The sequence below is a fragment of the Hakea prostrata genome, chromosome 4, assembly GCF_041222555.1.
Source record: "Hakea prostrata isolate BN-2017 chromosome 4, UWA_Hpros_2, whole genome shotgun sequence".
Lineage (NCBI taxonomy): Eukaryota > Viridiplantae > Streptophyta > Magnoliopsida > Proteales > Proteaceae > Hakea > Hakea prostrata.
The window spans coordinates 30,483,961-30,556,049 of record NC_142603.1 but is presented as its reverse complement, the minus strand read 5'-3'; the positions used below and the strand labels follow the sequence as shown (position 1 = coordinate 30,556,049).

Genomic DNA, 72,089 nt, shown 5'->3' with positions numbered 1-72,089 from the left:
CTGATGTAAGGTTGCTAAAGAACAACCTCACTAAATCTAGATAGACTGGAAGATCCTCAGTAAAAAGATGCGTCCACTCCATCGTATCGAATCTCTAACGGATCCGGAAAGTGCTAAGTTGTCGTAGTCTGAGTACTCGGCCATACTCAATGCGGCACCGCTCGAAGAAGACCTCATATAAGTACTCTGCTCAGGGTGTACTAAATATGTCTCCTTGAATGACTACATCTTGTGGCTCCAAGAGTGGAACCTGACCTCTGCCTCTCCTCCCACCCATATGTCGTCCGCGAGGAGGCATGATGTCTGTATAGCTGTAAAGAAGACAAAAAGAGACTTAACATTAGTAGAATTACAAAATTCAGCATGAAGGGTATTTTCGTAATTTTTTGAGAATTTTCGATTTTGGCGAAATTTCAAATTGAAAATACTAGCATGTGCACAGTACTTAGAATAGTGTGTTAGCATGTTTTATTTGAGAAAAACATTTCACTTTGGTGGTTTAAAGGTCAAAATTCAGCAAGCATAGAAAGGGGGAAAATTCTCAATTTAGGTCAAAATGCGATTTTTGAAGTTTGGTTTTGGCTCAATCAATTTACAGACACATGTTCATCATATCATTGCAAGTATGTAGGAATTTATTTGAAGTCGAAACTTTTTGTGGTTTGAAAATGAGAGAAGATTTTCAAAAGAGGGTTTTCAGTTGAGAAATCATTAACAAGAGACCATGAAATTGATAGCAAGCGTTGTAAAGACATGGCATTGTGTTAAGATCAACTAGAACACGTTCCTATATGTTCCTAGACATGTTTCCTAGCAATTATAACAAGTAAATCATGATTTTTGGAAGAATGCATATCAGTTTTTGAAGTTGTGAAGCAAGAAAGAAGGAAATTTACCTTAGATGATGTTGCAAGAATGTTGGAGACTTGTTGTTGATGCTAAATGGCCTAGAATGACTCTAGAAGACCTTAGAGAACCTTGCCCTAGAGCTCTCCCATGAAGTCTTGTGTTTTGGAATGAGTATGAAATGAAAAATGTGATTTTTAAGGTGTTTTTCGAGCACTGTATGCATGGGTCGACTGCTTGGGTCGATTGGATCACTCGACCCAGCCAATCGACCCAAAGAGTAAATTTTTGGAACTTTGGGTAAGTTTGGGGATTTTGATATATGGTTCATGAATGACTATTTGATGATTAAAGTGATGATTTTAAGCCTTATTTGGATATGCTAAGACTAAGGTTAAGTAATTATTGATGGTATACTGGAATTTCGGTGTTTTGACTTGCTTCGATTTTTGCAGAATGGTTGTGCTAAGGAATCGCAATATTGGTTCTAATAGTACTGGAAATGAGGAAGAAGTGTTTCATGAAGATACTCCTAATGGTAGTACTGGTCAGCACACTCATGTGAATGGTGATAATACGACCGGTATACCTAATGCTCCGGAAGTGAATAGTTTTCGTGATATTGCCAATATCATGGGCAACAGCAGTCGAATCAGTTCAACCAAATGATGATGGGTTTCATGACACTACATAATGAGACTCGTACTGGTGTGAATGGAACTCCTCATACCGCAGCTCCTAATGCGGAAAGGCTAGCTAGAACTCCTCATACTCGTCTGAGGGAAAGTTTTCTGAAGATGCAAGTGCTTCTTTCACTGGTGTTACTAAGGACACCTTGTTCCCAAACAAGTGGCTGGGGGAATTAGAGAAAGCATTCCGTCACCTGCAGTGCTCTAAGGCACAGAAGATCTTGTTTGCCGAACAGAAGCTTCAGCAAGAAGCCGACGCTTGGTGGACCTCCACTCATCCTATCTTGGAAACCTTGCATATTGGTGATAATACGACCGGTATACCTAATGCTCCACTCGTCAGTCTGCATTCATTAGGAAGACTGACTTGTTACCTAAGAATTTGTCTAGTTGTTTAATGATTAGTACTCCTACTAGATCAACTGTGAAACTAGATAAAGTGATAGAAGATTGTCCCATTTTGATTTGCAAGAAGAAATTGAAAGCCGATTTAGTGATTCTTGACATGAAAGACTTTGATGTTATTCTTGGAATTGATTGGTTGACAGCCCATAAAGCTGTAATTGTTTGTTCTTCAAGGAAAATTCAATTTCAGATTAGTAGTAATACAGCCTTTGAGTTTCAAGGTGATAAAGGAAGAGTTAGCAAGAAGACTTTGACTGCTTTGATGCAAGTTTGTGCACTAGTGGAAAGTGCTATAGCTGAAAGCGAAGTCAAGGAAGTGAAGAAGAAGCTTGAAGAAGTTGAAGTTGTTTGTGATTTTAAGGATGTCTTTCCGGATGATTTATCAGAATTACCTCCTGATAGAGAATTGAAATTTTCGATTGAATTAATTCCAGGAGCCGCACCGGTATCTAAAGCTCCATATAGAATGGCACCTACCGAGTTGAAAGAACTACAAGACCAGCTGAATGAACTCTCAGATAAAGGTTATATACAGCCTAGTGTATCGCCTTGGGGAGCCCCAGTTTTGTTTGTTAAGAAGAAGGATGGTAGTATGCGTATGTGCATTGATTACCGTGAGTTGAACAAATTGACCATCAAGAATAGGTATCCGCTGCCTCGGATTGATGATCTTTTCGATCAGTTGAGAGGTGTAGCAGTGTTCTCGAAGATTGATTTGAGATCCGGATATCATCAGTTGAAGGTGAAAGCTAGTGACATTTGTAAGACAGCTTTTAGGACAAGGTATGGTCATTTTGAGTTTAGAGTCATGCCCTTCGGTTTGACTAATGCTCCTACTGTGTTTATGGACTTGATGAATCGAGTATTTCATGATGTGCTAGATAAGTTCGTTATTGTCTTTATCGATGACATTTTGATTTACTCAAAGAGCCAAGAAGAGCATAGAAAGCATCTTGGTATTACTTTGCAAAGACTAAGAGAGAAGAAGTTGTATGCCAAGTTTAGTAAGTGTGACTTTTGGCTTCCAAGAGTGGTATTTCTTGGTCATGTCGTTTCAGCCGAAGGTATTCGTGTCGATCCCGACAAGGTCAAGACAGTTGCCAAGTGGGAAAGACCGAAGACTGTGTCAAAAATAAAAAGTTTCTTAGGTTTGGCTAGTTATTACAGGAGATTTATTGAGAACTTTTCTAAGTTGGCTGCTCCTATGACTAAGCTAACTAGGAAAGAGGAAAAGTTTGTTTGGTCTGACGCATGTGAGAAGAATTTTCAAGAATTGAAGGATAGATTGACAAGTGCCCCAGTTTTGACAATACCCGATAATTCCGGTGGTCTGACAATCTATACCGATGCGTCTAAGATTGGTTTAGGTTGTGTTTTAATGCAACATGGGAAGGTGATAGCTTATGCTTCAAGGCAATTGAAAGAATATGAGCGGAATTATCCCACTCAAGATTTAGAACTTGCAGCCGTTGTTTTTGCCCTAAAGATTTGGAGACATTACTTGTATGGTGAGAAGATTGCTATCTTCACAGATCATAAGAGCTTAAAGTACTTCTTTACCCAAAAGGAGTTAAATATGAGACAAAGAAGATGGTTGGAGTTAGTCTCTGATTATGACTGTGATATCCAGTATCACCCTGGTAAAGCAAATGTTGTTGCTGATGCTCTTAGTAGAAAAAGTAACAAGAAGGAACTAGATTTGAATGCTTTGAGCAAGTCGTTGTTGAAGTCAATTTCAGATTTTGAATTGGAAGTTGTCTCACAAAGTTCAGATGCTGTGCTTTCAACCATGACAACAAGATCCACCCTTAGGGATCGAATTGTTGCCTTGCAAGATTCAGATCCGAGATTGAAAGAGAAAATAGAGAAGATTTCTTTAAATTCTGATTTGGACCCTGATTTTAGTATATCTATGGATGGTGCCTTATTGTTTAAAGGAAGACTTTGTGTGCCTGCAATCGAAGAAGTTAAAAGGGAAATTTTGAAGGAAGCACACCAGTCGATCTTTACCGTACATCCGGGAGGTACTAAAATGTACAAGGACTTGAAAGAACATTATTGGTGGATTGGATTGAAGGCTGATGTAGAAGATTTTGTAGCTAAGTGCGAGACTTGTCAACATGTTAAAGCTGTTCGACAACCTCTGTCTGGATTATTGCAGCCCCTACCCTTACCTGGATGGAAATGGGAAAACATTACTATGGACTTCATGACTAGCTTGCCTCGAACAAGTAGAGGTAATGACACTGTATGGGTAATTGTTGATAGGTTGACCAAATCAGCCCACTTTATTCCTATGAAGATCACTCATACTATGGATAAGTTAGCTAGACTTTATGTGGACAATGTTGTTCGTCTGCACGGAGTGCCTGTGAGTATTGTGTCTGATCGTGACCCTAGGTTTACTTCAAGATTTTGGAATAGTTTGCAGAAAGCTTTGGGAGCCCAATTGAATTTGAGTACTGCTCATCACCCACAGTCTGATGGACAATCTGAGCGGACAATTCAGATTTTGGAAGATATGCTTAGATCTTGTGTTGTTCATATGAGTGGTAATTGGGATGAACATTTAGCTTTGATTGAGTTTGCCTATAATAACAGTTATCAATCGACGATAGGCATGGCTCCATTTAAAGCTTTATATGGAAACACTTGTAGGACACCCCTGTATTGGACTGAAAATGGAGAAAGGAAAGTGTTAGGTCCATAAATGATTGAAGCTACAAGTGCGATGGTAGACATGATAAGAGAAAGGATTAAGACTGCTCAGTCAAGACAAAAATCTTATGCTGATAGAAGAAGGTCAGATTTGGAATTTGAAGTTGGCGAGAACGTTTTTCTAAAGGTATCGCCTATGAAGGGTGTAATGAGGTTTAATGTTAAAGGAAAGCTTAGTTCTTGTTACATTGGACCTTATGAGATTCTTGAAAGGATTGGATCTGTTGCTTACCATTTGGCCTTATCTCCGTCACTTGCTGAGACTCATAATGTTTTTCATGTTTCGATGCTTCGAAAGTATGTTGAGAACCCGGATCATATACTACAGCAAGAACCTGAAGGACTTTGTGCTGATCTATCTTATAAGGAAGAACCAACCAAAATCCTGGATAGAAAAGACAAGTAGTTAAGGAATCAAACTATCTCTTTGGTGAAGATTCAGTGGAAGAACCATACCCCTGAAGAAGCATCTTGGGAGAAGGAAGAAGACATGAAGGAGAAGTTTCCTCATCTTTTTGGAAGTTCAGGTATGCTTTCAATTTCGAGGATGAGATTTCTTTTAAGGAAGGGGGAATGTGAAACCAGGCCCTAACCTTAACCCGGATACTCTTTTGTCTGTAGGACCGAAGACCCGAAGTAGAAGTCAATATCAACTATGGGCCATATCAGTAGAAGATATAGTGTTCGACTCCAAACCTATGGAGATTGAAGATGATGCCCCATACTTGAAGACAGTGTTGGATATAGAAAAGAGACTATGCCTTGATGAAGAGAAGATTGGTTGATGATCTTACAGCTTGGTGGGATATGATTTAAAGCCATTTTTCTATGCTAGGTAAGTTATAGAATATGTGTTTAAAGTTTCGTTTGATTCCGAGTAGTGGAAGGCCCTCAAATCCCTGACTTTGGATTTGCTGTCTGCCTAGGTCGACTGCTTGGGTCAACTGGGCCAGGCTACCCAGCCAATCGACCCAGAGATGCTGAACTCGAGCATAATCTTCTGTTTAGGTTATATTGCTATATATACCCCATGACTTCGTGATTTTAGTAACCCTAGCCTCCAAAACACTTAGAGAACGAAGGGAACTCATCTCCAAGCCTCCAAAAGTGTTGAAGAAGACCTAACCTTGCAAACTTGCAAGTTCTCTCTCTTGTTCTTCAATCAAAGGTTGGTATTCAATCTTTTGTGTTATTGATTCATTCTTTCCATGATCACTCTCATCTCTGAACTGAGATTACGATGAAGATGCTGCAACCTTGTAGTCATATCTTTATAATCTCTTTTCATTCTCTTATGCCATGATCATCTTATTCATTCTTAATATGATTTTTATAATTTCTTCTTAAACTATGATCATATTCTTATTTTGATTTATTCTAGCATTGTAGATGCCTCTCCATGATTATTCATACCTCTGATTTACTGTGTTCTTGTACTAGAATGAGATCTTATCATCTCTAGTTCATCTCTTTCATTCATAGCATGTTTCCAATGAAAATCATGTTTTTCACCAAAATAGAAACTATGATTTCAAATTAGTAAGTAATGGTTTTAATCGTTGTTTGATGTCTAAAATATGCTTTTTAGTCTTAGACTACTGTGTTAGACATTCTCTCCAAGTTTCATAGCATTCCGGATTGTATATCATAGGTTTCGGATCAAGATTCTATTTTTGAATTCGGATTTGCTCTTGGGCAGACTGCCTGGGTTGACTGAACCAGTCAACTCAGCCAATCAACCCGCAATGACAGAATTGGATTTCTTCGTCCGTTTCTATTCGATTGATGCCCATTCTTTTAGGACTACTTCCTAATGATTGTATGATGTTAATCTAGGGTTTATTTGCTAACTTTGGATTCATCCTCTTGTCCGTCCGGAATATATTTGAATCTATTTACGGTAAGGAAAGTTGTTACCATATTAACATAGATTGCATAGATTTAGTTTCTAATTTGGGAACTACTTAGATTTGCTACTGTTATGTTAGTTTCTATTATGATATGAATGTTGTAAGTACAGTAGGATCTTATTTCCTCATTTACTTTATGTACTTGGATCCTGTATGAATACTTATTCATGTATGTTGCTTATTCATTTAATCTTGTCCTATTATACTCTTTCATATGATGAGATATCTGTCGTGGATGATATGACTGAATTATGATTGTGATTGTTTAGGTATGATTTGGGATTGGGGAATGTCCTTTTGACATTTCTGTCCTTGGACTGCATTGGGGATAGTATGGGATATTTCCAATGTTGCCCTTTGACACTTTCCTGGATTATTGGTTGTCATACCTAGGACTTGTCTAGCAGTGTTTGGCTAGGATATTCCCTATTATATCAGACCTGATTTGGAAGGGTATTGAGACCGAACGACCCTTGGTAGCAATGGGGATTTATGGGCACTCAAGACCGGTAACCAACCCGTGAGGGGACATGAATCACATTGTGGGGGCCATTTATGGGTAGAGTTGCATATGGATGGACTTGGGCTCATGGGCGTTCAAGACCGGTAATCAACCCGTGAGAGGACATGAGAGCTTCTCGTTGACTATATGTGGATGACCTATAGGGTTGATGAGTCCGTATTTGAGAGAGTCGGATACGCTGACTCTAGTGTGAAGGATACCGAAAAGGATCCCGAGAGGGGAGGAATGGACGTATCTGAATCTTAGTTGATGTAACTAAATAGATGACTTACATTTGGCTAGGCTTTACCATGACATGCGCCAGTACTTAGACCAAATGGTGATGTGAGAGAGTGGTGACTTAACCCCCAGCCATAGATTGTCCAAGAGGGATGAAGGACCCTTTGCCAACCGAGGATGAGTGAATTGAGACCTACCCAATGAAGTATGGTGCTATGACTTAAAGCATGTCTGCCTATAGAGACCAGCATACATAGAGTTAGATTCATACATGCATTGTCTGTCTTATGTCATATCACATTATGCTTTGCTTATGCTATCATGTTATTTATGCTATTATGGAATAACTTGCCTTACTGGGTTTCTTTTGAAACTCACTCCTTTTGTACAACATCTTTTGTTAGACTATTCTACAGGCATTGATGACTATGAAGGCCAATATGAAGAAGCGCAAGATGAAGAACCATACAATACGCAAGGTGTTGGCAACTATGAAGATTACGTTGAGGATTCCTTGAGTGGTCTTACTTGTTACCAAGATTAGCCCTACTATGGAGTGGGAGCGTCTGAGCGTGATTGATGAAGTCTATGTTTATGAAGACGTTCTTTATAAAGTAGAATAGACTCTAAATTAGTTAGATTATATCTTTCTTTCTTGTCTTTAGAACCAGTTGTAATTTCCTTTGACTTTCGATCTACATTCCGTTGTACTTGTGGAGTGAGATTCCGCCTCACTCTACATTTTTGATTATATATATCTATTGGTATCATTTCCGCACTCTGATGATTATCTCGTTACTTTAGTTTGATTCATTTGAATAATATTGTTAACCTTGATTTAGTCATGTTCTTGATTATATTATTGTGAATGTGGGAGGTTGATTTACTCGATACTGGATCTTGTGGACTGTGGATCACACACTCCGGTATGCCAGATAGGGTACCGGCTAGGTATATGTGACAGTCATAGTATCCTATGGCTCCAACCAACTCAGACTACAAACTCTTAACCCTATTGGTCATCCACATATAATAAATAGGAAGCTCTCATGTCCTCTCACGGGACGGGTTATCTATCGGTCTTGAGCGCCCATGAACCCAGGCCTACCAATGAATGGCCCCCACAATGTGATTATATCCTCTCACGGATTGGATACCGGTCTTGAGTGCCCATAATCCCCATTGCTACCATGGAATCACTCAACCTCAATACCCACGCCGATAGGGTTGAGATATGATGGGGTTTCTAGCCCAACGCTTCTAGACAAGTCCTAGGTATGTCATCCGGTAATCATGGAAAGCACCAAGGGGTACCATAGGAAAGTGTCGCATACCACCTTCACTGATGTCCCAAGACAGAAACACCAAAGGTCACTCCCTATTCCACAACCACAACTGAGGCAATAACATTGCAATACGATTCCAATTATAACATCATGTCATAATCCAATCACATTCCAAACATTCACATTCATATAATGAATAACATACTGAAATTATAGAGGCATATCTATCATGAATAAGTCCTAAAACAGTAAATAAGATCATGCATTCAAAAATAGAAAGTAATCTTATGTTAATTGTAAGTGAATGTCCTTACCTTATTATCGTCTCGAAACCTTTGAATAAGAGACCAAAAGGTAGCCTTTGGTCGCTTGGGGCGACCAAGGCTGTTGTGGGACAAGTAAAACCTAAGGTCCGTCGAAACTCATTGTTGGGTTCTAAAACACTCCAAAATTATTTAGAAAACTCAAAAATAATAGTAGGACATTATCTAGTGGGATTTAGGCATCAATCATGGTCAAAATAGGGAGTGAAAACTAATGAATCCAAAAATAGGTTTCATTTGGAATCAATCCTCAGATTCACAGATAGACTCTAGGACTAAAAGAAGAGTAGAATAAGATCTAAAAACAACTTAGAATATGATCTAGCATGAATTGGAAATCAAACAAATCAAAGATAATACAATCATATAGATTCATGTTATGCTTTTACCAAAATCACACCATGAAGTTCACGGAAGAACTAGAGTGAATGGGGATTCACTCTAAAACTAAGAGAATGAAAGAGTAGGGCATTATAGTAGCATTAGGCCTTCTCCACACTCTCAACAAAAGGTAGAATCAATAAGAGAACGTAGATGTAGAAGAAAGAGAGTGATCGCTAACCTTGAAGAAGAAGATTTGTCGAGCAGAAAACCTCACGGATACATAGAAAACTTCCTTGGCCTTGGAGAGAGAGCTATAGGGTTTCTCTGGATGTTCTCGACATCCTTATGACACAATGACATGAATTAAGATGAAATTGATGATATAGGGCTTCGGAAAACCTAATTCCCCAAAAGTGACAAAACTACTGTAAAACCCAGCCCTAACCTTGACCCGGAAACCTTGTTATTTGTAGGTCCAGTGACCCGAAGTAAAGTAAGAAGTCAGCTTTGGGCCATCCCAGTGGAGGACTTGGTGTCTGGCTTTGAATCCATGAGAGTTGATGATGAGGTTCTATTTATGGAAACTGAATCTTGATGAATATCGGATTAGTTGATGGACTTGGAGTGCTCTCTATCATGGTTTGAAGGCATTTCTACCTACTAGGTAAGTCACTTGATATGTGTGCAAAACCCCTTTAGGATTGGATTTGATCTGGGTCTTCAATTCCCTGTTTAGGAGTTGCTGAACTGATTGGTCGACTGATTGGTCGACTGGACCAGTCGACCAATCCACTCAACCAATGGGTGCTGTCTTTGGCAATTAGGTCTTGCTTGCTCTATTTAAGTCCAATCTCGAGTCTACTTCGTATTTTCTGCCTCCAAACTCTTTGGAACAAACCAAAGACCTCTGCAAGTCATCTCCCTTGCATCCTTGGTGTTTTTCTTGACGGATCTTCGTCAAAACTCTTCCTTTTGCATCAAAGGTATGTCTACACTCTCTTCTTCTCCTCCATCTCTATTTTTCTTTCCTTTTTGAGTTGAGACAGTAGAGGAGATGCTGCATTCTCTGTTGCAAACATCTCTGGACTTGTCTCTCATGATCTTCCTAAGGATTAATGGCTAATGCAATGATCTTAACCATGATCATTGCAAGCTTTTGAAGGAATCATGATCAAATCATGATCTTGTCTTTGTTTATCTTTTGATTTGAATTCTGATCTCCTTAGATCTACTATATTGATCATGTTAGTAGTCAATTGCTGTGTTTTCTTTTCATGATCCATGATCTATCAATCTCTAGTTGTTTCTCTTCTACCATACCATGTTTTCTTCATGAATCATGATAGTTACATATATGGTAGGTTTTGTTTCCTTGTTTAGATTTATGCTCTTAGGTCTATTTTCTTGAAGATCTAAGTATGCCTTTCATGATACCTTTATTTGAATCAATGATTCATTCTCCTATTGTTCTTGTCTTTGATTTCTATCTTGAATTCTTCAAGAACCATGATTGATCTAATTATGGTAACTTTTTGTTTCCTAATTTGTATCTTGATGACTTGATTTGATTAGTGTTTTGAGATCCCCTATATGTTAGGATACTACTAATGTAGTTTACCCCTTGATTAGTACCCTTTTGAACCACCAAATTCGGATTTTATATCTTAAAACTCTGATTTTGTAGGCTACTGTCTGCATTGGTCGACTGGGGCAGTAGACCAATCCAATCGACCAATGAGTACAGCAACTCCAGAATTGGTCTGTTTTGGATGTTTTGGTATCTTTTCTATTAGGGATCTTTCCTAATATGTTGTATACACTTGTTTAGGACCTTCTTCTCAAGTTTGTCAAGATCTTACTTGATTTCTTAGGATTCCTTTGCAAGTTATAAAAGGTAAGGATGGTTACTTCTTTAACAACATAAATTGCATATCTTAGTTTCTATATATGAATCTTGTTAATTTATTTCTTTAAATAGATTCTTATAATGTTATACTACTGTGGTACTGTCTTGATATCAGTAGCATTACTTATTTATATTGAATTGACTCATGTATGATTTACTTACCAGTTATATACAAGTTAATTGTAATTATTGATTTCTTTCCATATATGAAGTTACCATATATGTGATGTTATGAATTGATGCTTGTGTATGCTTAAGTATGGTTTGGAAAGGAGAGGTGTCCTTTTGACACTTCTGTCCTTGGACAACTACGGGAATATTATGGGATGTTTCCGGAGATGCCCTTTGGACACCTTCCTAAACTGTTGGATGACATATCTAGGACTGTCTAGTAGTGTTGGGCTAGGATGTCCCGTTATGTCAGACCCTAATCGGAGGGGTATTGAGACCGAACGACCCGTGGTAGCAATGGGGATTCATGGGCGCTCAAGACCGGTAACCAACCCGTGAGAGGACAGGAATCACATTGTGGGGGCCATTTATTGGTAGGGTTGCATATGGATAGACTTGGGCTCACGGGCGCTCAAGACCGGTAACCAACCCGTGAGGGGACGTGAGAGCTTCCCGTTTACCATATGTGGATGACCAATAGGGTTGATGAGTCCGTAGTCAGGGACTATGAGGACTCTAGTGTGAAGGATACCGGAAAGAATCGTCAGGGACGAGGAATGGACGTATCTGGATCTGATTTGATGTAACTAAGTAGAAGACTTGCATTTGGCTAGGCTTTACCCTGACATGCGCCGGTACTTAGACCAATGGTGATGTGAGAGAGTGGTGACCTATACCCCCCAGCCATGGAATGTCCCGAGGGATGCCGGACCCATTACCAACTGATGATGAGTGATTGAGACCTTCCTAAAGAAGTACGGTGCTATGACTTAAAGCATGTCTGCCAATAGAGACCAGCATATGTAGAGTTAGATTCATACATTCATTGTTTGTTTCATACCATATTGCATTTATGTTTGTTCTGAATTCCTGCCATTTATGGTATTATGGATTTAACTGCCTTACTGAGTTTCTTTGAAACTCATTCCTTTATTGTACAATGTTTGTTAGACTATTCTACAGGTTCTGAATATCATGACGGCCCGTATGAAGAAGCGCAAGGAGAAGAGGCATATCTCCAGGAAGGTGATTGCGGTTACGACAATTACACTGAAGATCCCGCGAGTGGTTATGCTCCGTACGATGCTTAGTCCGACCATAGAGTGGAAGCGCCCTTGTGCCGTTTATGAGATTTATACTTATAGGGATATTGTCTATAAGATTGAGAACAATTTAGTTACCTATTGTACCTGCTATTGGGATTAGATTCTATCTTGCTTATTCTCTTTTAGAACTACTTTTCCGCTGGTTGTAGAGTGGGATTTCGCCTCACTTTACTTATCTGATTTAGACACTCTGATTATATCTAGTAATCTGATTTATATATGATTCATCCTTTTCTTATTTGGATCTATGGTTTATCTTCCGCACTTTTATTATGATTGTTCATGATTATGTTATTGTTTATGTGGGAGGTTGATTACTCGATACCTATTCTTCGGGCTGTGGATCACACTCTCGGGTATGCCAGATAGGGTACCGGCTGGGAGGATGTGACAACTACCCTTGTACCCCTTCTTTTGGTCATCCGAAAGTCCTAACTTCACTTGGGTCATTTTCCAGGTTATAGAAGGATCTTACCTGATTTTTCGTGACCTTCCACTTGTGTTATTACTAAGATCTTGGTCCATCTATCAAGTCTATCATCATTCAAGCTTGATCTTCTTCAGAACTTAGACAAGGATTTTAACTTCGCTTCATCACCATCTACTTCCATTGGTTCCAAGTTAGATCCAATGGGTTCAATTTGGATGGCCCACAGCCCAGAGGAGTATGGTGTTCTATCTTAATGTGTGTCTGCCATTAGAGACTAGCATATGTTAGAGTTAGATGCATACTTGCCCATTGTCTCATATCATATTGCATCTGCTTTGTTTTTGAATGTGATTGTAATTGTTATTTGTATTTGAACTACTTGCTGAGTTCTTTTAAGCTCATCCTTCAGTGACAATGTTTGCTTTAGACTTTGCTACACGTGTTGATGACGTCAAGATCTAGGAGTATGAGACCATGATGAGTGATCCGTACGAGATACAAGGTTTCGACAATCACAAACATCACAGTAAAGAATGTCCATGTGGCGACTGCACATACTAGGATCAGTCCTGTTTTGGAGCTGGAGTACCCCATATTGGATACGGAGATCTTTGAATATAGACATTACCTTTTTGATAAAGACTTACTATGAGTAGTACTTAGAGCGATTTCGAGTCTTCTTTAATTCTTTCTGATGGAATACTTTAGTTGACTATTCTTCCGCGTTTGACTATTTGAGTTTATTTCCGCATACTCTTTTACTTTGATTACATTGCTATCATTTTTATGCACTCTAATATTGTTTTGAGATCCTTCTGAGATCCATTCTTTGATTCTTTCTTTTAATTACATTAATACAATGGTTATTTCTTGCTCATGATTATACTATTGTGCTATGTGGGAGGATGATTGTTGAGACTTAATCTTCGGAGCTGTGGATCACACTTCCAGGTATTGCAGTTAGGGTACCACTTGGGGAGATGTGACAACGGCAACTGTTGATGACTTTGGCTTCAGAAGCGTTAATGATTTTGATTCGTCTTTGGGGATTACTTCTTAGTTTTGCTCTTTGGTAATATGATTGATTTTTTTTTTTGGGAATCCAAAATTGAAATGGCAAGAATATAAGGATACAATTGGTATTCAATTTGATGTTTACAAATCAAGGTAGTATTGCCTTTTGACTTCTTAATTGTATAGAAGGACAAAATAGATATTATATAGTCAATCTTAACAGCCATTTTACACCGTTAGAAGTGAGGGGGCAATAGTAATTTCATAAAGAACAGGGTTTAATTAGTCATTAAGCTATAGTATAGGGGGGCAATAGTAATTATCCCTAATTTCTACTATTCAAAGAAATATTTGCTTACAGCCTATGCATTATCGACATGCATGATTCCAATGGATATATGAAATCACAAAATAATCAAAATATCTATTATTTTATAGAAATATAATAAATAGAGCAAATTATATATAAACCCTTGCGATTGCAAACTATTACATGTACATCCCTTAAAATTCTTTCTATTATGTCTACACCTCTTACGTTTCTAATTATATGTTAAGCGTACTCTTATTCTTAGAATATTGCGGTTAAGTAATGCTAACATCTATTGTACACATATGAAACAAACAACTAGTATGTAAAATCCAATCTGACGTTACCAAATTTAATGATGTAATTAAAAGGAGATCCCCTCCGTCATCACTCTAAGATCCATCTAAATAGTAGTAGATGATTTTTCCTCCTCCTTTTTCCTAGCCTCCTTACACCTTTGACAATCTCTTTTTATATGACCTTCCCCGTCGCAAAAATACTAAACTATTTTGTGACTAACAAACTTTTAACGACCCCTTGACTTGCTTACTCCTCCATTCTACCATTTGTTCTTTAATGAGTAGATTTTATATCTACTAATTAATTGGTTTTATTGGCAATGCTTTAGTACCACAATCTGCAGGATTATGCTCAGTACTTACTTTTTCAATCAAAAGCACACCATCAATTATTTTCTCTCTATGGAAGAAGTACTTAATATCAATGTGTTTGGTCCTATCATGTAAACTAGGTTTTTATACAAGAAAATAGCATTTTGATTATCAACAAATACAATAAGCTTATTATTTAAAACACCCAATTCACATAACAAACCATTTAACCATATGCACTTCTTCACATATCCAGATGCAGCAACAAGCTCAACCTCAGTAGTAGACAAAGCAACTATAGGTTGTTGTTGCACCTTCCAACTGATGGAATTACCAGATAACATGAAAAAATAAGAAGAAATAAGAAGATAATGATTTCTTGTTATCTTTATTACTAGTAAAATCAGAGTCAGTATATCCTTCAAGAATTAGGTCACCAGATGAGCACTTGAACACAAGACCTTTATGAACAATATCTCTCAAATATCTCAAGAGCCACTTGAGAGCAAGCCAGTGCTCCTTACCAGGATTGGACATAAATCTACTCAATATACTAACAGCATGAGGAATATCAGGTCTAGTACATATCATAAGATACATAAGAGAACCTAAAAGACTAGAATAAGGGACTTTAGACATTTCATTCTTTTCAAAACTATTTCTAGGACAATGATCATTTGAAAGTTTAAAATGTGCAACTAAAGGAACATTAACTGGTTTACAATTCAACATATTAAATTTCTCAAGAACCTTTAGCAAATATAAACTTTAACAGACAAACATTGTATTCTCCCCCTTACTCCTATAAATTTCAATCCCTAGCACCTTTTTGGCTGTCCCAAGCTCCTTCATTTCAAATTCATACTTTAACTTGCTTTTCACATCTTGAATAAGATTGGAATCAACACAAGCAATCAATATATCATCAACATAAAGTATTAGATACAAAACAACAGAATCTGAAATGAGAAAATAGAGGCAACTGTCATAAACACTTTTCTTAAAACAAACACTTAAAACAAATGAATCAAACCGTTTGTTCTATTGCCTAGGGGCTTGTTTGAGTCCATAGAGGGATTTCTTCAACAAGCAAGCTTGAGTCTCATCTCCTACTGTCGAGATGCCTAAACAAAGTTGCATATAAATCCTTTCTTCTAAGTTGCCATGAAGAAAGGCAGTTTTGACGTCCATTTGCTATATTGTCATTTTTGCCTAAGCAACTAGGGACAACAACAACAACATTATAGTCTTATACTTGGCAATAGGGGAAAAATTTTCATCGTAATCCACCCCTTCTCTCTGGACAAAACCTTTCGCAACTAATCTAGCCTTATACCTCTTAGAGTTATTCACCCCATCATCTTTAATTTTAAATATTCACTTACAAGGTAATAGCCTATGGTCTTTGGGCTTATCAACTAGCTCCCAAACCTGATTTTTATTCAATGATTCCAACTCCTCATTTATGGCTTGAATCCACAAATCCTTATCCTTTGAATCTAAAGCTTCCTTATAGGAACTAGGTTCATCAGACACAAACTCAGAAACTGAATCATCAGTCTCAAGGGAAAATTTGGCTAAATACATCTTAGGTGGCCTAACCTCTCTCCTCACTCTATCTCTTGCCAGCTAGTAACAACTCAAATCAGGAGCCCCACCCACCTCTTCAATGGAAGTCATAAGAGAGGGCATTGGTCTAATATCAATGTCAGGAACCACAACCACAGGCTGATTATTACTAGAGCTGGGTTGGGGGGAAGTCAAGGGTTCTTTAGGTTCATTAAAATCACTAGTTTGAACAGGATTAAAAGAAATATCAACCTACTCTAAGTCAGTCAATCTTTGATCAAGTGGATTAAGATTAATATTATCAATAGATAAGCAAGGGAATACACTCTCTCTAAAGAGAACATCCCTACTCACAAAAGTCTTTACACTAGGTATAGATTTGTCCCACAACTTATAGCCTTTAACACCCTCAGGATAACCCAAAAATATACACTTCTTACTCCTAGGTTCCAACTTGCCAATGCTTTGATGAGCAAAGGCCTCATAGCCAAACACCCTAAGGTAGTCTAGCTTGGGGGGCTTCCCCCACCACATCTCCTCAGGAGTTTTAGAACTTAAGGTTACAGAAGGACATCTATTAATCAGGTGAACAGTTGTAGTCACAACCTCACCCCAAAACCCCTTGGGAACTTCAGAACTAATAAGCATCCATCTAGTTTTATTTAGGATAGTCCTATTTATTCTTTCAGTAATGCCATTTTGTTGAAGGGTAGCTTTAACAGTTCTATGCCTTTGAATACCTTTGTCTTTACAAAATCCATTGAACACTTCATTTACAAATTCTAACCCATTATCAATTCTTAAAATCTTGACTTTCTTTCCACTCAGATTCTCAACCAAAGGAACCCATTCCTTAAACCTGACAAATGTTTCATCCTTAGACTTCAACAAGAAACTTCAAGTCCTCCTAGAGTAGTCATCAACAAGGGATAAAAAATAGATGTTTCCTCCATAAGACAAGATAGATGTTGGTCCCCACAAATCAGTATGAATATATTCTAATGTAGCACTGGATAAGTGGGAGCCAACTCCAAAGCTCAACCTATGTTGCTTACCTAGGATGTAGGACTCATAAAACTCTAAATTTCAATTTTATCCTTGCCAAATAGGCCTTGTTTCTTTAGAGCTTGTAGACCTCTATTACTAATGTGTCCCAACCTAGAATGCCACACACTTGTACTGGTTGACTTGCTGGATAAACAACAAGTACTAGAGACACCATCAAAGTATGTACTACCATCAAACACATACAAACCAGACTTGAGAATTACCTTTCAAACATGCATGTGAATCTTTAGAAATAGTAAGAATACCACCAAAAATACTTGTATCAAATCCAACACTATCAAGGCTACTTATTGAAATCAAGTTTCTCTTTAAATCAGGTATATATATCTAACATCATGCAAAGTGAAAACAGATTTATTGTGAGTGAGCAATTTAACTGTGTCAATGCCAATCACATCACATACAACATTGTTTCCCATCATTACTTTGGCATTTTCTATCTCAGTCAAGTGTTTCCCATCATTATTTTGGCATTTTCTATTTCAGTCAAGTGTGTAAACCAATGCAAATGAGGACACATATGGTAAGTACACTCAGAATCAATACTCCATCCATCATGCCTATCACTATTAGAAATAGTCAACACTTCACAAATATCTTCGTACACATTAGCTTGACCATTACTAGAGTTAGGCATATCAGAATTAGATGTCTCATTTTCTTTCAATTTTCTTTTGTATGCAAAACAATTTTTCTTAAAATGATCCACTTTCTTACAATAAAAGCATCTCTTGGTGCTAGAGTCAAATTTATTATTTCCATTGTTATTCTTGTTGTTATTAGCATGATTTTCATTTACCTTACCCTTCCCCTTGGGTTTCCCTTATGTGTAAGAGCCCTTGCCCTTAACAAACAAATTTTCCCCACTACCCTTAGCCTTTAGTAGAAGCCAACAACTCTGACTCCCTATTCTTTAAAGCATCAATACATTGGTCAAGGGTAATATTTTGACAAGCATATTTAATAGAATTCTTAAAAACAAAATAATCATTGTGAAGTGAATTTAACAAGATGATAGACAGGTCTTGGTCATCTAATTTACTCTTCTCCCTAGTACTGGCTAAATCTTGAACTAATTTATTAAACACATCTATATTTTGGTCTAGACTGATAGCATGATCCATTTTAAAACCATACAATCTTTCTTTTAAATAAATCCTATTACCCAAGTTCTTTTTCTGATCAATTTGTTCAAGTTTTATCCACACTTTGATAGGGGTATTATCCTCTTCATCTAATCACCTAATAACACCATTAGTGATGTTCCAGAGCATGCAACCAAGTGCATACTCCATCACTTCAGTCCTCAACACAGGGTCTATGCTTTCAAAGAAAGCATTAGGATCATCTATTGCTCTAAGGAGTCTTTGTTGTGCCATGAGAGCCCTAATCTTCCTCTTCCATATTTCAAAATCCCCAGTCCCATCAAACTTTTTTATGTCTACCTTGGAACTCCTTATTGGAGCTTCCAAACTTAGGTACCTAGGGTTTTCACCCAGACCTACAACTCTACTAGAGCTTGTGGTAACCACACTGGGAGAGAATCCTCCTTAGGTAGACTCAGCCCCTTACTTAACTCCACTTTTAAACCGGTAAAACTCACAAATCAGTATATATAAGAAATAATTCAAAAATACTGATATAAACAATTTTGAAATTAATTACAATAACTAATTTAACCACAAATTGTTGCTAAGCATGTGCAATTTACAGCAGCATCAAACTATGCATAATTGTTAACACACTTGGCCAATATAAACCAAATAAAGTGCCTGGCTAACAATAATAAACAGATAATGCAAACAAGAAATCAGATTATTGGCATATGTTATTCCCACAAATTAAATCAGAATTCAATCCCATACATAGGTTATCACAATTACTGAATCAAATAAGTCAAAAATTAGAGAATCGAATACCAATTGGTATAGACTACAAAAGCAGCAGAAGTATATATACAAGGAATTTGAACAGTAATCAAACCTATATGCCATATGAGATTATACAAACCGAATTAGAAATAAAAACTCGCAAGAATCCCTAATTCGGTTCCTTCGAATCACAGAATCACCAAACCACCGAGGCTCTGATAGCAATTTGTAATCGCGCAGGGTGATTGATTAGAACGAGATATTACTAAAGCAAGCAAGATAGGAGACAAAGATTTGATTACGGAGTTTAGTCCGAGGACCTACGTCTTCGAGACTCAGGTACGAGTTCAATCTACTATGGGATTGTTTAAATACACTTACAGATCAAAGGAAAAACATAGGAAGATAATGGTAATCAAAGCGGAACTATATAGCTCTTCCTCAAGCCTTCGAATGCACACCAAGTCGTTGGTAGCAGCTTCGATTTGCAGCGGCAAGAACTCCTCCTCCGATCAAGATCGCAAGCCACAGTGACCGAAGAATAGAGAAGAAGAAAGAAATGGTCACATCCTCCCAGCCGATACCCTAACTGGCATACCCGAGAGTGTAATCCACAGCCCCGAAGATCAGGTATCGAGTAATCAACCTCCCACATAAACAATAACATAATCATGAACAATAATAATCGATGTGCAACAGATAAACCAAATATCCAAATAAGGAAAGAATACACCATGTATATGATCAGAGTACGAAAGATAATCAGAATGTCTTAATCAATAAGTAAAGTGAGGTGGAATCCCACTCTACAACCAGCGGAAAAGTAGTTCTAAAAGAAAAGGAAAAAGATAAAATCTAATCCCAATAGCAGGTACAATAGGTAACTAAATTGTTCTCAATCTTATAGACAAGTCTCTATAAGTATAAATCTCAAAAATGGCACAAGGGCGCTTCCACTCTATGGTCGGACTAAGCATCGTACGAAGCATAACCACCCGCGGAATCTTTAGTGTAATTGTCGTAACCGCAATCACCTTCTTGGAGATATGCCTCTTCTCCTTGCGCTTCTTCATACGAGCAGTCATGATACTCAGAACCTGTAGAGTAATCTAACAAAACATTGTACAAAAGGAATGAGTTTCAAAGAAACTCAGTAAGGCAGTTAAACCGTAATAACATAAATGGCAGGATTTCAAAACAAACATAAATGCAATATGGTATGAGACAAACAATGAATGTATGAATCTAACTCTATGTATGCTGGTCTCTATTGGCAGACATGCTTTAAGTCATAGCACCATACTTCTTTGGGAAGGTCTCATCACACAACGCCTTTTGGTAGTGGGTTCGGCATCCCTCGGGACATTCCATGGCTGGGGGTTAAGTCACCGCTCTCTCACATCACCATTGGTTTAAGTACTGGCGCATGTCAGGGTCAAGCCTAGCCAAATGCAAGTCTCCTACTTAGTTTCATCAAGTCAGATCCAGATACGTCCATTCCTCGCCCCTGGCGATCCTTTCCGGTATCCTTCACACTAGAGTCCTCATAGTCCCTAACTACGGATTCATCAACCCTATAGGTCACCCACATATGGTAAACAGGAAGCTCTCACGTCCTCTCACGGGTTGGTTACCGGTCTTAAGCGCCCGTGAGCCCAAGTCTATCCATGTGCAACCCTACCTATAAATGGCCCCCACAATGTGATTCCTGTCCTCTCACGGGTTGGTTACCGGTCTTGAGCGCCCATGAATCCCCATTGCTACCACGGGTCGTTCGGTCTCAATACCCCTCCGATTAGGGTCTGACATAACGGGACATCCTAACCAAACACCACTAGACAGTCCTAAATATGTCATCCAACAGTTTAGGAAGGTGTCCAAAGGGCATCTCCGGAAACATCCCATAATATTCCCGTAGTAGTCCTAGGACAGAAGTGTCAAGAGGACACCTCCCCTTTCCAAACCATACTTAAGCATACACAAGCATCAATCCATAACCTCACATATATGGTAACTTCATATATGGAAAGAAATCAACAACAACATTCAACTTGTATAAAACTGGTAAGTAAATCATACATCAGTCTATTTAATATAAACAAGTAATGCTACTGATATCAAGACAGTACAACAGTAATATAACATTATAAGAATCTAATTAAGGAAATAAACTAACAAGATTCAAATATAGAAACTAAGATATACAATTTATGTTGTTAAGGAAGTAACCATCCTTACCTTTTATAACTTGCAAAGGAATCTTAAGAATTCAAGTAAGACCTTGACAAACTTGAGAAAAAGGTCCTAGACAAGTGTATACAACATATTAGGAAAGATCCCTAAAACAAAAGATATCAAAACATCCAAAACAGACCAAATCTGGAGTTGCTGTACTCATTGGTCGATTGGATTGGTCTCTTGTCCGATCGACCAACGAGAGATAGTGGCCTACAAAATCAGAGTTTTAAGAATAAAGAACCGAATTTGGTGGTTCAAAAGGGTACTAAACAAGGGGTAAACTACATTGGTAGTATCCTAACATAAAGAGGACTTCAAAACATCAATCGAATCAAGTTTTAGAGTTACAAATTAGGAAATAAAAGTTACCATAATTAGATTAATCATGGTTCTTGAAGAATTAAAAATACAAATCATAGACAAGAACAATAGGAGAATGAATCATTGATTTTGATAAAGATATCATAGAAGGCATACATAGATCTTCAAGAAATAGATCTAAGAACCTGAATCTAAATAAGGAAACAAAACTTACCATAGATGTATCAGTCATGATACTTGAAGAAAGCATGGTATGATAGAGGAGAAACAACTAGAGATTGATAGACCATGGATCATGTAAGGAAAACACAGCGATTGACTACTAATATAATCAGTAAAATAGATCTAAGAAGATCATAATTTAAATCAAAGACAAACGAAGACAAGATCATGATTTAGATCATGATTCCTTCAAAAGCTTGCAATGATCATGATTACGGACATTACTTTAGCCATTAATCCTTAGGAAGATCATGAGAGATAAGTTCAGAGATGTTTGCAACAGAGCATGCAGCATCTCCTCTACTATCTCAACTCAAAAAGGAAAGAAAACAAGGATGAAGAAGAAGAAGAGAGTGTAAACATACCTTTTTGTATAAGAACACGAGTTTTGACGAAGATCCGTCAAGATAAACACCAATAGCGCAAGGGAGATGACTTGTAGAGGTCTTTGGTTCGTTTCAAAGAGTTTGGAGGCAGAAAATACGAAGTAGACTCGAGATTGGACTTAAATAGAGCAAGCAAGACCTAATTACCAAAGACAGAACCCATTGGTTGATTGGATTGGTTGACTGGTCCAGTCGACCAATGAGTCGACCAATTAGTTCAGCAAGTTCAAAACAGGGAATTGAAGGCTCAAATCAAAACCAAACATAAAGGGGTTTTGCACACACACCAAGTGACTTACCTAATAGGTAGAAATGCCTTCAAACCATGATAGAGAACACTTCAAGTCCATCAACTAATCCGATCTTCATCAAGATTCAGTTTCCATAAATAGAACATTGTCATCAACACTCATGGATTCAAAGCCAGACACCAAGTCCTCCACTGGGATGGCCCAAAGCTGACTTATTGCTTTACTTCAAGTTATCGGTCCTACAAACAACAGGGTTTTTCCTGGTCAAGGTTAGGGCTGGGTTTCACAGAAACCCTCGTGCGAGACCCAAAACCCCCAAATTGATTTGCGTACAATAATGAGAACCAAACCAGCATATTGGGATATATACAACATATGAACCAAGCCGGTCCAAGAGGAACTGGCTCAACCCGAAATGAACCAATTACCAGATTACCCTTACACTAAGCATACTCTTATAGTTGATTGCTTTTATTATAATATAAGTAGATTAGAATTGATTGATGGTGCTCTTGCTCTAAGATAAACAAATATTGTAGATGATACTTTTGCCCTATTTAAATAAAGATTGTAAAGGGTGTTCTTGCTCTTGATCAACAAAGATTTGCAAGATTTTGATTATCTACCCATTGTATTGAAAGAAATCACTAGTAGGAATATTTTCTTGAGGCAAAGAGAGGAGTGCATGTAGACTTGAAAAGTTGAATTATTGTAAAATATGTGTTGTGATTGATTGTAATTTGCTTAATTTATTTTATTGCCAATTTGATTATAAATTTATAATAAATTAAGAAACTAGGCTAATTCACTAGTTGTAATCTATTCACCCGACTCTAGGTTAGATTAACAACTGTGATTCTAGGTCTATCCTATTAACGTACTACCTTAGTATATCATAAAAGGTAGATATGCTTTTCCCAAAAAAAAAAAAAATCTAAATGAACCATGATAGATATTATGTAATGTATTTTGTGGTTCATTCGGAGTTTGATTTGAGGAGTTTGAACCTTCGGTATAATGTGTTGCTATCTCTTTTTTTGAGCTTCTCATCTTTTTGCTCTTTTTATCTTTCTGATTTCATTGTATTTTTGCTATTGGATGTGTGAATTTATTGAATGTATAGTACTTCTACTAATGTTGGTGGTTGTGTTTATGAAAAAAAAAGTGATTATAGCATAAGAATGTCACAGCCGGGAAGAAAAATGTCGCCAATGGGAAGGATAGCAGTGAGGCTTCACCTTCTATAGGTCATAACTGTAGCAGATTATGACTTAACTTCTTCTTACAAAAGAAGAAGAAGAAAAAAAAAAAAAAAGAAAAAAAAAAAAAAAAAAAAAAAAAAAAAAAAAAAAAAAAAAGAAAAAATAGAGGAAGAAATAAGAGAACATAAAAAAAAAAAAAAAAAAAAAAAAAAGACTTCACATCCGTTAAAGGCGAGAAATGGAAAGAACTGAAGAGAAGATGAAAAATACCCCAAGCACATCGTTGGCCCAGGTGACCTGAAGGCTGTGGCCCTGAATTCATCATGCAGAACCGGGTTTAGCTAACATGAAGCAGAGTCAGCAGACTCCAGACCGGCCCCTCCAGTTTTAACAATCCAGATGAACCCTAGCTTTCCTCTTACTGTGAGGCCTGTCTAGTCTTGACTCTCCCCGTTTTTAGTTCCCACGTCATTTCTACGTTCTCTTTCTGTTCTATTTTTTCCGCCTGTGGTTTGATTAGAGCATGGAGAGTCTGAGGGACGACGCCAGGGTAAGCCTTACTTCTTGAATTTTCATTTTTGAAATGTTCATCTTACCATACATAATTAGTTTTGCCAATTTTGTTTTCCCTTTTCCTGGATGTGGGTGGAACTGCTGGGCTCAGAAAACTCAAGTGGGTCATTAATGATAGGAAATAGAGAGAATGACTTTGAAGATTATGTAAGAAACATGAACTAATTAATGTACGTATTGTTCCACTTGGGTGTATCTGCAGTTAAAGAATGGTAACCTATCGAAGGAGGAAAAAATGGTGACCCGGGAATTATGAATTTTTTTTTATTCCGATGGGGGAGGAAATAGGAGGAGAACTTGCGGTTTTTGGTTGGTCATGATCTGTAGAAGAAAACCAGGGAAAGTCATTGAAACATTGCAGTACGGGAGAACTTGTGGTTTTCTTGGTGTATGCTCCATTATTGGGTATGCATTGTGGGCTTCTTATTGTGAATTTTTAGTAGTTGGAAAGATATATCAGTACAGAACTGATTCAAACTGGATATGGCATTTATTGAGCATGGAAGTCCTTGGATGCTATTATCTTCTAAATACCAACTTGTTCTCAAACGTTTTTCATATTTGTTCTTACAGTTATCTGTTTTTTTCCCCCTTTAATGTAAATTAATATGTTATTTTCTTATTGTCTTCCTTTCTTTGTTTGGGAGGGCTGGTTGGTATATTCTTGAGGCTGAACAAGTCTACTGAGGAAGAACTTACATTTAATTTGCAGCTCACTTGAATTGCTGCCGCCACTCCTGTTCCCTTTCCCCTTTTTTCAGTTCTATCATCTAAAGTAATTGGTTAGGAAAAAGTAACATCAACAGCTGTGGTATGTTTAATCTTTGTACCCTGTGTTTTGTTTCACATTAGCAATCTTAACAAAATTTTTATGTATGTGGTAATCGAAGATGAATAATTTAAAAATTTATTATTTGGAAGCTCATTGAATATTATGTTTCCCTTACCCTCTCATTATTTTACTATTTTATTTTCTTACCCTTTTTGTTTATGTTTCTTGTTCTCTTACCTATTATCTTAAGAATGTTATTGGTGAAAATAAAGAAAATAAGTAAGGTCATCTAGATCCTGTATTGATTGCAGTGAAAAATTAAACTTTATTTTTGGACTATTTATTTATTATTATTCAAAATGTTATTTGAAAGTAAAGAAAAATAAAAAATGTCAAGTAGAACCTTAACTAACAAGTATGAACAATCAAGCTTGCTTTTAGACAGCCTCTCCTGCAAAGAAGAGGTACAAAACATATACCATTGACCCTTACAGATCCTGCATTAGCAGTGCATTAGCAGAAGCCTTGCGACTTGATGCTCTTTTTTTATTCTTGGTTGTCGTTATTATCCTGAAATTAGAAAACTGTAAACGGAAGGGATTTCCTTTTTAAATTTGGAACTCAATAATGTTTTTAAAATTATCTTGATTATCATGCAGGTGCATTTACCTATTGAGGAGATAAAGAGTGATGGTTATTCATTAGTTTTTAAACTCTCTGAGAGTGATCCTTTGATTGAGAAAAAGAAGGTAAGATTTCTTATGGTGAGTATTTGGTTTTATGCATCCAAATTTTCTTTTTTATACTTGTTGAGAATTGCAGCAGCCTTGGTGCACAAAGTTTGAAGCAGAGTTTCTATTTTGCTTATTTTCTATTTTAGTTTCTTTCTGTTTTGGTTACTTTCTAATTTTCTTAATTCTTGGTTGATAAATAATCTCTCTAGGATGGTTTCCTTTTTAGTATGTTTGGGAGATTCAATGCAATATGTTGTTAAGCCCCCAATTCAGTAGCTCAACAATGGTGGATCAACACCGAAAAGATAGTAGAAAATACTAGTTATTTATTATAATGCTGAATCAAAGAACAAAGCACACTACTAGTAGTAGGTGTCCCTACAGCTACTCGAGAGCATTAGCCCTCACTCTTATTTCCCTTGATAACTAAAAACATGAAACTAACCTACTCCTCCTTCCCAATATTAATAGTAAATACTTGCCTACAATAACTTGTCTTAGAATCATCCCAAATCTATTCCTATACGGCAATTTGAACTTCTGAATCTCCTCTGAATCTCTCAACCGTTTCCTTCCCTTCTGGACTGTTGATCAGCAGATCTTGTGGATCTCCTGCCTTGCTTACAAGTATAGACTCGTGAAATAAGGGGCTTATCAATACTCCCCCCCCAACAGTTTCACCTTGTCCTCAAGGTGAAAGTCTGGAAATTGGGACTGCATCTCATAAAAAAGATCCCAAGTATTTCACACGGAGGCAGCCCTTTCCATTGAATCAAAACCTCCAGCATCCCTTGAGGAGAGAAATGAAAGTTGACCAAGGCTTCTGGGGTGAGCAGCAACTCGCCGTTCCCCTGCAAACCAGACGGAAGTGGTTGTTGGGTGATAGCTGGCCAATTGCTTTCTTCAGCTGTGAAACATGAAACACCAGATGGATTCTTGAATCAACAGGTAAACGTAGACGATAGGCAGCTTGTCCCACTTGCTCAATGATCTGGTATGGCCCGTAAAAGCGATGGCTGGATTTTTCATTGGGTCGTTTTGCAAGTTTGTGGAAGCGATAAGGCTGAAGTTTAAGGAAAACTGCATCCCCCACTTGATAATGCACCTCCCTGCGATGGTTATTTGTTGAAGCACGCATCTGATCTTGGGCCACCTGTAGGTTTGATTTGAGGTCATCCAACACTCGATTCCAATCCCCAAGGAACACATCGACCTCATCAACTTTTGAGCGACCATCCTCCCAACGCAAAAGAGATGGTGGGGCACGTCCATATACAACTTGGAACGGAGTCATTTTAGTGGCTGAATGAAATGTCGTGTTGTACCAATACTCCGCCCACGATAGCCAATGAATCCAATCCTTCAGTTAGCGAGCGCAGAAGCATCGGAGGTAAACCTCAAGGCTGCGATTACCACCTCCGTTTGGCCATCCATTTGAGGATGGTAGGCACTACTGAACTTCAGGTTGGTGCCTGCCAATTTGAAGAGCTCCAGCCAAAAGTTACTGAGGAAAACGCGATCGCGGTCAGAAACAATGATCGAGGGAAACCATGCAACCGGATGACTTCCTTACTAAACAAGATAGCCACATCCTTGGCAGAGTAAGGGTGGGAAAGAGCAAGGAAGTGAGCGTAGTTGGAGAGACGGTCAACTATGACAAGCACCGTATCCCACCCTTAGTCTTGGGTAGCCCACCAATAAAATTCATACTGATATCCTCCCAAATGCGTTCCAGAAGTGGCAGAGGTTGAAGGAGACCAGCGGGCTTCATGGCTTGATATTTACTGCATTGACGAGCATCACAACTAGCCACAAAATCCCGGACAACTGTTTTCATTCCTACCCAATATACCACCGCTGCCAATTGCTTGTAAGTTCGCAAGAACCCTGAATGCCCCCCATTGGTGTGGAATGATACTTCGCCAGCAGCTTGAGAATCAGTGGTGATCCCTCAGGTATGACTAACCTGTTCTTATAAAGAAGTGTCCCCAATTGGGGTGGTCCTGAGATCCCTTCAACAAAGCTTGAACAATCTTCCGGTAACGGTCCAAGGCGTGTACTGCCTCATCTAACCCTTTGCTCTCTGGCCATATGGCTGTGGATATAGAGGAGAGCTGCATGTCACCATCCGACTGGCGTGAGAGGGCGTCGGCAGCTCTATTCTCACTTCCCGGACAACAAAGAATTTCAAAATCAAATCCCAACAGCTTCATAACCCACTTTTGTTGATCCGTTGCAATGACATGCTGATCTAGCAAAAATTTTAGACTTTTTTGGTCAATCCTCACCTTGAAGTGTCTCCCCATCAAGTAATGACGCCATTTCTGGATGGCTAGTACCATTGCCATTAATTCTTTTTCATACACGGACTTGGTTTGTGCTCGAGAGGATAACACCTGACTCCAGTAAGCAATCGGGTGGCCTTCTTGCATTAGTACCGCACCTAACCGAAACCCGGAAGTATGCGTCTCTACCAAAAACTCCTTTGTGGAATTTGGCATAACTAACGAGGGAACGGTAGTCATGGCTGTCTTCAACGCGTTAAACGCCTTGTGGTCGCTTCACTCCACTGAAATGCATCTTTTTTCATCAAGTCAGTGAATGGTGCAGCGATCTTCCGTAATCTTTGACAAATCTGATGTAGTACCCGGTTAACCCTAGAAATCCCCGAAGGACCTTAAGGTTCTTTGGTTGGGGCCACTCCACCATACTCTTGATTTTCCAGGGATTGGCTGCCACTCCTTCTTTAGAGATGATGTGCCCTAAATACTCCAGTGTGTCAACTCCAAACATGCATTTTTTTTGGTTGACTACAAGGTTGTGTTGTGTGAGCAACTCAAAAGCGTTGTTTAAAGTATCCCACGATACCATACGATACTAGCCGATACGTATCCATATTTGACCCAATCGATACGATACATCTCGATACGTCTCTCCATTGAATTACACTAAAATACACTAGTCAGAGCGATACAATACTCGATACAGGACGATACATCTCTTAAAATCACCTTACCAATACAATACTTGATACTGATACTTTAAACCTTGCTCAAAAGTAATGCGTAAGTGACCCACATGCTCCTTCATGTTCCTGCTGGCTTCTATACACCAGAATATCATCAAAAAACACCAAAATGAATTTTCGTAAATGCTCACAAAATACCTCATTCATAAGTGATTGGAATGTGGCTGGGGCATTCGAAAGCCCAAATGGCATCACGAGAAATTCATAATGTCCATTATGGGTCCGAAAAGCCCTTTTTTCCTCATCCTCTTCCGCCATCTTGATCTGATGATAATCGGATTTTAAGTCAAGCTTGGTGAACACTGTGGCGCCTCCTAATTCATCCAACAATTCATCGATTGCTGGAATAGGAAATTTGTCAGGAACGGTAAGCTTATTTAAAGCCTGATAATCCACACAAAACCTCCAGCCTCCATCCGTCTTTCTTACCAGCAAGATCAAACTAGAGTAAGGACTTACACTAGGCCATATCAGATCTGCAGTCAACATTTCCTGCACTAACCTCTCAATCTTGTTCTTCAGTGAGTGCGGGTAGCGATAAGGCGGGATATTAGGCGGTGTACTTCCTTCGGCTAGTCGTATCCGGTGATCTTGTGGTCGCCGAGGTGGAAACCCTGTGGGGTCTTCGAACAAATGTACAAACTCGCCTAACAGACTTGATATAGCCTCATTCACCTGGATTTCCCTAGCTTCCCCTTCCGTGAGTTGAGGTTGCAGCCAGTAGCCATCACCACTTGCCCGTACAGATTGCAACACATTTTTCAATATTGTTTCCAGCCTTAATAAGGTTGGGTCTCCCTCAGCTTTACTAGTCGACCTCGCCATTCAAAACTCATAGTTTTCAGACGCCAATTACTTCGCACCTCTCCTAATGTTTGCAACCATTCGACACCCAGGATGGCGTCAATACTGCCCAATTTGAATGGGTAAAAACTTTGTACGAAAATCTCACCACCTATGTTAATCGAGACATTTCGACAAACCCCAATCCCTCTGTTAATCATGCCGTCTCCCAAAGCTACCTGAATGTCCTTCTGTACTTCCAGACAAGGTTATTAAAGTGGTAAAGTGACCAGAGCGATTGGGGCTCCGTCTTGGCAATTAGGCGACTAAGCGGCGCTTAGGCGGCTTTAAAGCGACCAAAGCGGTTTAGTCAATATTTTTAATATAACTACTTTTAAACTACTTTTTAATATAAATACTTTTTATAATAAACTAAAGTACTAAACAAACATTCAACAATCACATTCATAAAAATAAAAATAAAAAAAATTCAAGAATCACAATTATGAAAATTATCCAAAAAAAGATTAAAAACATAGCTTCATCTCATCAAGCATCATAAGATTCATAACAATAATTATATAGTATGTACTATATCAGTAATCAATGTGAAAAATGAAAATGAAAGTAGTAATTTTACATTCTTACTTACCTCTATGATAGTGCGATGCCAAATAAGTGTCTTATACTCTTGTACATAGATCAGTAATCAGAATTGATGTATAGATTTTTCCCTTTTTTTAACCAAACAGTGCTGACATGATAAATTATTAGATCTCATTATTCCGATTTCCAAGTTATTGTTTATTTAATGATTTATTGATTATCAATGTTGAATATAGCTCATGCTTCACATTCTGTTTGCCGACGAGTTCATTTGCAAATTGGGCCTCGATTCCAAAATGGCTCACATATTTAAATTTATATACGGCATTGTAGAATAAATTATGATTAAAAAAAGAAAAATAATATGCACAAATTACAAAATGTAAAAAAAACGTTTACTTTAGCATCTAGGCGGCAATATGGTGCAAAAGGCGGCAAAGCGGTAGTGCCTAAGCAAGAAATCAGCCTGTTAGTTAAGCGGTTCAAAAACGGCTTTGCTGCCTAGGCAGCCGCTTAGGCGCACCTAGGCGGCCACTTTAATAACCATGCTTCCAGCCCTAACGGTTCCACTAGCTCTTGCGCGACAAAATTACGTGTTGCACCACAATCAACCAAAACGACGACATCGCAGCCGTGGATCTGCCCTTTCAGTTTCAGTGTATGAGGAGAATCGATTCCTACCAAAGAAGTGTGAGAGAGCTCTATCTCCAGCAGTGGTTCGGTTTCGACTTCTCCACCGTCACCCTCGGTCTCTTCCGCGAGATTTGGCTCGTCTTCATCGTGTAACAGCAACAGCTTCAACTGTTTCAGAGTACATCGATGGCCCTTGGTATATGGAGCGTCGCACCTAAAGCATACGCCCTTTTCCATTTTCTCTTTGATTTACTCCTGGGACAACCACCGCGAACGACTGGTGTTTCCCACTGCTGAAGTCGCTGCAGATCGAGAATGAGCAGAGGAAGATGACGGTTCAGTTCTCTGGTTTGGGCGAATTGGTATGTTGCTCCCTTGGTTCGATCCGACTCCTTGGTTGGACTCGTGATGTGTTTCGGTTCCTTTATTATTGTTATTGGTCGGGCCCAATTGAATGTGGCGTTGGGTCGGGCTTTGGGCTGATTGAATGGGCTGGGCCCAAGAAGCTTTCTTATTGAACTTACCCACCCAGTTTTTGGCTTCCACTGCTTGGGTCAGGTCCATTATTTGGCCCAAAGTAGTGGGTCCAAATAACCGTACTTCAGCTCTTATATCTTCATTTAACCCTGCGAGAAAAACACCTTTTAACCGCTCATTGTCTACAGATCTGGCAGCCGCCGTAAGGAGCTTGAATCCATCTCTATATGCTGCAAACGTTCCAGTTTGTTTATGGGTGATCAATGTCTCTTGGGGGGGTCTTCATTTGTGTCGAACTAAACCTCTGAATCATTGCTTCTTTCAGTCCTTTCCATGATAGCAACAGTTGCTGAAGTTTGCGGGAGCGTATCCATCCCAACGCTACTCCTTCAAAACACAGTGTTGCAGTTCGAAGTTTCTCTCCTTCGCTCAATCTATACAGATCGAACTTGCGATCCATCCCATAGGGTCTTCTCCTAGAAAAGTCGGCATTTCAAGTTGCCTGGGGAGAAAATCTCTTGATTTTTCTGCTGTACCCATTCTCGCGTTGTGATCTGGTGTGCCTTCAATTTCAATTTCCTCTGCTGTTAGATTATCGACTAACTTCCCTTTTGAAAACATAAATCTCAGTTCTTCTCTAAATTCGTCATTGGCCTTTTCTCCCTTTTCTATTTGTTGTGCTAAGATTCCTACCTGTCCTTGTGTCTCCTTCACGATCGTTTCCAGTTCTTCTACCCGTTGCTCCATTCAGCTCTTTGCCATTCCCTTGGAATCGATTAGCTTTGATACCAATTTGTTAAGCCCCAAATTCAATAGCTCAACAATGGAGGATCAACACCGAAAAGATAGTAGAAAATACTAGTTATTTATTATAATGCTGAATCAAAGAACAAAGCACACTACTAGCAGTAGGTGTCCCTATAGCTACCCGAGAGCATTAGCCCTCACCCTTATCTCCCTTGATAACTAAAAACATGAAACTAATCTACTCCTCCTTCCCAATATTAATAGCAAATACTTGCCTACAATAACCCGCCGTAGATTCATCCCAAATCTATTCCTATAAGGCAATCTGAACTTCTGAATCTCCTCTGAATCTCTCAACCGTTTCCTTCCCTTCTGGACTATTGATCAGCAGATCTTGTGGATCTCCTGCCTTGCTTACGAGTATAGACTCGTGAAATAAGGGGCTTATCATAAGTAATTTCCCTTTTTGGTGTAACTCAGTTTAGGAAACTTTTGTAAACTAAGACTTGATTTTACATTATAAATAAAGTATCCAGGGAGAGCCCAATATACATGCAAGCTCTTCTCTTTTCTCGTTATCTTCTCTCTTCTCTTTTTCTCTTCTCCAGTCTTCTTCTTTTTTCTAAATTTCATTTCAGTCCATAGGCTGATTGTAGGTGCTGAAATTTTAATATGGTATCAGAGCATGTTAAATCAGCCTAGGGACTGCTTCTTCTCTCTCAATATTCTCTTTTTATTGTCTTTCTGTCTGGTGTGTAGCCACCTCTTGCTGCATTAATGATATTGATGGGGACATCACACCACAACCGCTCACCCCTCGTTACCACCAAAGGCGGAGGCGGCCCTTTCCATGTGTTTTGGCTACTAGAGAGGGTCATTTGGACCTTTAGGACCGTGGTACGCATACCATGTTTTTTTCATATATTAGTATTTGGGCTAGTGGGTTATTTTGTAAGGGTAGTTTAGGAATTTTCTTTCCACAATTTAGAATTGTTAGATTTTATTTTATTTCCTTGTGTCATTGGGGTATTTTTGGTCGTTTCTTTTATTGCTTTTCTTTTAAATATGTAACCAGCCAAAAGAAGGACAATTAATGAAAGAAGAAAAGAAGAAAAGCACGATTGCAGCCCTTTCTTTGTCTGGGCGAAAATTTGGTTCTCACTCACATTGGAACCTTCTTCCTCCTCCTCTCTAGGTAAGCTTCTTCCTTGCTTTCACCCTTATTTCACATCACAAAAATTCTTCTTTCTTTCCTCTACAAAGATCTACTCTTATTTTCCCCAAAGAAGCCATATTTTGTGTCCTGAATTTTTTTTCTTTTCTTTTAGTCCATTCCCCACATCTGACCTATTCATGCAGAAAAATCTTTTTTCTTCCCTCTTTTCCTTATTTTCTCTTATTTCGCTACCCTACGGCAGCCTCTGTTTTTTTGCCGGAAGTCTCTCTTCCCTCCTCTCTTACCTCTTTGTTTCATTTCTTTTCTTTTATCTTCTTGTTCATACGACAGTACCCTCTCTGCCGAGAGTTTGCTTCCTGCTTTCTTTTCTCTCCTTGCAACAAGTCCTATTTTATTGTCTTTGACTGCTGGTTCTATCCTTTGGTACTGGTTCCTCTTTGCTGGTTGTTTATTTGTTAGTTGGATTAGGTTTAATATATTTATTGTATTACTTATTCCATTATTGAATGAAAAGAGATCACATTGTCACTTGTTTGAGTTATCTTTATTCCCTTGGATGAAATGCCCTAACCCCCTCATGCCTACTTTTGTGGATGGATAATTAATCTGATTTCTTCCTTAAGCCCCTTTAGTTTGATTTCTGCATGTTAATTATATTCATGTTTGCTGATTTTTAATTTGGTGTAGTTATCTAAGTATGGAAATCAATTGTGCTGTGCAAACCCCCTTCCTTCATGATTTAGGATCCTTTGACTTGTAGAATACCCTAGCCTAGGGCTATCCTACATCAGATATAGTAGATCCTTCTTCACAATTCATGGAGTGATCTGCCTATTTGCTATAACCAGTACTGCAGAATCCATAAATTAGTGAAGTTTTTGGATACAGGAGGACCTATTAACCTGCTACAGCTCTTCGCCAGCCTGAAAATCTATATTGCTTCCAATCAACTCTATTTTGCCACTTTGGACTGCATCTATTGCCTGGGTAAAATTTGTTTCATGTGATTTCTTCAATTGCTACTGCTCTTCAATTGGTTTTATGTTCTGGAAAATATTACTGATGTCGTATTTGATTCTGCTGCAAGATATACTACTGGTTCCCCCGTTTTATTGATTTTTTCTACTCTGAAAACTTCTGTTGATGCTGTATTGCCTGGCTATTGCTTCTATTATTGGTTTCAAGTAGTTGCAGTTGATTTTTTTCATCAGATGAAGCTATTTTGTTTAAGGAAGAGTTCTTCATATCGGATGCAAGCTTCTATGCAAGTTTGGTCTCTTGTTGATGGCTAGATCCTCTGATATTGAATTCCCCTATAGATTGGAAATACTTTGTGTTTTAACTGGTCTTCTATTAGTACTGTTGGGAATTTACTGTACTGCTTGGCATGGTTGATTACACTATTAGTTTTCATGTTTCTCTATCTACAAAATACTCTATTTTCCCCTTGTCTTCTTATTGTGATTACTATTGCCCTTGCTAGGTAATATTCTATCTACCATAACTGATTTCAGCCTCTTATCTTCTGGTAAATAGGGGTTTTGATTGGGTATTGTTTGGCTGCTATTTTGTTATCTGTTTACCACAATCAACCTTAGATTCTTATCTTCTAGTAAATAGAAAACATATTACTTCTACTATTTTTTACTGTTATTGCTACTGCCCTTATGATGTGATCTGTATTTACTATTATAATTACTAAAGACAGAGATTTTGTTACGACTTCAAATCCAGATCTTATGGAATTTTAATGAAGATTCATATGTGAGACAACATAATGGCTTAATGAAGATTCATATGCTCTGTTTTGGATCTCTGGGATTGCATAATTAACCTCCACCAAATTCTGAGTTTATTTGGATTATGTTTTACACTTTCGTTGCTCCTTTTTGGCAATGTCAGGGTCATATTTTACTGGCGTTACCACTGTTGTTAGGACAACTATTCTGCTTACTTGTTTTTCGCTGCTCTAGTTAGTGTTTGGACTAAAAAAGGACCTGGTCTACTGGGTTTGATTTATTGCTGCCCTGTTCGGCTTATTTGGTGAATAATAACTTATTCTGCTGATGTGATTTACTATGCTTCTGACTTACATTATTGGGTTCTAAAGTACACCTTAATCGCTATCGATGCTATTGCAGTCCTATTTATCAGAATCAACTATAGTTGTTGCCTAGTGATTGCTGATTTACATTATTGGTTGTCATTATTTGTCCATGTGTCTACACGTGAAGGGGAGATTGAAGCCTTTTGTCCACCTACTTGGTTTGCAATAACACATATTGTCTTTTATTTACATACTTGGTCTGTAGTAATTTATACTACCTTTATCTACCTACTTGGTCCATAGTATCCTATACTACTTTAATCTGCCTACTTGGTGTGTAGTAACTTATACTACCTTAATCTACCTACTTGGTTTGGAGTAACCCATAATACATTACCTACTCGGTCCGCAGTAACCTTTGCTGCCTTTTACCTACTACTTGCCTTCTTGTAAAGAGCTTATATGGACATTGGAGCTGTACCTTACCTACTTGGGTAGACATTGGAGCTGCACCTTGCCTACCTGTGTAGACATTGGAGCTGCACCTTGCCTCCTTGTGATATGCGACTTTTGGTCCAAATTTTATCTTTATGTGTGGAAATTCCTCCCTAATACTGGCATTAATTGGATAGTGCTCTTGATGTAATTGTTGTTGTTATACTTATGGACAATTTATCTTCAGCACTGTTTATTATTCTCATTGTTGGATGGTTCCTTCGACATGAAAATTGTTTACTTAGGTTGCTGTTGATTATCTCCTAAGCGAAGTACTATCGGTGTTTGCTATTACTGCACGGTTCAAGATTGGTGCTGCCTTTCAAGTTTATTATTGTTGTTCAATCTGGAGTTTTCTTTATGTAACTCCAACTTGAGGGGGAGTGTTAAGAATTACGATAGCTTTGGTGCACAAATTACACAAGTTTCTATTTTGGAGCAGCAGTTTTGGTGCACAAGTTTTGAAAAATCAGGGTTTCTATTTTGGCTATTTTCTATTTTAGTTACTTTCTTATTTTTTTTATTGCTTGGTTGACAAGTAATTTCCCTAGGATAATTTCCTTTTTAGTAGATTTGGGAGTTCAATGCAATATGTAATTTTCCTTTCTACTGTAACTCAGTGTAGGGAACTTTCCTAAACTATGACTTGATTGCATTATAAATGAAGTACCAGGGGAGAGCCAAATATACATGCAAGTTCTCTCTTTTTTCTTCTCCTTCATCTTCTTCAGTCTTCTTCTATTCTTTTTCTTCTTTCTAAATTTCCTACCCTAGGCTGATTGCAGGTGCTGAAATTCTAACAATAGTGTTATCGTAAATAGTCTAATAAGCATATACGTTAAAAGGCAAGGTGTTTGCAGGAAAATTTCAACTGTCAACTCTATTACAGCTGCTTATCCTAAAATTTGAGATGTTAATTCGGGGTGACTACAATATATCAACACCCATCCACCCTCTCCCCTCTGTGTGAGGGAGCCTGTACCCAGATGGCTTTCATGTGGCACACACTTTTGGCAGGTGAAAATGTCAGGGAACCCTATTGCACTTCCCATGGATTGATCAATTGACCCCCCTTCTTTGGTACAAAGCTTATCCCAAAAGTTTGAATTGTTATGTAAGGTCAAAAACATTGTGTGTCAACATCTTTATTTTGCAATATAATATTGCAATGTATCAAAAGAATGGTGGATCAAGATTTTTTTTTTGAACAGAGATCAAGCTATTATGGTTGTACAACATTTGTTTAAAGGATATGGAGGATGGCTTGCCTTTCTTTAATTGTCTTGCATCATGAAAATTTAATTGGCTATAACTGCTTATACCATAGATAACCATGTCACAAGGATACTCCTAGCAGGCTTAACCACTTAATCAACAAATTTGGCTCATCTCGTTTATCCCTTTTTCTTAATATAAAATATATAATGTTTGAAGAAGTAATATTTATATCTCCTTTTCTTTTAACAAACTTTTTTTTTATTTTTTATTTTTATTTATTTTTATAGCTTTTTCTAATCCAATTAATTGGATTTTGCTTGTACTTTAACCCACAGTTAAACTTTGGATTTTCTATCTGTTGACAGAGCTTATTATCAGTTAATGGTTATGGATCTGAGATAAGGGTTTTCCTCACAAGGTCCGAGTCACCAGAGTGGGCAAAAGATACATTGCGAGAAGCTCTTCGGTTTGCAAGAATTGTACACCTGGATGAGGTAGACTGCAGTCGTCTGCTACCACATGTCCACAAGTGGTTTATACTCTACAGATATGTTCTGAAATGGTCTACAAGACTGAGTCCATCATATAAATTAGTATGCCATTTTTCTAAGTTTCTCTGTTGATGCAGACTGCACTATACTTTGGCGGAGTTGATCTACCACTGGAGTATTACGACCCTAAGAATGAGCTGAAGTCACTCAACTTAGTACTCTCACATATTGATAGCTTGCTCTCAGGTTCTGCACATGAGAGTATTGGTAATCTTCATGAGTTACGTGATGTTACATTAGATATGATAACAGATTTTGGGGAGAAGAATAGCGAAAAAGTATGGATTGAAAAGTGTAGCCGTGGTCCTGAAGAAGCTTTGTTAGAGTGGGGTAAAAAACGTGGTGTGAGAACAAGGTTGCAGATTGCTTGTAAGTTTTCACCTGGATCTTTCTCCATGTAATTTTATATTAATACTGTTTGTGTGGGTACATGTCCTTTTGAGGTGGCAGCGTATCACTTTCACAGCTTAAGTGGTCTCAAAATATGACTATATGCTGGAAAATTATCTGGAATATAAAATGTAATTATTGATCTGTTGCATTTTCTTGTTTCATTTGTAATGTAGACATTGAAGGAGCTGGAAGAGGATTAGTGGCATTGGAAGATCTAAAAATTGGTGACTCTTCTTTAGAGATCCCTGAATCTATGATCATTTGTGAGGAGCTTGTTTATGAATCTGACATGGTATGTTCCAAAAATCAGAAGCCAATATAATAACCTTCAGCTATTTTGATTTTCCAATAAAAGGAAAAGTTCATGTGACTGTGTTAGTTGGGGTTTTGTATCTATGCTATAGATTAAAAAATGACATTATTTTTAGATGCATGCTTTATGTTTATTTAGTTTCTGCTGGTGGTGTATTTTGTCAGCAATCTATTTGTTGTACCCACTGTGCAAGTTTTTCTACTCTAGGAAGGAGTTTAGTTATCCTTCTGCCTGGTGATTCTCACCCTCATTAGTGTATGGTCAAAAAATCAGAAGGTCTGACCAATATTTCCTTCCTCTCAGTTTCATGTATTAAAAACGATTGACACCATCACATCAGAGACTATGTTACTGTTGTGGAGCATGAAGGAGAGGTACAACTCTGATTCCAAATTCAAGATTTATTTTGAGACATTGCCTGAAGCATTCAATACAGGTAGGGTATTGTTTCTTTTGTCTGTAGTCCTCCCTGGCCCAAAAAAAGAAAAAAAAAAAAAAAAAAAAAAAAAAAAAAACAAAAAACACTGCTGCTAGATTTGGCTTCAGGAGATTTTGTTGTGGTCATGAATCAGAAATACAGTTTGATCTCCCTACTTGAGAATCCAGAGGAACAGTTTTTACACTAATGAAAAGAACTTGGTGTAAATTGTTAATCAAATGGTATCTTATGCTTCATATATTTCTTGATTTCACTTGAAATTATAATATAGTCAGGGGAGTTTTCCTTTTTGAGCTCCCCGTATCTAATCAATGCTAATCTGGAAGCTGTGAAATCCAGTAGGGGGTTAGCATGCAAGCGTATCACAAGACAAAAGCAAAAGCGGGGAAAAAAAAGGAAAAGAAAAGAAAAGAAAAGAGTGACAAAAACCTGATTTGAAATAAAAAATTCATTCAACCAGTAAATAAACTAAATAAGTATCAATAAAATAATAGTGTATCTGAGTTAGCCAACAATCAAGTCAAAGGTCTAATTTTTTGTGTAGAAGAGCTGCTAGTTGTGGTCAAAATCTGACTGTCAGATTGGCACTGATGGAGTAATCAATTGATCTTGGAGAAGGATAGCTCAACACCTGCAAAATCATGAACAGAATTGGGGCTGTAATTAGAGATCAATTAAGAATCCAATATTTGATTGTATAGTAACAAAATATAAAGCAGAAGCAAAAATCTGAAACTGTATTAATGTATTAGCAATAAAATATCAATTTCAGAAACTATAACTGAAAATAGGAGTCACAGCAAGTCATATATCAGTAGGATTTAATAACAGCATAAAAATTAAATGTGAATGCATTCTCTGTCCAGGAGGTGGCTCCTGTGTCAGCGCGAGGTTTACTGGGTGATGTAACCAGGGTTGGCCCCTTAAAATTGGGCCCAAAAACCAGACCCAAAAAAGTCACTTAAAGCTGGCCGATACCCCAGGGGTGTTCTGGTAATTTCCCCCTTCACTTTTAGGGCTGATTATGGGTCTAGTTTTACTCCCCTCAATCCTAGGCTCAGGAATCTAATTTTACATTTTTATTTTGGTTAGTCAGTTTTAAGTTATTTTAGAGTTCCAGTTGAGTTGGAGTTAGTTGGCTAGTTGTGATAAGGTTTGTTAGTAGGTTGTGATAGGGTTCCTTATCCAAAGGGATCCTATCATTAGAGTTGTTTTCTTTTGGGAGGCAGTTATTTCACTCCCTGTTTAGTAAGTCTTGTTTACTTAGACTCCAAGAAGCAAGGTTGTTGGATCCCCGTTAGTTAGGGAATCCTAAGTTTGGTCAATTATGTTTTTGAAGGGAGTCAATCAAGTGCAATTTTCAACTTGAGTTGATGAATAAAATTATGATTTGAGAATTGGCTTTGAGAGAAAATTGTGGGATCCCTTGGGGTGACCTGCGGCTGGGTATTTGCTATTATTGATGCAATTCTAGTTCTTCATCTTCAAGCATCCAACCTCAGCAATCAAGTCAAGAAGCAGTCTTCAAGCTTTCGGCCTGCAGCCTTCACCCCTTCTCAGCAGCCCCAAGTAGGTACAGACCTTTCACCACCCCTTCCCTCTCCTGCACAACCTTCCCCAACCCCTTGTCCCTGCTGCCACATCAATCCAGCAGCACCCTACACACCGCAAGCCCTAGAAAACCTTCCCCCTTGCTGTTTCAGGCCACCCCACTCGGTTCTCTGTCCTGATAGAGAACAAGAAACCAGCACAATTTTCAGACCTTCCTGCACTTAGGAGAAGACTTCTAGTTCCTGAAAACCCTAATTTCTGCTATCAACAGACCCAATTATTGCTGTTTCCTGTCTAGAAGATCCTGGTAGATCTAACCCAGACCTTGGGTTACATTAGTGGGAGCACCCGTGATGCCATTGCCAGATCTATTGCTGAATTGTCTTATTCTCTGTTGAACAACATAGGGTTGAACAGCCATAATTGGGCTTATTCTATGGGTTCAAAGTTAAGGACTTGTTTGATAACCCGTTAAGTGTTTCTGCTTTGAGAAGCACCAAAAACAGTTTTGAGTGTTTCTGGAAGCAGAAACACCTTTTTAGGCACATTATAAAACTTGCTTTTGGAAGTGGAAACAATACCATAAGGCATTTGATAAAATCCTAATACAACAATGGAACAGCCACAGTTAAGGTAAAAAGAGAAAGTAAAGAAAATAGAATCAATGGCTTCATTCATATTTTGAACAACTTCAAATCCATTTTAGAAAACCTATACACCTAGAATTTTATCGTGTCCATTTCTAGTATCATCCGTTTTCATCTAGTTCTTTACAGATGTATGACGCATCCACCTAAAGATCAAATGGTTGAAACCAATACAATTTCAATTTTGTTTTTTAACCCCTGTATATTCTCTTTCCTTTTTCCCTCTACCTCACTTGAGCTCTGAGATTATCGAGTTCAAGCTGCAGAAAAGATGACGACATACCCTGGATGTGATTTGAGTCTGCAGATCATAATATCAAATTCTTAAGAACTCTTGCTGAGTTTTTTCATTCGTCTCTCCTCTCTCAGACGATCCGAGATGCTGGAGCCGCCAATAGATATGATCAATGGATGAATCATTGGAAGTATTCTAAGAGTTACATCTACAAATCTTTTTCTCGGGTGAAATTTGAAGTATGAGAACTGTAAGGTACTGATTTTGATTAGTGAGCCCCTTATTTCGTTGAAGCCGAATTATGGGATCGGAACGACGTCTTCCTCATACTCTTCTTCTCTCTGTATGTGGGAGGAAAATGAGATTTTTCGCTATTGTTTCTTACATTTCTTTTTCTCTGTTTTCTTCTAAAAGGTGAACATTAAACACATTTTTAAATGGAAACCATCCTTTGTCCTAATTTGGCACCGTTGAAATGTTGATTTTCTTCTGTGATACTATAAAATCATCCGATAATTTGTTGGATTTAGTTTTCATGAGAACACTATGGCGTAGATTGACTACAAAGCAGAAGTTAATGGAAATTCTGAAATTTAGACATGAAAATGGGGAGGCACATGTGACGGCTCTGCTGCTGATATTTGTTTGGCCTTTTTGTCACAGCCATTGTCGCTAGCTCCTTTACTGAGTATTGAGAGGATTTCAGCAGGGTTTCATGTTTGGAGTGCCAAATTCCTTAAGTACCCCTTTTAAAACGGTTTCACTTAAACCCAACCTGCACCCAATTTTTGCTTCGAGAAACAGTTGTTGCGTCAAAAGTTTTTCTTGAAGCAAAACTTTTCATAAATTTCAATTTATGTTGCAAAGATCATCAAAAAGGAAATGGTTTTATCAAATGGTTTTTGGCCGATTTTTCTGCTTCTCGAAGCAAGAAATGCCAGAAACTGTTTTTCGGTGGGTATCAAATGGGTCCGAAGTGTCTAGGCCAAGTACGAAAAATAGGTGAGTTAATTAGTTTAAATGTTTAATCGGCCTAATTACATGAATTCTGCCCAACTTGAGTTATGAGGGTATAATAGTCTTTTCTTATTCTTTTCTTATGTTTTTATTATACTTTTTAGTGTCATAGTCTAAGTCAGTAAGTTTCCATTTTGGCTTCAGCTTGGGGTCCAAATCAGATTAGGACTCCACATAGTTGTCAAGGAGTCCCCAGGCATCCATGCCTGTGGTGGCTTAGGCACCTAATTCAGATTATCAATAAAGATTCTCAGTTTGAGTCCCTTTTCTTAGGTGTTGCTATGCAACAATATTATGTTCAATCTGGTAGGTCCATGATTGAAGAAACACTTAAATTCTTGGTGAAATAACCAAATCCTTGATATGGCTGAATAGACAGCCTTCAAAAAGCCATTCCTTTTGACCCAAGCATTCTGCAAAGCCGCCATTTAGGAATTTGGTGACCTACTCCATCCCCTTCTCCTTACCCCATATTTTCTATTTTTCTTGAATTGTCTTGAATTTTCTATCTTTCCAAGACACAAAATTCAAGGTCAGATCTACACCAATCTACTCGTCAGATCTGTCCCGCACTTTAGGTATGTCATCTACCCAGCCCTAGTGACCTTATATCCCAGGTTGACCCTCTTCTAACCATCCAACTCCAAGATATATACATAGAACAAAATTCTATCAAAACTTGCGAATTTCCACCGAAATTTCTCATTTTAGAAACCTCGAAACGAAAAACTAGGGGACCGAAAAAAATCCCAAGCTTTGATCGAAACAGTTGAAATTTCATCGAAACTTGTCGAAACCTCGAAACCTAGTTCAACCTTGCTGGACCAGCTGGTTCATGAGAAAAAAAATTCCCAAATTTCATGGGAAACATGAGAAATTTCATGGAAACTTGGGAAATTTCGTGGAAACCTAGGACTTTTTCCTACAAGTTTTGTAGCTTTTCCAAATTTTTGATTTTTTTGTTTATTTCATGTTTCTAAATACCACGATAAATATCCCCTCACATTTTTGATTGTAATGTGAGGAATTGCTCCTCTAAAAGTATATTATTCACAAGACCCCAATAGGGTATTTATAGTTACAACTTAGTTAAGTCCTATACTAAGTAGGAAAAGGAAATATAGAAATAAAACTCTAGACTTATGAAGAAACATAATCCTATTCTAATTAGGAAACCTCAGTCCATGTTTTCAACACTCCCCCTCAAGTTTGAGCATATATATTTATCATGCCTAACTTGCTCATAATGTAATTGAATATGTTTGTGCTCAAGCTCTTTGTGAGCACATCAGCCCGTTGCTCGTTTGAAGTAACAAAGCTCATATGGATCAGCCCAGCCTCAAGCTTCTCTTTGATGACATGTCTGTCAATCTCCACATGCTTAGTCCTATCATGCTATACTGGGTTATGAGCTGTGCTGATTGCTGACTTACTATTTGAGTATAACTGTATAGGAACCTCCAAATCTGTCCCAACCTCTTGAAGTAGCCCTTTAAGCCATAGTACCTCACAAATGCCTTGAGCAATCGCCCTAAACTCGGCCTCGGCACTGGACCGCGCAACTACAGCCTGTTTCTTGCTTCTCCAAGTCACAAGGTTACCTCCCACATATACACAATACCCAGAGGTAGACCTTCTATCATCTGGACATCTAGCCCAATGGCCCCAATCTACATCTGTATATGCCTCAATCTTCAAATGTCCATGAGCTGAAATTAAAATTCCTTTTCCTGGAGTAGTCTTCAAGTATCTCAAGATCCAATATACTGCATCCAAATGTGAGGAATAGGGATCATGCATATACTGGTTAACAAGACTAACTGCAAATGTGATGTCAGGTCTAGTGTGAGAAAGATAGATGAACTTTCCCACTAATTTTTGATACCTTATCTTGTCAACTGGTTCTCCTTCCTTTGCCTTCAAATGTAGGTTAGGCTCAATAGGAGTCTCAAGCAGCTTACATCCTAGCATTCCAGTTTCCTCAAGATATATACTTCCTCTGGGATAAAGATACACCACTAGTAGAATATGCCAACTCTAAACCTAAGAAATATCTTAGTTTTTCCATATCTTTGATTTCAAATTCAGTTCCCAAAAAAGTCTTTAATGTTGAAATCTCATCCTCACTCTTGCCTGTGATCACAATATCATCCACATATACTAAAAGTATAATAGTGTGGTAACCATCTCTTTTAATAAACAAAGTGTGGTCTGCATTGCTCTGCTTATAGCCATTAGATATTATTGCCTTTTGGAACCTTCCAAACCACGCTCTTGGAGATTGCTTCAGTCCATATAAAGCCCTCTTTAACTTGCACACTTTCCTATGAGTCTCTGTAGTAGAATACCCGGGTGGTATATCCATATATACCTCTTCTTGGAGTTCTCCATGCAAAAATGCATTCTTCACATCTAATTGTTGTAAACTCCACCCTTTATTAATTGCACATGAAATAATAGTACGAACTGTGTTCATCTTGGCAACAGGGGCAAATGTCTCCTGATAGTCAACGCCATAAGTCTGAGTGAAACTTTTGGCCACCAATCTTGCTTTGTACCTTTCAACAGTCCCATCTACCTTGTACTTGATCACAAACACCCATTTGCACCCAATAGTCTGCTTTCCTATGGGCAAAGTCACCAAGTCCTACATTTTGTTTTTTTCCAAAGCTTGCATTTCCTCATCCATAGCTTATTTCCAGTTTGAGTGAGATAATGCCTCCTGCCAAGTGTTAGGAATAGAAGTAGAGGACAAAGAGGAAATAAAACTTTGAAATTCTAGAGATAGAGATTGATATGAAATATAATTGGAAATAGGATGTTTGGTGCAAGTTCGAGGCTGTTTTCTTAATGCAATTGGTAAGTCTAAAGTAGGATTAGAAGAAGGGTCAAAGACAGACTCACCTGGAGGAACGGATTGTTCAGGGCCAGGAACCAAAGCTTTTGACTAGCTTGGTTCGAAGGGGTCACTTGTTGCTTTTTTTGATAGGTCTTCAGAGGTCTAGTCTCCCCCTGTATATCATCCACCAGCTGCTCCTGTCCGGTCATTCCATCTTTCAAAGGAGGATCATTTGTAGGAATCTCAGGAGAAATATCGAAAGGAGGAATCAACATTGGAACCTCTTCACTAAAACTCCCCCCTGAAGAGGTGTAGGGGAAAAAAAGGGAATTTGTTCCTAAAACACAACATCCATAGAGACGAAAAAACGACGAGAACTAGGATGATGACACTTATACCCCTTCTGTTGAGGAGGATACCCAAGAAAATGCCCTTTAACCCACGAGGATCTAACTTTCCATGAACATGGTGGTTCCGGACAAAGGCAACATATCCAAAAACCTTAGGTGAGACTGTAAAGACTGCTGTACCTAAAAGAACCTCAAGGGGACAGCGTTGGTCTAAGACTCGGGAAGGCATTCGGTTAATTAGATATGCCGTAGTAAGAACGGTTTCACCCCAAAACCGAAGAGGCACATGCATAGAAAACATAAGGGAACGTGCTACCTCAAGTAGATGTCTATTCTTGCATTCGACAACCCCATTTTGAGGTGGAGTGTTGAAGCAACTAGTTTGGTGTATGATGCCATGGTTTGCTAAGTAGGAAGGGAATGTGCCACCCAAGTACTCAATTCCGTTATCCGTACGAAGGATTTTGATTGTCGCCTCAAATTGAGTCCTAATCATATTATGAAAATTTTGAAAGCACGAGAAAACGTCACTTTTTTGGTGAAGTAAGTAAACCCATGTGGTCCTAGTACAACAATCAATAAAGGTAACAAACCATTTATGACCAGATACAGACACGGACCCAAAAGGACCCCACACATTAGAGTGAATGACTGTAAAAGGAATTTTACTACGAATATCTGAAATAGGGTAAACATGCCTGGTTTGTTTGGCCAAAATGCATGCCTCACAATAAAAATCATTTAAATTGCACATTTTAATCAGATCAGGAAATAATTTGGACAAAATAGGTAAAGGAATGTGGCCAAGACGATTATGCCACTGTAATAAGGTAAAAAGTGCAGGGGAGGTGGAACTAGAGACCGTAGAAAGAGCTGATGGGGACCCATCCATTAAGTAGAGCCCCCCTTTCTGTCTACCATTGCCAATTGTAAGCCCTGTTTCTAGGTCCTGAAACACACAATGAGAAGGAAAAAAAGTTTTGCAGTTTATATCACGAGTAAGGCTACTAATAGATAAAAGATTAGCCGAAAACTTAGGAACATGCATGACATTAGATAAGGTAAGAGAAGGCGAACAGATAATAGATCCTTTCCCAGAGATAGGGGAGAGCGACCCATCAGCCGTTCGAACATCCTGAGCAATAGGGACAGATGAATAAGTATGAAACAAAGTAGATGAGCCTGTCATATGGTCGGTTGCCCCAGAGTCGATTACCCAGGAGGGATAAGTCAAATTGACATTGTGACCAAGGTTTAAAATATCCCACGATACCATACGATACTAGCCGATACATATCCGTATTTGACCCAACGATACGATACATCTCGATACATCTCTCCATTGAATTACACTAAAATACATTAGTTAGAGCGATACAATACTCGATACAGGACGATACGTCTCTTAAAATCACTTGACCGATACGATACTCGATACCGATACTTTAAACCTTGATTGTGACAACCAAAAATACCTGTGGGGATTTGTGGATCAACGACAGAGGCTATACTCGTACTGGAAGTCTCTGGAGAAGATGAGTCAAGTCTAGACATCAATTGGCGAAGGTGTTGGAGCTCATCTGAGGAAAGAGGTGTTAAAGTACTCAGGGTGTCAGAACTGGCTTGATTTGCAGATGTTTGATTGCTGCCCTTGATTCCATTTCTACCTCCTCCACGGGAATTTGTTGGATGTCTATGCAACTTCCAACACTTGTCCTTTGTATGACACTCTTTTCCGCAATACTCGCACTTTACTGGAGGGTGAAAATTGCCAGAACTAGATTTATTATTGCCATAACCAGCCACCAATGCAGATTTATCAGATGTTTGAGTGTGTACCATAGCTGTCCTTAGTATCTAACATGGCATAGGCTTAAGCCAGAGAAGGGAAAGTCTCTCTCGAAAGGATCTGTGCGTGAATTTGATCAAATTCTATATTCAATCTTGCCAAAAAATCATAAACTCTCTGTTTATCTTCCCATTGTTGATAGGCGATAGCATCTTCAACATTCTTCGGTGTAAACTTCCTATAGAAATCTAAAGTCTGGTAATATCCCCAAAGAGTGTTATAGTACTGAGAAAGAGGAAGGTCCTTTTATTATAACTGATTGATTTGCCGTCTAATTTCAAAGCATTGTGCATCATTGCCAACTCTGGAGTGTGTATCTTTAGTAACTTTCCAAATAGTTGTTGCATCAGGAAGGAGGAGATAACTCTCTGCTATGCTAGATTCAATGGAGTTGATGAGAAAACCCATGACCAAGCATTCATCTGTATACTACTTGGAAAGTTGCAGACCAGGTGTGGAAGGTTTTGTAGAAGTCCCATCAAGATGGCCAGTAAGACCACGAGCACCAACAATTAGGGAAATTAAACGGGACCATCTAAGATAATTTGTCCCATTAAGTTTCACAGTGGTTATCTAAGCCAGAGAAAACTCACAATCCTTATGAATGGAAGACATGGGAGACTCTTCAGATGTACTAGAGGAGATATGGGATCAGCCATAATTGCAAGGAGAAATTATTCAAAAAGTCCCTGAACTTTTTCAAAATTTATGAAAAAGTCCCCTAAAATTGTTGCAAATTGCAAAAAAATCCCTGAACTTTTTCAGAATTATGAAAAAATCCCTAAAATATTTTCAAAATTACTCCCACTAATTCACGTGAAAAGTATCTCCTCAGGTTACCTCTCCAATTGGTATATTGTTGAATCAATGTACACTAGGAAATTTCCAGGAAAGACTGGAGGGACACAAACGGTCCGCTTAAATACCAGATTCCTTAGACAAAATTTTATTAGACATGCATTTAATCACCCAATATGTAGTTCTAGGATACCCGAAAAGAAAACAAACACGTGAATAGCGACTTAAAAAAAAATTTCTACAGTACCTCTGTAGGATGAAAACAAAAACTTTCTCTGATACCATGTTGTAATGTGAGGAATTGCTCCTCTAAAAGTATATTATTCACAAGACCCCAATAGGGGATTTATAGTTACAACCTAGTTAAGTCCTATATTAAGTAGGAAAAGGAAATATAGAAATAAAACTTTAGACTTATGAGGAAGCATAATCTTATTCTAATTACAAAACCTCAGTCCATGTTTTCAACAATTACCTTGACAACCATATGCATAAAATGTGATGGGATGTCTATGTTTGTTGGTTGAAGGAGAGAATGTTACAGGCATAGTACTACTGCACTCACAGGATGAATCCACTCTTGGCACTCCTCTTGGCACTCCTCTTGGCACTAAGTTGTACTTTCCTTTTATTGTTAGTTATTTTGTATTTGATGTTTTGAAGTTTGAAATTTATGTACTTTAAGTAGTTAAGTTTATAGTGTACTTCTTGGACAACTCTACATTGATGTTATGTACATTGAATGACATATCTACATTGATTTTTTTAGTATACTCTAATTAGCTTAAATGCAAAGTCCCACCCTTAAATACTCCCTAAAACCTGTCGAAATTTACACGAAAAAGTTCCAAGTTTCCTCGAAATTTCCCAGTTTCCCACCTAGGTTTCCCATTTTCACTTGGTCGAAACTTGAGTTTCCCTCGAATTTTTTTCTATGGATATAAGTATGTATTTTTTTGGATTTTCATGCTCATAAAACCCTCTAAAGAAGAACCTTCATATCTTCCAAATTAGTTAGCAATGCCCAACAAAATTTGCGGGATCATATCCTTATATCATTACCTACATTCTCTCCAAATTTCAGCCCATTTTAACTCCTACGAACTCTACTTTGCCATCTTAATGAATTTATCCCATGACTCTTGGGGCCAAGGAATCCTTGATACCCTTTGAAACATCCCGCATGTGATTACTAAGCCATTCTACATTAAGGCTTAAGCACATCCATCCTTATCAGTGAAATCATCACATCACAGTCCGTATCACAAAGATCCCCATAGCCCATTACGAAAATTTCAATAAACCCTTTCTTAGTCCCATTTGAGCTGGTTCTCTTTTAAAGATCTTGGAAGAACTGGCCCTCATTCAATTGAGGCTACATCAACTCATAAAAGCATAACTAGGTGGTGCTGCCACCTTTTATGGGGGGGGGGAGGGTCAATTGGCAATTTCACCCTTTTGTGTTTGCACATACAACATGCATGCTCCCAAACACTTCTTTTTCTCAATCAAAATTTGAGTCAATTCCAAGACACTTTAAGAGCAGCCCCTTCATCTTTTATTATTATTATTATTATTATTATTATTATTATTATTATTATTATTATTATTTTATTTTTTTTATTTTAATTTTTTATAATGCAACTGAATGGTGGGCCTTATATAGAGGGACTGCAGTGAACTTGAGGCAAGGTCTGCTCCTAAACTTTGCATTTGGGTGCAAAAGGTACTGAAGCTCCTTTTCCTTGATTCATTCGAAGAGGCGTAATAGTTTGGGTTCCTAATGCCTTAATGACTTGGTGTATGTGCACTATAATTTGTGGTTGAAGATGCACCATATTTGCATGGGGATAGAGGACTATGGGTAGTGAATATCATCGATCTCGACAATGTTTTCCAGGGTGGAGCTAGATGATGGAGACTCTAACGTGGATTGGGTGAGGGATAGAGGTGAGCCAGTGTTGGATCAGCCTGGAGGGAGGCTTGACCTTGTTATAGGCTTATAGCTCAGGAGGCTGGTTTTAATGTGGATGAATCTATGGCGGATGAGGGTTAGGTTATCCTTAGGAGGCAATAGTTGTACCTTTGGGCCTACAGGTGGAGCTACTACAGATGATGGGGATTGGTCCATGTCCTTAAGTGTTGCTAGTGGTGATGAAGCTCACCTTTGATAGTTGGACAAGATCTAGACAAGACTCAACCTCTAGATAGACTCGGACTTGTGGTGGGTCTGATGTCGGAGACTCCTACTATTGGGGTTGATACTTGCTGTGTTGGAGGTGATTTGATGGTGGTGATGGCGGTGGTGTGGCAGTATGGACTTCGTAATTCTTATGTGATTCCAGTACCAGAATCATTGAGCCCCATTAGATTCACTGGGGAGACACAATAAACACATACCAGGTAAGATGAGGACCATGTTGGCACACCTCTACACAGGAGCAGGCTCTCCTCATCCACTGGGACTTGGGGTTATTCAAGAAGGCCCCGTGGCCAATTCAAGCCTTATAGACAACCGGTATAGACATTGATAACTTACCGGGTTCTATCGGTAGATGAGTATTTGGGGGGAGTTCATCTAGGAGGGCCTTAGAGCACAGTGAGTCATATTTCAACCCATATGATCAGATGGTTAGGATGGAGAAGTATATGCCTCCCCAGCTTATTCTAGTGTTAACTATGGCTCCCACTCACCATTAGATTCAAAAGTATTTCGATATTGAGTCTTCCTTTATTGATGAGATTTTCTTGTACCCTGTCCTTGTCCCTGCACACCGACCACCATACCTATACTCGACGCCTACGGCACTACAGGATCTTTTGATCTGATGATGGTGGATTTAGTGGGCAGTTGTAGTACGGCACAGTATGGTGACCCATGTCCCGGGATGGTTTATGATGTAAACCCAATTTTAGGGTTAGGGTTTGTATTGAAATTTCCCTAAAATTAAGGGCTCTAGACTGCATAGGGAGGGTTTTAGCACCTGAAACATAGCTGTATCACAATCTCGAGACCTGATTTTTAACGAGGGCTGAAACTTAGGGTTAAGGGTTTCGGCTATGATGAGAGGAGGGTCTATACTTGCTGTATTGTAGTTTCAGACATTGTAAGGTTTTTGGAATGTAGGGGTGTCTAATTTGAAATATTGATGAGATTTTCTTGTACCCTGTCCTTGTCCCTGCACACCGACCACCATACCTATACTCGACGCCTACGGCACTACAGGATCTTTTTGATCTGTATGATGGTGGATTTAGTGGGCAGTTGTAGTACGGCACAGTATGGTGACCCATGTCCTGGGATGGTTTATGATGTAAACCCAATTTTAGGGTTAGGGTTTGTATTGAAATTTCCCTAAAATTAAGGGCTCTAGACTGCATAGGGAGGGTTTTAGCACCTGAAACATAGCTGTATCACAATCTCGAGACCTGATTTTTAACGAGGGCTGAAACTTAGGGTTAAGGGTTTCGGCTATGATGAGAGGAGGGTCTATACTTGCTGTATTGTAGTTTCAGACATTGTAAGGTTTTTGGAATGTAGGGGTGTGTCTAATTTGACTTAGGTTTAGGTTTCAGAAGCTTGAAGATGAGTTGCAGACAATTTAGGGGAAGAAGATGAAGTGCAGGAAATTTTTAGACCTATGGAAACAAGGCTTAATTGGGGGAATAATAGTAGGACTGTTACCTAGGGATGGTGCAATCCTAAGGGAAGAAGAAAAAGAGGTTAAGGGGCTGGGAATAGGGAGTTGCAGCGATTGGGGTTCTAGGGCTTCCGTGGGAAGAAGAGGGGTGGGGAGGATGCTTGGGGAAGTGGGGGATGGGCTGAGGAGGGTCGTAGGGATGAGGGGTGGGGGCTAAGGGGTGCTGCAGGGGGATTGGGGGGCTGCTGCTGTGTTGCGGCAGCAAGGGGGAGGGGTTTACCAAGGTGCGCAGGACAGGGGAGGGCAGGGCAGGGGTTGGAGATGAAGTGGCAGGGGTAGGGCATGCTTGCGTGGGTAGGGAAGAGTGGGGAAGGGGCTCGGGTGCTTACTTACTTGGTAAGAGCTGTTGTAGAGATCTAATGGCTGCTGGAAATTGAGATTTGTTGCTGATTGTAATTGATGAAAGCTCCAAAAAACTGCTGTTGTCCTCCAAATGGAACCTTGACCCTAAATATTCTTAATTTTATTCAGCCAGAATTCAGTTACAAAGAAAGAATAGGCTCTTATTTATAGCCTACTAAAAGACTCTAACAGTAAGTAGGATTCCTTAACAGACTAGGATCCCATCACAAAATTTGGACTCTTGAAATAGAATCTAAAATTTAAAGACACATGCTGAAAATAAAAGATCAACCAACTTAAAACTCTATCCAAAAGAAGTTCACTTGAAAAAGAACTCCTTAGGACACTCAACTACTAACTACTAACAAAGTCAAGTTCTAACTAAAAGAAAACTCCTAAAAGATAGGAACCCTCTTTGTAAAAGAGTTTTATCTTAACCATAACTTAATCAACTCAAACACAACTCAACTTAAGAAGTAAAACCCAAATTAAACTCTAGGAATATATCTGGAGATAATTCCAGCAATAAAAGAGGGCTGAAAATGCCCTAAATACCCCTTCTAGGGGGTTTGGTCAGCCTATGGAGGCTTTTCTTGGAGCCTTCTAAGGGGGCCAATGATAACCGATGGTTTAGGGTTAGCTTCCAGGTAGGATCTTCTAAAGCTGAACCAGCACTTAATTAGGATTTCTTTTGGTGTTTCGGCTAGGATTTTAAGGGCCAATAAGCTGCTGGGAATGTTATTTCAGGTCTGAAATTTACTTGGAATTCAAACTCAGATTTGGAAATTCCAGTCCTTGGCCAACTGGGACTCAGTTAGGGTTTGGGTTTTGGGACTGGATTTTGGTTAGGGTTTAGGATGGGGCCTCGGATTGCTGTTCAAACCTGCTGTGATTGAGTTACAGATCTGAAACAAAGTGATGTTTGAGGTTTAGGTTCGAAATTGGAATCCCAGTGCAACTGGGATTGGGTTAGGGTTTTCAGAAGTGTCGGCCAGTGGGTTTTTGGGCTCTGACTTTGCTGGTTGATGTTTCAGATTTAGGAAAGGTTAATGGGGTCTGGAAGGTCTGGTTAGGGTTTTATGAAGCTTCTAAAAATTCTGCAGAAAGTCCAAGGTAGAAGAAGACTTGCAGAAATGTTCAGATTATGGTAAAATGGGTTGGATAGGTTAATTAGCTTAGGGGTTATATTCTAGGGTTGGTTGTGGTTCTAGGAAAGGGGGAAAGGGCCCAAGAGGGGTTGGGGTGGTGGGTTTAATTCAAGGAGAGGTGCTGCTGCTTGCGCAGAAACCCGGGGGGGGGGGGCAGGGATAACCTATGGTTGCAGATAGGGAGAGTTTTTGTGTTCACTTACTTGATTAGGGTGGAGGTATTTCACTTACTTGTAGTTGAATAACTGCAGAAATTTTTGTGTTCGAATGATTGAAATAATGAAGAAAACCTTGAAGTTGAAGACAATGCGCAATACCGGCCACAAGTCACCCTCCTAGGGATCCCACTAGTTTTCTCAAGTCAATTTCTCAAACTCTGGTTTCATTCAATAATCAAGATTTGGACTAGGCTATTTATGGCTTCTACAATTGAATTGGACTTTAGATAAGGATTCCCTTACCTGTTTGGGATCCAATACTACTTAACTAGAACTTGACTAAAATAAAACCACTATTTAAGATAAGGTTTCTAATTTTAGAGAACCCTATCCTAAACTAATCACATTCACAAACAAATACCGACTTCACTCAGCTACTCAGACTCCAAATTAGGAAATAATTAAAATAGAACTACTTTGTGATAGATTCTTAAATTTAGGGAACCTTATCCTAACAATTCAACACTAACTTAAATGGATTGTAACTCTTAAACTACAAACTCAAACAAAAAAATAATAATAGATCCTTGACCTTGAGATCATGGGGTGTAAAATAAGGACCCATATTAGGCCACAAAAGGGGGCTTGGAAAATCACCAAAATACCCCTGGGTATTCGTCCAACTTTAGGTGCACCTTTGAGTCTGATGTTTGGCCCAATTTTGGGGGGCCCCAAAACCTATGATACATCACTCCACCTAGGGTTTTGGCTACGGTCAAACTCGTGGTCACATCAGATTACCTTAAGTATGCTGATGATGCTACATACATGGAGGTCTCTAATCTCATCTTCTATGAGGTGGGATGCTTATGTGGCACAATTAGAGTGCAATGCACATTGGGTCTGATGGACATATAGTGGGATTGACCTAGGCAGATAGCAGCTTTGTTAGCCCCTGTCTCACTGATTTTCCTTGTTTTTGTATTTGTGGAGTTATGCTTACGATTTGAAAAGTGGTGTACCAAAAAAATAAAAAATTAAAAGAGTTGCAAAGTTTGTGTTTTGTAATTTGTAAAATTGTAATTGATATGTTCAACTTATGTCTTTTGAGTTTTTCATGCACGTGAAGTTTCAACATTTTCACATGACTTTACCGTTTGGCGTGTACAACATAGAAAAAAATCCAAGGGAAACTCAAGTTTCGACTAGGTGAAAATGGGAAATGTTGGTGGGAAATTGGAAAATTTCGAGGAAACTTAGGACTTTTTCGTACAAGTTTCGATAGGTTTTAGGGAGTATTTTAGGGTGAGACTTTGCATTTAAGCTAATTAGAGTATAAAGAACACATTGGCACGTGCATTTTGCTAAAAAAGTTAACGTAGATATGTCATTTGATGTACATAACATTAATATAGAGTTGTCTGAGAAGTACACTATAAACTTAACTACTTAAGTACATAACATTCAATTTATAATTTCTAACTTCAAAACATCAAATACAAGTAACTGACAATAAAAGGAAAGTACAATTCAGTGCCAAGAGGAGTGCCTCGGTAGATCCATCCTGTGAGCTGAGTAGTACTATGCTTGTAACATCCTCTCCTCCAACCAATGAACCTAGGCATCCCATGACATTTTATGCCTATGGTTTGTCAAGGTAATTGACAACTGCAACTTTATAAGTCTAGTCATCAATATGCCTAAGATAACCAGTTTGAGGGAATACGCAATTTGGATAGGGAAGTCCTGATGGAGGGGGTATTTGTCGTGGTATTTGGGGAAACATGAAAGAAAAAAAATTGAAAATTTGGGAATGCTATGAAACTCGCAGGAAAAAGTCCCAGGTTTCCACAAAATTTCCAGGTGTCCACAAAATTTCCCATATTTCCCACAAATTTGAGATATTTTTTTTCTCATGAACCAGCTGAGTTAAACTAGGTTTTGACAAGTTTTGGGGTTTCAACGAAATTTTGACGGTTTCGATCGAAACTTGGGATTATTTTTTTGGTCCCCTAGTTTTTTGTTTCGAGGTTCCCAAAATGCGAAATTTGCAAGTTTTGACCAAATTTTGTTCTATGATGTACACACAACAATCATTGTTTCCTAATTAAGTCATAAGATGACATAATCTCTAGTGTCATAGATTCCTTTAGAAGATATCAATTTGAAGCATATGCTTGAAATCACGAAATCAGATGAATTGCCATACTTGAGTCATAGACCAGATCACTTCAGGGGACATCGATCAAAATAAATCAGTAGGTTGTATGGATTAAAGTAGAAATACAGCATGGATTTACCTTAAAAATCAGATATTTATTTAGAGGTAGGAGATGATAATATCATAGATCAATTCATGGCTCAACATTGAATATAAATTGATTTGGGGTTTAATATCATACGAAAATTGTAGATCTAGAAGAAATTCGAAAATAAAAATCAAATAGGGACTTATCTCATTGGATTAGAACTGAACTAGAGGTTCTCTTATCATGGATAGAAGAAATTGAATTATGGAAATATAGATGGAGGAAGAGGAAAATACATGTAACAATTATGATATTTATTTATCTGTTATTGAATGAAATAATGAATTAACCTTTTTTTGTTTAGCGAATGATAAATTAGGCTTTAGGTACATGGTCTTGTCTAAGGGTTTTATATGCTGAGGCTTTCTTTCATTAATCACTTGCATTAATTTCCAGGATTGAACTTTGGACTTGATGCACTTACTGCTCTGGAGGGAACTTTGTTGCTTGAAGAGATAATGCAAGCAAAAGAGGTTTTCTAGCTTCCTTTTATGTCCATTCAATTTTCTGACCTGTGAATTGGTGCTTGTGTCTGAGTTAGCAAACCATTGAGGTTAAAATCCTCCTGTAAATATTTGAAATGACAAAATACTTTGTGTGAAGGGTTCTTCAGTGAGGTAAAATTGGGCCTGCCCTAAAATCTGCTCAGAAAAGGTGGAAGAAATTCCCTTCTGGGATTGATTTCAACAGGATTTATGGTAACTAATGGAAGTTTGACCACTTCTGAACTTGTTTTTGTTGTTACTTTGTTGCAGCACTTACGCATACAATACGAGAGTTTGTTTCCCATCTTAAGCAGTATCCATCCTGAGATATTTCCTTCAGAGCTATATACATGGAAGCAGTTCCTTTGGGCCTGTGAGCTGTGGTACTCTAATGGCATGCAAGTTATTTTCACCGATGGAAAGTTAAGGACGTGCTTGGTTCCTCTCGCAGGCCTTTTAAATCATTCAGTTTGCTACTCTCTCTCTCTCTCTCTCTCTCTCTCTCTCTCTCTTCCCCCCTTTCCCATAGGTACTTATAAAATACAAGAGCACAATTCAAATTTGCTGCAGAATTTGTTGGGAGACACTAGGAAATTGAAAAAGGGTGCTGGAGGCACTGAAGCATGGTTATGCCCACCAGTCTTTTCTGCCTCAGCTTTTAATCATCCTAATATTAGAGTTGTGCACATTCAGTTTGTTATCTGAATCACTCTATGCACACAATATTAGGTATAATTTAGCAATTCTGCCTGATGGATCAGATTCTTAAGAGTCAGTTTGATCAGGAAATGGGAGCTCTCAATTTCTTATATGCTACCCAGGGCCCAATGAGGTAATGTTAAACTGTGGAAATAAAATTGTATGTTATCTTCAATGGATTTAACGGTGAATGTTGAAATTTGCTAATATTCATGGAGTCTGTTTTCTATAACAGTCTATATGTGCACAAATCGATCTATTATTTCCATTTGTACGGCAACACAACTTTTTACCCTACCCAACCATTAACGATGATGCGTGGCTGTTGTATAGGGAATTCCTCATGAGAATTAATGTTCTCTAGTCATATGGTGCAGTTTGGGAATGTTTCCTGGGACGATTCCAGACATCATAATTGTCCCAGCAGTGGAGGCCTCCACCACTGGGAACACTAGTTTCATTCAGAATGCTTCCATGAAGAATTCTCAGATTGCCTGCTGTTTTTTCGATCTCCAAAGCTTTGAGGACCTTGAGATAAACATGCTTCTTCTACTAGTCTTGCTGGAGATGTTTCTGATTCTTTTTCACCCTCTTTTTGCAGCTGTGCCCACATATACTGCATTATGGAAAAGTAGATCCAGCGACAAAATCTTTAAAATTTTCTCTTTCAAGACCTTGTAAAGAAGGAGAACAATGCTATCTGAGCTATGGGAACTTTTCTAGTTCCCATTTTCTTACTTTCTATGGTTTTCTTCCAAATAGAGATAACCCTTATGATGTCATTCAACTAGGTAGTTTTCTTGCTATTGTGTGTTTTATTGTAAATATTTTGAATTTGGCTTACAGTACTAAACTTTGTGGTCGTCTTTGGTCTTTACAATTATGAGATTGATCCTTTCTGGATGTTAAGCTTTTGTTCTCTAACTAGTTGTTGGCATTTACTATAATCTGAATAGGAGCAATTTTATGGTGTCAGCACCAGTTCCTTTCCATAGATGTGGTCTTTTTGTGTCAATCAGCCTCCCCTTAAATTCATACTAGGAAGTAGAACTTGGTTGGGTCCACTGAAAACTTAATGTAATGAGGTTCTTGTTATGTTGCTTAGTATGTTGTGCAACAGGGGCCTACAAGAAAACCTAGCAGTTTTGTTCTTCAATATGTGTTTGGTACAGAAGACACATGTGGTATATTAATTAGGAATATACTTGTTATTGTAGCTTATTTCATTCTTTTCCATCCGTTTAGCGGTTCTTATTGCTTCCTTCTCTTCACCTCTGCTTTCTACAGGCCTTGTTATTGATTGTTCCTGGTCTGAAATGGTTAATTTTCTTTTTTTGACTCTGATTTTAAGATGTTGAGTTTATTTTCTGGTGACAACAGAAATTTTATAGTTTTATCTTGCATCTCTAAGTGCTGAGTTGGATTAATACCCTATCTTGAATGTTTTTTTATACTTGTGAATAGATGATGTCCATGAACTCTATCTTCTGTATCCATGTGATCGTTAGCAACATGTCAAAAAGCCATCAGTTTCTTAATGAATGATCAAGTAGGTCAATTCATATGCCCTTCCCTAACCTCATATTAGTGAGAATCTTGTGTACTTGGTTCACCCTTTTATAATCAAGCAGATCCAACCCCTTTTCCGTTCCTATTCCTGGAATTTAGTGTTTTTATTTTTTGTATTATCTGGTTACAACCATTCCTCAGAAGTTTATAACATTATTTGGTTTTCCTACTTTAACTGCAGATATGGATGACCAAAATGCAGATGATTCCACTTGTCACCTCATGTCTGACTGGACCACTCATATGGTGCGGGGGACATGGTTGTCAACTAACCATGGTCTCTTCTATTATGGGTTGCCACCTCCATTATTAGATCATCTTCGTAAGTCTCTTGTTGAAGATAAGATGCATTCTGATACCTATGTAAGTTTCCTTTTAATCTTCACAGTTTCTGTTTACTGTTAAGTTTCTTGCCCAGTCTTTTAATTGCTGAAATCAGATTGATATTTTTCTGCCTTGTGCTTCATGATTTCATATCCTTAGTTCCCTCTAGAGAACCAAGATTTGCTATTAGTAAGATGATTTGAATAATCTAAGGCATGCCATTGGCATATCTATTAGTCAATCCAACTCTGATGTAACCAGGGTCAGCAGGCCCAAGGAGGGCCGAAATTTGGGCCCAGAACAGGCCCCTGGGCTTGCGGCAACCATGCCAGCCGTATTCCCTAAGGGGTATTTTGGTAGTTTCATGCCCCACTTTGGGGTTTTTTAAGTCCAGTTAGATTCCTTGCCTCATGAGGAGTCTTGAACTATTTTTTTTTTAATTGATTATGTCATGGTCAAAATAATTAAGAGTGTGGGAATCTATTTGCGAGATTCCTTGTAGATATCTCTTGTTTTATTATTTATTTTTTTATTTTTATAAGTAGTTGAGTCCTGTTAGGTTTTCAAGATTGAGTCCAAGTCTAACTTCTTTAATGTAAGGCTATTTATAGCCCCCACCTCCATGTAGAGAATTCAGATTAATAAAAGTCAAGGCTTGGAGTATTGGGAAGCTGGCCCACGATTTGGGCTAAAGTTTGAGTGAATTTCTGAAATCTCCAGCATCGTTCTGGGTGATCACCTTCTTCAACTCAAGGCTGCAGCAACATCCTAAACCGGGAGGCAGTTAGTGCGTCTTAGCCTCTCTCCCTTCTTCCCTAGCCCATGCAAGGAGTCCCCTACCCCTCCCCTCTATGGCAAGACTTCCCCACCCCTTCCCCTTCTATTGCAGTCCATTACAACCTCTACCCTACCTTGCGGCATCCCCAAGAAACCTTCCACACCCCTCCCAAACCCTGTGGCAACCATCCCCTGCCCTCTTCCTCATTCCAAGAACCCATCCCATACCTAGTTCCAAGTTCCATATCCCCCTTTTTCCTAATTGTTAAACCCTTACCGGCTTACCCTATCCCATCCCACAATTTGATTTGTTTTCCCTCCAAAGTTCCCACCCATTAGGGTTTGTTAAAACCCTAATTTATCTCAATCCACCAGCTCATATTAAGTTTTGCTGAAACCTTGAACCTCCCGCAACCTCCCATAAACCAAGATACACAAGTCTCCAGCCCATCCAAGACTTTATTAACCTTAACTTTGCCACAATTCCTCTCCAAAACCATATCCAAACCATCCCATAGATAACCCTAACCTTATTGATAGCCCATTTATTAGCTGGTTCTACGTAAAGTGTTGGTTGAGTTCTACTAGGAGTTAAACTCTATTAAATTTTTTGTTCATGTAAATTTCTATTTCTTGTTACCCAAGTAAGAGTATTTATGTAATAGTATTCTTTCCACTTTATTATAAATAGAGGTTTGAGATCACACTGATCACTTAAGCCATTCTACCATAATTGGCTTTCTCAACATGGCATCAGAGCCTCGAGACGATTAATGAAGAACAATAATAGAAAAGAAAAGAAAAAAAAAAAGAGCCTCAAGACGATTAGAGTAGAAGAACCACCGCCACTGCTGCGTTGTCACAGAAGCCCATTGCCACTGCTCCTGCAACACCACCACCACCACTGCTCTTCCTTTACCGCCATTGATCATCTTCTTCATTCTTCTCAACTCTTAAAACAGTGAGTTATTTTTTGAAACAAGGAAAGTTATTTTGAACCACCGTCTTCCTTTGTTTTTTCTCTCTCTTCGTCTGAAATGAGAAAGCTCCAAAAAAACTATTTAACCCTTGAATTAACAACCAACTTTAATTGAACCATATTAGGTTTTTCCCTCCTTACCTATGGTTCTATTAGCCAAAAAACAGAAATAAAAAAATACTGATGTTTCAATGGTTTTGTTGGTAAATTTGCATTTTTCTAGGGATCTAATTGTAATTTTGCATAGTTTTTGGAACTTATGTGTAACTTTGCATAGTTTTAGGGACTTATGTGTAATTGTGCATAGTTTTAGGGACTTATGTGTAATTGTGCATAGTTTTAGGGACTTATGTGTAAATCTGTTTAGTTTCAGGGACCTGTTTGCAAATTCAGGTTTTCCAGGGGCTTGTTTGTAATTTCCTATAGTTCCTTCAAATAAAAAAATAAAAAACCAACATGGTGTTCCTTATATGCACCTTTTGAATCCTCTGTTTGGGTGGTTTGGCTATTGTATTTTGTGACGTTTTAGTTTTTTGAAAGGGTGAAGATTGAAGAACTTCAGACAATTTTTTCAACATGGCAACCATGGTGGGAGATCTTGCTCTCGAGCGAGATCTCGCCACTCCAAAATAGCGAGATCTCTACCTAGATGGCGAGATCTCGGTCGAGATCTACCAAAATTTTTGCGCAATCTCGATGGGTTTTAGGGCCCCGGTTGGGCTGAAATTTGGAATTTAGCGTATTTAAGGCCTTTTGAACACATTGGTGGCCTTAGATTTGTGAGAAAATAACCCTAAGTATGTCTTCTAAGTCGACCCTATGTGTAAAATCAAAGTGCTATGAAATGCAAGGTTATTAGACAACATGTACTGTAGAGATACCAAGTAATTCATGTTATTAACTATAAAGTATCAAATAAATTACATATCAAACTATCAAAGAACTTAAATGTCTTCAAAATTTTACAACCATAAGAAGTTTTAGACTTCTAGTAAGTCATAAATCATAATCCATAAGTTCACAATCACAAGAGTATGTGAGTAATAAGATTACAAGACTACAAGACAGCAAGAGTATCACTCAGCATTCTGCATCAACTGATTCTGAACGGTGGCCACATATGACTCCTAAGTCAACTCATCACTGTAGCATGTCACATATCGGTTTAAATGTCACATTAAATTGGTTTCCATGAAAGTGTAGATCAAAGCTTGTGGATCAACATATATTTTTTATCGAGAACTCCTTGTTTACGAAGATCAAGCAAGACTAAGCGGCCGTGTACGAAGAAAAAACCTAAGTTTTGATCGAGAACTCCTTGTTTGAGTTCCAATCACTCCAAAATTAACAGGAAATTTTGAAGGCTATCTACCATGATCTGAGCATAAAATAAGGTCATCGGAAAGATGATCGAACAAATCACATAATAGGATCAATCTGCGGATTCTCACGGATAGATTAGAGTGAATGAGAATCCACTCTAGGAGTAAGAAATCAGTAGATCATGATCAGAGAATAACCTAAGAATAGATCTAACATGGTTTAAAAGTCCAATTATTCAAGTAAGAAAAGGTCATGAAGATCATGCTAGGTTTAACACCGAAATCACACCATGTTGCTCACGGAAAGAATAGAGTGAATGAGGATTCACTCTACTATGAGGATGAAGAAGTAGGCCATTACAGTAGCATAAGAGCTTCCTCACAATCCCAATAAAGAGTAAAAACAGAAGAGAGAATAGATTTAGAGAGAATGAGATCAAATCCTAATGTTGTAGAAGAAGATTCAACGGAGGAATCTCTCATGAATGCTTGGGGGATCTTCCTTGCCCTTGAGAAGAGAGTTCTAGGGTTCTTCTCACGTTCTCCAATAGCTTAGAGGCAAAATGGTACGAATTAGATCGAAGTTTGTATACATAGAGCTCCGGAAACCTAATTTCCAAAAATACCAAATCTGTCTCGAGGGAAACTTTGGTCGCTTGGCTTGTTCGCTTGGGGTGACCAAGGCAATCGTCCAAGCAATGCTAGATAATCAAAAACATATTTTTGGTCTCCGAAAGCCTCATGCTACACTTAGGTCATTTTCCAACTTAAGAAAGGGTCTTGCTTGACTTTATAGGACCTTCTGAGGATGTCATCACTATACTCATAGTCCATCTCCCAAGTCCATCTTCATTCAAACTACATCTTCTTTCAAAGTCAGGCAGGGTTTCCATAATAGGATCTTCATCATCAACCTCAATTGGTTCTAGGTCAGATCCAATAGTTACAAATGAGAGGGCCCACTACTGTCTTTTACCTTGATTTCGGGTCTTCGGACCTACAACATAGATTTTTTTGATTAGGGTTTGTGAGGGATTTCACACTAATTGTACTGTTGGTTATGTTGATGGGATCCTGAAGACTGGCCCAGACCCTAGGTTACATCAGTTAGATTGTCCCAGACTTTTGGTATGTCATCCCCTCAACCCTAGTAACCTTAGGTCCTAGTTTGACCCGATTCTAACCACCCAATTTCAAGATTATACTCCCTAAAACCCCTCGAGACAAGATCCTTCATATCATCTAATTTCACCATCCAAACCTAGCCAAACTTGAGGAATCATATTCCTATATTTTACCTATATTCTTTCCAGGTTTCAACCCATTTCTCTCATCTATAGTCCCTAGTTTTCCATCTCAAGGAATTTATCAACCTCCTATGGGATGGGCTAAGTATCCTTGATGTTGTTTGATTTTCATAAATCCAACCAGGAAACTCAAGAGTTCACTAACCAAATCCATCCTTACCAGCAACATCATCCCATCATAGACCATATTACGAAGAATAACCCCCCCTGCCCTATTTCTCTCTCGCCCATCCCATTAACCAAAACCTCAAGAAACCCTTTCTTAGTCTGGTATGAGTTGATTCTTTTAAGAGATCCAGAAAGAAGACACCCTCATTAAATTGGGGCTGCATCGCAGGATGGATTTGGCAAATGATTGCACTGCCCTATTGGCAAATGCCTTCTACAAGTTGGGGTGGTTGGAGCTGGGAGGATTGCTGGCCCCTTATTAGAACCATGCCCAGCCATACCCATTCTTTTCATATTAGGATCTATGGATTAATGCAACCCCCTATAATAACCTGTAGCAGTTAACTATGGCTAATTTTAACCCCCCCCCCCTTCCAAAAAAAGGAAAAAAAGAAGAAGAAAGAGATTACTATCACTAAAGATATTGCTGATAGGTGCTGTTAAATCTTAGCTTCTAATTTCATTGATTTTTTGGTAACTGAAGTCAAAATCCAACCTTATTCAAATTACTTGTTTTCCACAGAAAAACTTGATGAATGAAGTGGAAGTTCTAAATATGCTCATAGCCATATTTGGTCCTATGGTGGACGGACTAGGTGATCTGGAAGAAGATAATCCCAGGTAGGCATTTTTCCTAGAGAGAATTAAATTTCTTTTTTTAATCTGTTTCCTCTTTCCTACTATAAAGAAGGTTCAATTTTCACAGGGAGAATTTGAGCTGGGACTTAAAGCTAGCATTGAAATATAAAATTCTCCAGAGAATGATCTTATGTTCAGTGTTGGATTCATGTTCTGCTGGTCTTGAATTGTTGAACAACCAATCTAGTCTTACCCAATCCGAACGAGCTGACTAGAGAACCCATAAGATAGCAGGTTAGAATTATGTATTCCATTTCAGAATTTTTCCTGACCCTAAGGAGTTTCGTACTCTTGACTCCATGCTATGAGGTGTTGGTCTTTTTGAGGTTAATAGGACTGATAGTTTACTGAAAGGAGATTCATGTCCCATCATCATTTGATTATGCTGATTGTAGGTTTGATTATGATAAATTCTATTAGGGGCGTATCTTAATTTAGGTGTCCAATTTGGCACACTTAATCTTAATTTTCTTATATATAGGTAGACTTACACTTCTACCTGAAGATTGGCGTAATTTTGTTTTCACCTTTTGAACTTTTAGAATTACATGCGCTTCTCCTGTTTTCCAAAATAGTTGGCATTTAGACCCAAACTATTGAAGTTATAACTTTGTTAATCAAAGTGCTCTTAATGCTAAGATAAATTATTTTGTTTTATTCATCCAATAAATTTTGTATTTTTTTCATAAATTTTGTATTGTTGAAAAAAATTAAGGGAAAACTCGGTCTCCCAGGGTGTTATTCTTGGTTTAGTTTTCTCTTTCCCCATTCAAGTTGGGGTGATGGGTAGAAGTCTTCTCTTTAGGTGTGTGGTGAAGAGGTGGTCTCCTTTTAGCTGTTAACAACCAGGAAATGTTAAGTTTGGTGGACTTATTTGTGAGATTTGCATAATGAAGGGATATATCTTTCATGGCAAAGTCGGGAGATGTGCACGTAAAAGGGTCGAAAAATAATGAAAACTTGATATCATTCTTAGTACCATATGATTCTATATGTTCATTAGTGATATTCCACACAATATTCGCATATTCTGTAGTAGTGATATGCTTTTTAGATCAAATTATCTAATGAAAAAGAATATCTATTCGATAGGAGCCATGGAATGGCATTTAAGAAATGGAAAGAGAAAGCATGCGGCGTTCATCTAAAGATTAAAGATGTGGTGGTCTATGTGTGAGATGCCAAAGCTGACCTACTCGCTGCCAAACTTGACTATGGCCACTTGGCTCTTACATTGTCCTCTAAATTCTAGAAGGTCAAGGGAGAAACCAGGGCAATCCTAACCTATCTGGTTCGTGTGAAGTTAATGGGTATATGATTAAAAAAATAAAAATAATAACAATAGAAAGAAAATAAAAACTATGGTTTGTAGAGGTAAAGCCGTAAGGGTCTCAATTGGGTACCGAAATAGTATAAAAAACAGAAACCATCCATGTAAAATCACATTGTCTCAAATCATTTAAAAAATATGTCGTTTTTACAATATTGTGTGAAAAGAGTTTTCGGTGAGGTATCGAAGGTAATGTATATATCATTTTAGTATAGTTTTTGTATTGTTTTATGCTATTTATGTATGATTATGAATCAAAACCATTTTTGCTTATTGAAATCGAGTCTACTGTTATGATACGATAATGGTTTGTAAATGTAGACACAAAAATGATATGGTAGGGTTTCAGTTTTAGGTATTCATTTTTTGTATCATACTGATCCACATGGTATTACTAATACCGTGCTGTTTGACATCCTTATATATAAGATCCCATGATTTACCATTCTACTCATAGTGAAAAAGAAAAAAAAATGCATATACATCCCTTGAGTGTACAAGTTATTGTGTTTACACCCCTATGTTTGAATTATATATTAAACACATTTTTATTATTAAAATAATAAGATTAAGTGATGACTCAATATCTACTAGATTTTCAAAATTCCCAAATCATCCTGTTCTATCCTCAAACTTATGTTTACTTTCAACGAAAAGAAGAAAAAGAAAGAAGAGAGGAAGGTTTAGAGCAACTATGACTGACTTTTTAAATATTTTTTTTCAATTTATTTTCTCACTTATAAGAGGATTCAAGGCTAAACATGTATTTTTATATTCATAACTAATAATGTTAGACACAGAAATACATCTATTATATAATAAATTGGTGTAATCTTAAGATTGTCACAAGGACTGGGCCATACGCTATGGAGAGGGGCGGGGGAGAGGAAAGCTGTGTATGGATGGAGGCTCGAATTTGAGACCTCATTGGTCTTACCTCTACATAAGATGCAATTATCATCATGCCAAAAGCACAACACAAAATGATTCTATTTGCCATTCATAAAAGATAGATCACATAAGAGCATCGATATTCGATTTCTGAATCAATGATGAGCATCTTGCTCCTTCCATTGGATGAGGTAGAATAAACTGATGGGACATTGCAGCTCTTTTTCCCTAGGAAGATGTAGATCATATCCCTGATCGTAAATGCTTATAAGGGAAAGAGATAGATTTGGGTTTGAATTCTTTTCTTCTCTTTTAGTTCATGTGCAATCATTACACTCAATGAGACTTACAAACTTGGAGAGCCTCAAGCATTACTGGTCCTCTAGATAATAGTCTTTCTTCCATTAAACATGTTGCATATTACATTTCACAAAATAAAATTCCTTTAAAAATGATCAGAAAAGAACAAATCATCGGGAGTTCCTAAGAAAATAGTAGAAGAAAAGGGGCCACGTGGGAGAGAGAAGGGAGTAAAAATCATATTTGGCTTCTATCTTTGAAGAAATCTTTCAAAGAGTGCTCAATGAGTTACAAGATTTAGTCACCTGCAATATTTCCATCTAAGGACATTTGTTGGATATGCCCTAGTTTTTGTATTAAGTATTATACATAACTGAATCACAAAATTCATTGGGCATTCATTGGGAGAGCCCCTCTGATGAGAGAATCTAAATTCATTGTGTATTTACATAATTATAGAATTTCTCTTTGAGGATATGGTTGAGCTGTAGAGGTATCCAATGGATTTAAAGGGATTTATTATGAATTTAATTTAACAATACTTTGTTTTAGTGGTCCTTAATTTAAAAGTTCTCCCACTCGGGTTGAGCCAGACTCTATAGGTCCATGGCCCATTTGATAATGACTATTAAAGGCTGATTAGTTAGCGGTTCTCTCACCACTTAACCAACCCCTACCCACCGATCAATGAAAATAAAAAATCACTTGGATTTCAATAAGTGTATGTCTCAGATCTGACCCTAGTCCCAACCAAAGTGAGTTGACTCCTGATTGAGGTCCCGACTATGAAGAAGATAAGACCTGCAAAAGAAGTTAAACGTGGGTCGGCTTGGATGCCGGGCAACCACCTTTGATGGCTAAGTCAGTCGGGGATTAGATTAAGATCTCCAACGAATGCTGCTCAGGGATTAATCAGAAAATGTCCATGTCCTTACCTAAGGATTAAGACCTTGTTAAATAGTGCGTGGGTCACATTTCTTAGAACTGACAGGGTCCCGAGCAGTTGCCCTCCTAGCTGTTTTTGGGGTAGACCTTCTGTTTATGTTGGTGTTTCCTTCTTTGTCTTAGTGTGAATGGAGCATTCCATATTAGTCAGGTTTGATTGGGATAAGTCCCGACCATATAGCCGGGTGATTACCCAGGTAAGAATCCAATCCAATTAGCCACGTGCATGTTCGCACATGTGCATCTTATTTGCAACACTACCCCCTAGCCCGCGCGATGGTAGCTATCATTGGGTGGGGTAGAATTCGTTGGGAAGTTGATCGTTGAGATATTCCCAATTTATCTCCTAAACATACTTGGTGAATATACGACCGTTGAGCTTCCCAGGTGTGGCCCCAATCTCGTGCTCACACATCACCTGACAAGGCAATTGGTCATAATGACTCTTTTGGGTAGCTCAAATGCCTCGCAATCTGGGTCGTTGATTGCATTATTTCTTGTTCGTTCGATTGAGATAATTTCCACTTCTTCTGGAGGTATAAATACCCCCTCATTCTCTGTTATAAGGGTACATCGCTTTCACTGCTCTCGATTAAGCTCCCGATCAATCTTTGTCTTCAGTTGCTTTTGCATTTTTCCTGATCAGTAAGTTCTTATTCAATCATGTTTAAGAAATGTGGTTTAGGTCCTGACCTTAGGTTTAAGTTTGATTTGCCCAAAAACCCAAGAAAGAAAGTTTGTCCCGCCAGGAAAGGCTATGCAAGTAAGCGTGACAACGACCAAACAGGAGCTGTCAACCTTATGGGGGATTGTTTGAAGGATTTGCATGAGCAATCCTCAGAGGATTTGTCCAATCGGTCTCCCAGTTATAGTCCTGTTGATGATGATCTAAAAGAATTTGAAGAAGTCCTTAGATTAGTGCGTTCTTTTGTTGGATTGGTTAGTTGAGCGAGTCCGTCCACTATCTTGGCTGAAGAGGACCCCAACGTAGTTTGGCGGGATGCCTTTTGACTCCGAAAACGAGTCTGCCTCTCTTTCTACCTTTTTACCTAGTGATCCTTTTTCCTGTGTTGGTCCATCTGGTACTTCCAGAGACGGACCCCTCTTCTTCCTTCTGGGCCAGTCCTTCTTCATGGACCGAATCTTCTGTTTCTTATCCTCCATTCCAAAACCGAGCCAGGTCTCGTGGTCCTTACCCCTTAGGCCAGATATGAAGAGGCTAAGTGCTACTGCCTTGGTGTCACACCCCACCCGCTGGTCTCGGTTACCCACCCGACAATCCGTGGGAGTGAACCATCACAGGAATCTTACCATCAATAATAATAAATGCAAGTAATAGATAATCATAAGCAACAATAAGTGCAATAATTAATAGAAAGATTACAGGAGTCCAAATACTCCAATAAAATAATCAATGAAATGAAAGAATAAATGATAAAAAAGAATATGAGTTCAGCGAAAGCAAATCAAAATATTTCAAATAATCTTCTTTCCAGCTTCTTTCTCTAAAGCTAAGAACTGGGACTCAAGTTTATTAAGGTGAGGGGTTCTCTAATTCTTCTCCATACGATGGGCAAATTGCCTGGCAACCTGTCTCCTCCGTCCATCAATGGGTGCTATAAGCGCACTCCATTGAATGAACAACAGTGGACCACTGAGTCTCTGCACGGACTAGTTACCGCTGTAGGATGAAACAGAGTCACATCACCATCATCACGGGTCATCCGGCTTCAATTCCCCTACTGAAAGGGTAGTAGTATGCGGGGTACCTAGCCATGCAACTCTAAACTCTACCTAGGTATGTCATCCAGTAGTTATGATAGTGCTGAAGACATCAACGAGCATGTGTCCCATACCACAGCCCTCTGATATCCCAAGCCAAGATATCCAAATGGAATACCCTTTCCATCAGAACCACAATACGTCAATCATTATCATATCACATTCATAATTAATAAAGTATATGCAACGACAATACAAACAACAAGTATATGGTAAAATCAACATGCTATACACAATTACAACAGTATATACAATTAAAGAATAGTATTGAAAGACACTGGACTAGCATGTTCAAGTCGTTGCATAAAGATAAGATTGTATTTCCTTACCTGTAATTAAGTAGAAGTCTTCTAGAATGCAAACCAGAAACAATTATAAGACTTTTAGTAGAAACAAAGAACACCTATAGACAGGGTTACAAGATTATATAAGTCAAATGAATCAAATTGGATCAAAGCCAAAAGCCACATGCTCTGTGGAAACCAGACGGTCGCTTGGCTTAAGCAATCGTCTTCAGCAACCGCCCAAAAAACAGAGAGCTTCCAATCCGAAACTCAGGTTTTTGATCATTCGATTTCAATCCGATGTTGGGATGATCTCAATCCGAATTTTGATCTAAACACTCCTATAATCGAGGGGTAAAACAAAACCTAACAATTAACGCAGATCAGTCACCTAGAATCCTCCCCTTGATTAGATTCATCCTTTTCACGAAAGCAGGGTTTCGTTTTGGAACAGGATCTCATCAAGAACATTAAAAAGGGGATACTGTAATGAGAGGATCATGAACAACTAAAGAGGAAAACAAATCTACTCTATTTAATAACTGAAACAGGAGACTGAGTGAATGGGGATTCACTTACCTCAACCAGATCAGCAAGAATAGGAGATAAAAGATTCCAGATCACCAGCAACACGTCTCTACTACCGCCTAACCACCAAAAACAGCAATCCCAAATATAATATTCGTTAAGTGGGCAAGGGTTGCTATTTAAGGAGGTCTGGGGGCAAATTAGGGTATTTTCCTGCAAGCAAAACCAGGCGGTTGCTTGGGGCGGTCGCTTGGTTCAATCAACTGCCTCAAACAACGGCGAGTATATTGCTATAAAAGGGTGCTTTGCTCAAGGGGTTGAAACCCAAACACAACCTAACCCTAATTAACACATAGGGGAGGTGTTACCTTCAATCCGGACATCTTCAAACACCACTTGCCTTCCAGAGATCCAACTTCCAAGCAAGGCAAGTTCATCATCAAGAGAATCCAGATCCATGGGTTATGGGTATGCATCATGGGCTTCTATTCGGACACTCCAAAAATTTACCTGATTGGACCTTCAGGTTCTCGGACCTACAATACGGATCCTGGGTTAGAAATACAGGGGTTGTTACATTCCTCCCCCCTTAAAAGAAATTTCGTCCCTGAAATTACAACGTACTTGTAAGTCCGAAAAGATGGGGGTACTTGGTCCGCATCTCAACTTCTTTTTCCCAAGATGCTTCCTCAAATGAATGATTCTTCCATCTGATCTTCACCAAAAGTATAGTCCGGTTTCTCTATTGCTTATCCTTCCGGTCCAAAATTTCAGCCGGTTCTTCATCATACATCAAATCCGCACTCAAACCTTCCGGTTCGTGCTGGAGCAACTGCTCTGCGTTTGCTAAGCACTGCCTTAGCATAGATACATGGAATACATCATGCCCACCAACAAAAGACTGAGGCAGAGCCAACCTGTAAGCTACTGGTCCAACCTTCTCAGTAATGTCAAAGGGACCAGTATACGTAGGGCTGAGCTTTCCTTTGTTATTAAAACGCATGACTCCTTTCATTGACGAAACCTTCAAGAACGCACGCTCACCAGCTTGAAATTATAGATCTGACCTTCTTTTATCTGCATAAGACTTCTATCGAGACTGAGCATTTTTTATCATTTCTCTAATCATATCCACCATAGTACATGTGGTTTTGATTAGATCAAGGCCAAGAATACGCATTTCCCAACTTCATCCCAATACAGAGGAGTTTTGCAAGTCTTTCCATACAAAGCTTTAAACGGAGCCATTCCAATAGTAGACTGATAATTGTTATTATAAGTAAATTCCACCAAGGTTTGGTGGTCATCCCAGTTACCACTCATATCAATGACGCACGCTCGAAGCATATCTTCCAAGATTTTATGGTCCTTTCCGATTGTCCATTGGTGTGCGGATGCTGAGCAGTACTCAAATTCAACTGAGTACCCAAGGCTTTCTGCAAACTATTCCAGAAACGAGAGGTGAACCTCAGATCTCTATCTGACACAATGCTAACAGGCACACCATGCAGTCTCACCACATTATCAACATACAATCGGGCCAGTTTGTCCATTGTATAGGTGATCTTCACCAGAATGAAGTGAGCCGATTCGGTCAGTCGGTCCACTACCACCCACACTGAGTCATTTATTTTGCTAGTTCGGGGTAGACCTGTGACAAAATCCATAGCAATGTCCTCCCACTTCCAACTAGGCATGGGAAGAGGTTGCAAAAGGCCAAATGAAGGCTGCCAAACCGCTTTCACTCGCTGACAAGTCCCATGATGAGCACATTTATGTGTGAAATCTTAGGCATAAATCATGCATTTTACACACTTAGAGTGGAGCTACCTTGGGTTTTATGTTGTTTTTGCAGATTTTAGGACTTTTCAAGATTTAAGCAAATATTTGGAGTTTTGGGTATGAATCATG

The 72,089-nt window shown here is 38.5% G+C and overlaps 1 protein-coding gene across 7 annotated transcripts; it reads left to right on the top strand.

Moving 5' to 3' along the window:
* The first annotated feature begins 24,165 nt into the window (after window positions 1–24,165).
* Window positions 24,166–66,966, top strand: LOC149018676 (SET domain-containing protein). 7 transcript variants are annotated; one of them, XM_089152822.1, is made up of 13 exons: window positions 24,166–24,469; window positions 24,695–24,897; window positions 25,924–26,028; window positions 37,575–37,703; window positions 37,838–38,129; window positions 38,327–38,445; window positions 38,770–38,902; window positions 56,246–56,322; window positions 56,605–56,802; window positions 57,635–57,824; window positions 58,784–58,965; window positions 64,003–64,100; window positions 64,186–65,198. In XM_089152822.1, exons 2-13 carry the CDS (start codon window positions 24,883–24,885, stop codon window positions 64,331–64,333), a joined length of 1,686 nt encoding a protein of 561 aa, XP_089008948.1. In that variant the 5' UTR covers window positions 24,166–24,469; window positions 24,695–24,882; the 3' UTR covers window positions 64,334–65,198. The 7 variants fall into 7 exon arrangements, with proteins under 7 accessions (XP_089008948.1, XP_089008951.1, XP_089008953.1 ...); XM_089152821.1 differs by lacking the exon at window positions 24,695–24,897 and having other exon boundaries at window positions 24,167–24,469; window positions 64,186–65,197; XM_089152823.1 differs by lacking the exon at window positions 24,695–24,897 and having other exon boundaries at window positions 24,169–24,469; window positions 25,924–26,013; window positions 64,186–65,194.
* The last annotated feature ends 5,123 nt before the right edge of the window (window positions 66,967–72,089 follow it).

Bases quoted from the DNA above. Each gene is read 5' to 3' on its own strand.
- LOC149018676 (XM_089152821.1), top strand. From the start codon at position 24,443: ATGGAGAGTCTGAGGGACGACGCCAGG. The intron at 24,470-25,923 runs GTAAGCCTTACT...ATTATCATGCAG, and splicing joins GTCTGAGGGACGACGCCAGG to GTGCATTTACCTATTGAGGA. The intron at 56,803-57,634 runs GTTTGCTACTCT...CTCTTTTTGCAG, and splicing joins CAGGCCTTTTAAATCATTCA to CTGTGCCCACATATACTGCA.